Below are 72,089 nucleotides of genomic sequence, written 5' to 3' on the forward strand. Positions count from 1 at the left end.
TGTTGGCTTAAAATTTGGTTACTGTAGATATGTCTTATTTTTTCCAATCTTAGGGATAATTCTTATTCCTGGCATATGGTATGTACTCAGAGAGCATTACCCAGCTGGGGGTTCAATGTAAAGCTCAGATTGTCTACTGATACCCTCTAAGTAGTAGAATTCAAACACTAAACTCCATGTTCTATGTTGTGCACAGCAACTAAAATCTATGCTCAGGTTTTAGTCTTCTGTTGTTTTCAACTGGATTTCTCTGTCCCATAAATGTAAAGATCATGAATCAGCCACAAATTTGAGAAGGATATATACATATTGTGTATTTGTGTATATACATATACATAACCTTACTTCTCTGTGATTTCCTTCCATCTGCATTTTCCTCCCCTGCTTTACAGTGATTCTGACAGCCTCCATCTTCAACTTCTGATTGAGTTCTAAGGGTGTTCTTCCATGTGACCCATAGAGGGCCCTCCGAGAAGGAGACATGTAAACATATATTTTCAAGGGTTCCTTTCTTTCAAGAATCAAAACGTGCCAGTCTCTGCCTACTTTGATCATTCCTTCAAAAATTGAATAGTTTTTTAAACATGTATTTTGAACGGCATTTAAAATTAATATCTGTGGGAAAGTAAGTCAGTACAGATTCCTGAATTTTCCAGAATCTGAGACCTTCTTTGAGGAATCCCTGTTGAATAATATTATATGATAGTTCTCATTACAAATGTATATTTGTTAGCATAACAAATTCCTCCAAAATGTAGCTGCTTAAAACAACAGGGATTTATTATCTCACAGTTTCTGAGGGTCGGAAATTCAGGTGCAACTTAATTTGTGTCCTCTGCCTCAGCATCTCCCACAAAGCTGCAATCAAGCTCTAGACCAGGTGCAGTCATCTCAAGGCTTGACTGGGAGAAATCAATCCGAATTCACTCATGTGGATATTGGATGGCCTTACAAGAGCTACTCTTATGCTCACTCACAGGGATGCCGACAATCTGAAGTTCTCAGTGTATTTGGTTGGAGATATCAGTGCCTTGCCACATAGTCTCTAAGTAAGGTTACTCAAAACAAGGAAGCTATCTTCCTCCAGAGTGAAGGCTCCAGGGGAGAGTGAGCCAGATGGAATCCAGTCTTTCTGTAATCCAATTTCCGAATCAACACCTTGCTATTTTTGCTTTATTTTATTTGTTAGAAGAGAGTGTCACTGGGTCTAGCCCATATTGAAGGAGAGAGGACTATACAATGACATGACTCATCAGGAGTCATCTTAGGACAGACCCCCAGGGTGAGAGAGATATACACACATCATGCGGTATTCTTTCAAGGAGTCCCTGTGGGGAGGGAGAGTATATGTATTTTATAAATATAATATGTAACATATATGTGATATATGTATGTGATATATAATATGTAATATATATGTGATATATGTATGTGATATATAATATATATATATATATGTGATACACACACACACACATACATATATCACATTAGGCCAGAGTTCATACAGGAGGAGCATCCATTAAACAACCTTCCTGCAATTACTAGAACCTAAAACCCTTTTGAGGCATTTTCTGTTGAATACAATTATATTTCCCATTACTTATGATTACTATTTATTTTCTTTAATGGCATAAAATACATGATTATTATTTCCCCTATAACTTTTATGTTAGTGGGCTGTGATATAGTTATTCCATTGGTTCCTCTGTTGAGACCAGTTTGCAAAGTCACAGAAAAAATTATATATTGATAATACCTTTTTTGACTTTATAAATGCCTTAATAGCTAAAGTCAATAAACTCATTAGACTGTATTAATGTATTTTTTTACAAATTTGCTTATTTTATTGTTCTTTCATTTTTTTCTTCAGGGAGCAATCATGCTCTAATGGTGATATATAATTTGTCTAGTGAAGAAATGAATAAAGAGTTGAAAATTAATGACCTTATTAAACTAAAAGTCTCTTTGTAGGACAGCCAACTGCAGCTAGGCTAACATGTATAGTATTTCTGTGTGTTTGTGTATAATTTATCTTTAATAGGCTTTAGCCATTAGCTGTATGTCTTATATACATGTCATTTTCGTAACTTTATTAACTTTATATTTAGTACTCCAGATTACTTCTACTTCAATTCGATAACTATATTCATGCTAATGTTCGATGGGTAACAAATCTGATAATTAACTGTATATTTCACAAAAATTGATTCAGGAAGAGAATTAATAAGTGGTTATACATATATATTTATAGTTTATTTCTAGTACATAAAAACAAGTATATATTTTTTTCAAGCACAATGGATTGGGTGAATGGTTTGCTATTGAAGTCACATTGAAGGGATCACCTATTCTCTGAATCTCCATGGATATAAAGTCATCTGTGATTATTGACATTAGAAAAGCTGATTACTGAAGATGTGCTTTAGTTTCTGCCCCTGTAAATTAAGGCTAATAACACTTCTTTCGTACCATCACTAATGGGTATTTAGAATTAATGAGTTAACATTTGCTGAGTTTTTTTGAACTCCTCAAAGGTGTTATTAGCATTTTAAACTTAGTCTCAAACTGCTTCACACATTCTCAGAAACAATTTCCCTAGTCAAGAGAGGGGCAGATAATAAAAAACAGCAACACTAGTTTTTTGGGGGAGAATATTTTCTATAGCTTAGTTTTAATTACTGCAAGACAGCCTAGATTTGAAAAAAAAAACAAAGTTGATAGTATAGATGTGAGAGTTTTCTAATATTTGATACCATTACTTTTCATTTTGACAGCGTGTTAATTTATAACGTATAGCCCCTAAAATTCCTCACCTACTGGTGGACTGAGCTGTTGTAGAATGTTGTTGCTGTTGTGTGTGTAGGCTCTTATACAGAGTTATTTTTAAAAGCCGGTGCTTACCCAGAATATCTCAGGCTTCCCACCAGTACTGCATCAAACTTGGAAATACTCTCGAATCTTCTCTTCTGTTTCTTTGACTTATTGCTACCAGGGCTGCCTATTCAGTCCTTTGGTCTCATTGCCCAAGATCTAGTCTGAATAAAGGAGGGAAATTCTGGTGTCCTCAGAGACAGAGGTGAAAGATGGAGGGAGGAAAAAGGGAAGGTTGGGAAGTTGGATATAAAAGTAAATACACATGACTTTGCTCACTTTACCTCCCTCAGGAGGGCTCTCATGTCTGGTCATTTTTTTTTCAGATGTCTCTGGTCTGATTCTATTTTTTATACTACCTAGTGATCATGTTTCTCATCCCAAATCTCCCCTGTGGCTCTAGTTTCTGACATGAAAGTTTCAAACTCAGGAGGAGTCTGAATCTAGACATTTATTTGATGTATTGGTATGTTTTATCTAAATCTCATATGTAGGGAGGAATAAGGTCTTAGTATCTGTGTGAAGGGCATGTAAATGGGATTTGGGCAGAAGCTAGCCATCTTTCATGTTACATCTGATTTAATTTATTGCTTTATTGTAGAGCAATTTATTGCAGATTGTCTCTATATTTGTTTAATATCCAATTTGAGATTCAAACATAAGCTCCGTGAGACCTGAATCCATATTTTATTTCCTAATGAGTCGTTTGAAACTAGCTGACGGCCTAGTAAATAATAGTTATCCAAGCATGTTTTCATGACTGGAGGAACATTTTATAAAATAACCACTTCTTTTTCAGTCAGAGTTTTCCCACCTCCCACTCCCCACTTTTCCACATCTATCTACATGCATACATATTGATACCACACCTACCAGTTGCTAAAGAGTGTATCCCTCTCTCTCCCTTTTCCTTGCATCTGACTCAAGCATAGGGGGAAATCATCATTTGCCCTAAGCTATGTGTGGCGAGTGGCATAGAAGCCTAAAATAAGGAGAACAGAAGAGCAGGGACCTAATGGGCAGCAATGGAATTTCACGGATTTGAGGAATCATGAGTTTGCTTACTTTTTCTCCATTTTCCTAGGGTAATTTATTTGTGTATTATTAATATTGTACTGAAAGATAATTCTCTGGTTACTTCCTATTCCTAAACTGAGTCCTGGGAATGTCATGTTAGTTCTTCCTTGACATGTTGCCACTTTTGCTTTTGGCTTGGAATTCTCACTACCATGACATACCATAGAACAGAAGTGCATTATAGCTTTTCTCAACAAAGTAAATGAAGCACATAGCATACCATAATCCCTTAAGCATATTTATAAGTAAGACTCTTAATACAAATGAGAAAAAGGAATCTTAAAAAGGGTCAGTCCATGCATTCACAAAAAAAATGTTAATAGTCATCAGCTTTTCAGAGATAAAATAGAGGATTTTGTGGGAGGGTAAGGTGATATGGGGAAATAATGCAACGCCAATTTGAAAAGGAGGAAAGACACTTAAGGTTGGTGTCTGGATCTCTCAGTATCTCCCAGCTCAAGTTTTACACCATGGCTGGCCAATAAAAGGGGTGCCAATTAACCAGAGGAATGCTGAAATCAGTGCTACTGTCTTAGAAGTCCTAATAAGCCACAAGATGTGGAGTCATCCCCTTTAATATTTAAACCATAGCAGTGTATCTCAAAGCTGCACTTCTAGAACTAATAACTAGCTACATGTATAACCTGCTGTCTTCATTTTATTAATCTCATAAGATACAACTGCACATCTTATATGACTTTTGGACATCAGTTATTTTGTTAGAACTAGTTTTTATTATAACTACAAGTGTGATAATAGTAACAAAAGGAATACATCAGTATAGTATTGAAGTGTATTTCATGGGGCCTAACATTGGTTGAGTTGGTATTTCACCTGTTCAGTTCTATTTTGAGCTGAGTTAAATTTACGATGTCACTTAGGAAGGCAACCATTTCATGCAGTATTTTTTAAAAGAAAATATATTGTGAATGCCAAACCATTGATGAAATGTGGTACATATACACCATGGAATACTATGCAGTGATAAAAAAGAAAGAAATCACGTCCTTTCTAGGTACACAGATGGAGCTGGAGGTCGTTATCCTTAGCAAACTAATGCAGGAACAGAAAACCAAATACTGCATATTCTCAGTTATAGGTGCAAGATAAATGATGACAACACGTGGATTCATGGAGTGGAATATACTGTGGGGCCTGTCAGTGGGTGGAGAGTGGGAGGAGAGAGCGAATCAGGAAAAACAACTAATGGGTACTAAGCTTAATACCTGGGTGATGAAACGATCTGTACAACAAATTCCCATGACAAAAGTTTGTCTGTGTAACAAACCTGCACATACACCCCCCAAACTTTAAATATTAAAGAAAAGAAAATGTCAATTGTGGAATTCTTTGACTCATTATTAGGGCCCATTTAATCACAGGCCAAATCAAAACTTCTTTACTAAACACAAAACTTGCCTTATATGATATTTGGCTTAAATAATGTTCCCTAACACCAGCAAAAACTCAGCATCAGGTCCTCAACCATATTTAGGTAACTAAGATATACGCATAGTTTGTAAAATGGTACTTCTTTGTTCAATCATCTTTTAAAAATTTTAAATGTTAAGATTGGGTTTTCACCTAAACATTCACTTTGAGATATTCAAAGATTTTAATTTTTCTGCCTTAAGTAAAAAAATTATGGCAGAAAACATTGAAGGGAATCAGCTAATGTGATATGGTGCTTTTAGAAAACCATATTATTTGGCAATCATTGCTTATTTCTGTTCTTATTTTCTGTGTTGCCTAACCAGGAAAGTGAAGTCTTAACAGCTCGGGCGATGTGGATTTGTGAGGGTATTTCCTGGGCTGTTGTGGCTGCTGCAGATGCTGCTGGCTCATGAATCTTTCTAGCATTGCAGATACCTAGACTTGATCCTGCAGAGTAATTGAAGTGGTCAGATGCTTCTCCAGCTCTGGCTTATCATGAGCTTCTGTAAGATGATGTAGGAAGGCAACAATAACTTTCCAGAATACTTCTTCCTTGCCAGCCAAAAGCATGTGCCAGAATAGATTGTAGATGCACGAGAGTCTTTGTTATAGTGACAAATAGATCATAAGGAAGGGCTATGAGTTGAGAATAATTGCTAATTGAATTGATATGTCATATCTTTTCCAAGTCATTCTTTTGTACCACATTAGTGGATGACTTAAGTAGCAGTGCTCTCAAAAAGAGTGCTTCTTTAGCCCCTCTATCCCTATAAATTTATGCCTCAATCCTTCTTTCAAGCCCCTTGTTCAGTCTCATGCAAAGAAACTGTTTCAAAGGAAGCACTGATTTTTATTGGAAACAATGGAATCCAATTTCATTTAAAGTAAGGATATGTCTCATGTTAGCAGGGCCTTATCATTATTACTTTCAAAATTTATATTCCCTGTGATTATTTTGTGAATAAATTGTCATTCTTTTTGGGCTTAGCTATCATTATAAATACACATTCAATTTTTTCTTAAAGAAAATATTGGAGAGTAGAACTGTTTTCGAGCTCGTTAACACTGAATAATATTTACTAAAAGATTAATGAAAACATGGTTGGAAATGTATACATTAAATAAATGTATTTAATTATAATGATAAATATAATTTAGAGACAAAATTATCATCATAACGATAGCATCTAAAAATATAACAATTCCAGTAGAAATTCAGTTCATTATGAGCAAAACCACCACATTAGTTGCTTGACTGAGAATAATCAAATGCTACTATCTGTTAATCTGTTTTTTGCCCACTGTCCTAACCTCATTGCTTATTCTGGTTTATGGTAGGAACTAAATAAACATCCTTTGTATAAATAGTGAATGATTTGTCATTATGCCGATCTTTCTAAGTAGCTGAGCAGATACTGCCTAAGTGACTAAACCTCATGTGCTTTATGGTTCTGTTTCCCTGGCTGGCGCTCCCTCTCACTAATTAGCATTATTCTCTTCTCCAAACAACCCTTATGCCCTTATGCCCAGTGACTCAATGTCTGATTCACATCTATCACAGCCAAGCTACATAGTATCAGTTTAACTTACCTACTTCTCTATTAGCCTCCTCAAATGTCTTTGTCTCTTTTTTCAGAGTATGTACTTATTTCTTCATCAGAGTCCTGGTGTATATCTGTGTGAAATTAAAATATTTCAGAGCAAGACCTAACATTTTCAGTTGCAGTGGTCCTTTTAGACAAGTCCTGGGATTGATATACCATGTACTGTGACACTTTCTGCCCCATCCCTTAGTCATGGCAAAAAGAAACATTTATATATACATATATATACACACACACACATATATACACACATACATATATATTCACATATATTATATATTCATATATATATATATATAAAGTTTCTTAGAGGCAAGAAGAAAATAGGAAAAAACTTTTATTTTCTCAATTGCATAGAATATAATCAGAATTTTGAACTACAATATTACTCCCAAATATATGTGACATTAAATTTTGCCCACTTCTTTTACTCCCTGATAGGTAGCTAACAAGAGACAAAATTCATTCTGAAAAGCAAAGAGGGTGGGGCATCTCACAAAACAAGAGATTTAACATTGTATAATTTCTTGTGGTTACTATGTAGTTCTAAAGGGTAAATGGCTGTCTTATCCATTTGGACTGTTGTAACAAAATACTATAAAGTGATAGATGGCTTATGAACAATAGAAAATTATTTCTCACAGTTTTGGAGGCTGGAAAAGTCTATGATTAAGGTGCCAGCATATGTGGTGTCTGGTAAGAATCCACCTTTTTTTTTTCACAGATTGCTGTCTTCTCCCTGTAACCTCATCTAGAAGAAAAGATGAGGGAGCTCTCTGGGGCCTCTTTTATAAGGAAACCAATTCCACCCCCTAAAAGTCTTACCCCCCAAAAGTCTCACCTCCAAATACTATCACAGTGGGGTTTAGGACATAAACATTCAGTCTATGACAATGCCCTTCTAATAATTAGATTTTAGATAATGAGATAACAATATAAATAATTAGATTTTTCTGATTTATACTTAAACTTCATTTTAACATTGACTTTTATTTTCTTTAATTAGTGTAATAATTTACACACCAATTCTCTTCAGAAAATCAAGAATTAAACACATATATTTTTGTATGTGTGTTTATACATACACAAAATACATATATTTTTTTAAATTGGTCATTTATATTATTAATATTTATATCAACATGTTAATATATGTTAATATTGTTAACAGAATATTTTATGTTACAAATACTATGTTTCACATGACAGGTATGCCATCATATTTTATATGATAAAAACAATTATTTTCATGTAACAGGTACCATGTTAAATGCTTCATATTTATTATTTCACTTAATCTTTGACACGGGCATCTGATTTTTAGAGATTACTGAAACAAGAAGAGCTGGTATCATTCCTACTGAAAGTATTCCAAAAAAGTGAGGAGGAGGGACTCCTTCCTAACTCATCCTATGAGTGCAGCATCATCCTGATACCAATGCTTGCCAGAGATTCAACAAAAAAAGAAAACTTTAGGCCAATATCTTTGATGAACATCAATGCAAAAATCCCCAACAAAATACTGTCAAACTGAATCCAGCAGCACATTGAACAGTTTATCCACCACAATTAAGTGGGATTTATTTCTGGCATGAAAGTTTGGTTCAACATATGCAAATCAATAATGTTATTTATCACATAAGGAGAACTAAAGACAAAAACCATATGATTTTCCCAATACATGCATAAAAGCCTTTCAATGAAATTCAATATCAATTCATGTTAAAAACGCTCAACAAACTAGGTGTTGAAGGAACATATCTCAAAATAATAAGGGCCATATATGACAAACCCACAGCCAACATTATACTGAATGGGCAAAAGCTGGAAGCATTCCCGTTGAAAACTGGCAGAAGAGAAGGATTCCCTCTCTCAACCATTCCTAGTCAACATAGTATTGGAAGTTCTATTCAGGGCAATCAGGCAAGAGAAAGAAATGAAGGGAGGATGTCAAACTATCTCTATTTCCAGACAACATGATGCTATATCTAGGAAAATTGATAGTTTCAGTACAAAAGCTTCTTAAGCTGATAAATAACTTCAGCAAAGTCTCAGGACACAAAATAAATGTGCAAAAATCACTAGCATTCTTATACACCAAAAAAAAAAAAAAAACGTAAAGCCAAGAGCCAAATCAGGAAAAATTCACAACTGACATAAAAAGAATAAAATACCTAGGAATACAGCTAACGAGGGAGGTAAAAGATCTCTACAAAGATAGCTACAAACCACTGCTCAAAGAAATCAGTGATGACATAAATAAGTGAAAAAACATTCCATGTTCGTAGATAGGAAGAATCAATATTGTTAAAATGGCCATACTGCCCAAAGAAACGTATGGATTAAATGCTATGGCTATTAAACTACCATTGGCATTCTTCACAGAACAAGAAAAAACTATTTTAAAATTCATATGAAACCAAAAAAGAGCCTGAATAGCCAAGGCAATCCTGTGCAAAAAGAACAAAGCTGGAGGCGTCACATTACCTGACTTCAAACTCCATTACAGGGCTACAGTAACTAAAACAGCATGGTACTGGTACAAAACCAGAAATGTAGACCAATAAAACAAAATTGAGAACCCAGAAATAAGATCGTACACCTACAACCATCTGATCATTGACAAAACTGACAAAAACAAGCCATGGGGAAAGGATTCCCTATTAAATAAATGGTGCTGGGATAACTGGGTAGCCACGTGCAGATGATTAAAACTGGACCCCTTCCTTACACCTTATACAAAAATTAACTCAAGATGGATTAAAGGCTTAAATGTAGAACCAAAAACTGTGAAATCCGTGGGAGACAACCTAGGTAATACTATTCAGGACATAGGCACGGGCAAAGATTTCATGATGAAGATGCCAAAAGCAATTGCAACAAAAGCAAAAATTGACAAATGAGATCTAATTAAGCTAAAGAGCTTCTGCTTAGCAAAAAGAAACTATCAACAGAGAAAAGAGACAACCTACAGAATGGGAGAAAATTTTTGCAAACTATCTATCTGACAAAGGTCTAATATCCAGCATCTATAAGGGACTTAAATTTACAAAAACATTAAAAAGTGGGCAAAGGACATGAAAAGACACTTCTCAAAAGAAGACATGCATGCGGCCAGCAAGCATATTAAAAAAAAGCTCAACATCATTGATCATTAGAGAAATGAAAATCAAAACGACAATGAGATACCATCTCATATCATTCAGAATGGCTATTATAAAAAAGTCAAAAATAACAGATGCTGTCAAGGTGGTGAAGAAAAAGGAACGCTTATAGACTGTTGGTGGGAGTGTAAATTAGCTCAACCATTGTGGAAGACAGTGTGGCAGTTCCTCAAAGAACTAAAGATAGAATTTGCCCCAGCAATGCCGTTACTGGTTATATACCCAAAGGTATATAATTATATTGTAAAGACCCATGCACATGTATGTTTATTGCAGTATTGTTCAAAATAGTGAAGAATATGGAATCAACCTAAATGCCCATCAATGACAGATTGTGTATGGAAAATGTTGTACATATACACCATGGAATACTATGCAGCCATAAAGAAGAATGATATCATGTCTTTGCAGAGACAAAGATGGAGCTGGAGGTCATTATCCTTAGGAAACTAACACAGGAACAGAAAACCAAATACCACATGTTATCACTTATAACTGGGAGATAAATAATGAGAACACATGGACACATAGGGTGGAACAGCACACAGTGGAGCCTATTGGAAGGCAGAGGGTGGGAGGAAGGGGAGGATCAGGAAAAATAACTAATGGATACTTAGCTTAATACTTGGGTGATGAAATAATGTGTACAACAACCCTCCACGACACAAGTTTACCTCTGTAACAAACCTGCTTATATACCCCTGAACTTAAAATAAAAGTTAGGAAAATAAAAATAAAAGTGCTTCTGGCAGAAAGACAGGCAGACTCTAAGCTAGTCCTAAGTAGAGGCTGGAATATATCAGGGTGGTGGTGTATATGGAAACTGAAAGAGCTGAACTCTATAATAAAGTACAAAGTTTTGGGCTCAAGTTGCCAGGGAAGAGAGTCCTATTTCTGAATCTGACACTGAGAATCACCTTTCCCCAAAAGGCTACGCTAAAGGGCTCCATGTTAGTACTTCCCATAGCAACTGAGAAAGAAGAGTTCACCTATGCAACTGGTTTGGACTCCTCCTCCTCTGGCACAGGCTGGGTGACATGAGCAGTGCTTCACTACCTCACAGCCCAATTCTTCCATGGCTGATGAAATGTGCCTCAATCCAAGAAATACTTGTCCCTGAAAAGACTTCCTGTGTCTCATATCTGCAAAGTGTCAAGGAGAAGAACATCTTTACTGAGGAATGCCCAGATTGCCCAGAACAGGCTGACTAGAAGCCTGTTCACCGGAAAACACAGAAGCATATGCAGCTAAATCACTAAAATTAAGCAACTGCAGGGGGGCTAGGATTATTGGGAATGTCTGACTTCATTCAGCTCCAGAATTCTGGCTCTAGCTTTCCATGTCCTAGTTACAACTGGATTTCTGACAATTCCGACCCAGTCATTTCACAAAATTAAACTTTTCAGATCTGGGTTCCCTCCTCAATGCATGCATATACAGGACTGGGAGACCCATGGATGCATAATGGCTAAAAAGAGGAACTTTGAAAAAAGATAAACTGGCTTTGTCATCTTGTAGCTAGCTAATGCTGGCAAATAGAGATAAAAACAGCAGAAATATTTTTACACTGTACATAGAATGGAGTGATACAATTTTACTCCAAAATGTTAACAGACATGAATTTTAGGTGGTACTCAAGACCTGGCATAATTTTATTCCTCTCTAACTAAAGAAAGTCTCTCAATTCCTTGCTCTCTGGCCACTGTGAAACATTTTTAATTTTTAAACATGTTATATGCTGCATCAAAATTTCTTGAGACATTAAATTTTGATTATTTTTTCTTGATTATTTTTAAACTCACCAAGTTGTCAAGATTTTCTGTTCTCTTGCTTTGGGAGTAGCAAAAACAAAATTTGCAAGCCACTTGCTTTCTTCCATAGCCTGAGTTATTTAAAGATTTTGTGCAAGGTGAGTAGGGAGGGGAAGAGTCTGTAAGGGTGAGGATTTGATGGCTGTTAGGGAGCTTTGCCAATGGAAGGGGCCCATGGCTGGCTTCCTCGTAAGGCCCCATGGAGGATGTTTAAAAAATGTAAGAATGCTGTAACTTGGGAGCCAGGGTTCTTTTCCATGAAGTGTTCTCTATGCTTAAAAATGTACAGAATGAGCAAAGCAGCTGGACTTCAAGGTATGACAAAGGCTGGACTACACACATCTTTTTTGTGACTATAATGAACTGAACTGAAAAGGCTTTCCTAGTTAAGGTTCAGGTTAAGATCACTGCTGTCATGTGGCTGAGAGAAATGTGATGGGAAGCCAGGATAATAACAGAGATTGAATCTCCCATTGCCTTGCAGAATTGGAGTATTGGAATCATTTTTAATTTGCTTCAAGGGAAAATAGAAAGTAGTATTTCTTCCTCATCTGAATTTACAGCATAAGCTTGATATGCGCATCACTTGCTCCTTTCTACCTCAAAGCTTGAATGAATCGTTATCTCTCTGGTTCTTACCTCTTAACTACTTTATGGTCTTCACTTAAAAGCCATTTTCTCAAGGAAAGTTTCTGTTACCCTCCTTTCCAGACTGAGTCAGTTCCCTCAGTGATAATATTTACTGGCCTTCTGTATAAAATTATTATAATTTTATTTAAATAGTCAATAGTTATTCATAATTTACTGTCTTTCTCACTCCTCCTTCTGCAACAATAATACAAGTTCTAGAGTATAAGAGCTTAATCTTTGTCGATTATTGCCCTCTTTCCAAACACCTAGCATAACTGGTATCATTATGCAGGGCAGGCACTCAATGCGTATTGATTGAATGAAAGAATAAATATAGAAGTGAATGGCCTAAAGTAAATTTGACTTGCAGATAAAGATATCTGCATGAAGTTATGTCTGAATGATATTATTTGGGGATAGTAAGAAGAAAATGTCTAAGACAGATTGTAAAACACTTAGAAAATACTGGGATGGCACTGAACACCAACCAATTTTCCACCAATGGTTCTTGAGAAGGCTGTCTCTCTCATAGACACTAGTCTCCTCAAGCCTGATAGACCCAGACTCCCTACCCACCTGTCACACACACACAAATACAGAACACACAGGCACACATGCATACACATATACTACTGCTACAACTGTCTCAGAGGGTAGACAGGGATAGTCACCTAAAGAACAGAAAGAAGAGCCTGGCGCGGTGGCTTACGCCTGTAATCCCAGCACTTTGGGAGGCCAAGACAGGTGGATCACGAGGTCAGGAGATCGAGACTATCCTGGCTAACATGGTGAAACTCCGTCTCTATTAAAAATACAAAAAAAAATTAGCTGGGCGTGGTGGCAGTCGCCTGTAGTCCCAGTTACTTGGGAGGCTGATGCAGGAGAATGGCGTGAACCCAGAAGGCAGAGCTTGCAGTGAACCCAGGTCATGCCACTGCACTCCAGCCTGGCGACAGAGTGAGACTCCTTCTCAAAAAAAAAAAAAAAAAAAGAGAAAGAAGACATTATTTACAATAGCCTTGATCATTAACTGGTGATTATATTACTTACTCGTGTGACCCTTTTAAAAATGTCTGTTTTATCTACTTAATTGTAAACTCATGATAGGATTGCATAGGGATGATGTAAAATGTAGACACTATGCCTATTTTATTCACTGCTAAATCTCCACTGGCTGGTACGTAGGTGACATCAATAAATACACGAATAGAAATTAAATACATTCGTTAATAAATAAATGGATATGGTAATAGATTTGGTTGGGTAAATTATTGCCAGCAGGGAAAACAATAAATGAGAAATACACAGTAAGCAACTTAAGGAAAAGATGCTTTTAAGTCAAGAGTAGCAGTTGGTAGCAAATTGGTAACTTGATATGTGTTATATAAATGTCACATTTTTTGGCTAAGTTATTATTACTTTGAAAGAAAATGTACTTTTAAAGTATTTTTGTATTCTTAAATTTAGCATTGTGTCTAACACATGAAAGTGAGTTAATATTGTTTGGAATCAATATACCAAGAGATGGTATAATTTAGTCCTTTTAGAGTCAGGCTTGGCAAAAACCGTGAGACAGCTTCTTACCACGCCACATGCAAATCCTGACACTGTGTTTTCCCTTCTTTTCTCTCCAGTGCAGTTTTTATTCTCCACTCTTTCTGATGCCTTCAGGGTTTCTTTCACAGGCACATCCAGAACAAGCCATTGGTGTTACCATGGCAACAACTAAACTCTAGATTTGATGCTTGATCTTTCCTACTTTTATTTTCCTCTTCAGAAAGTACTTTCTCTCTGCCCTAGATCACTGACATTCAAATAGGCCCAATTTCAAAGAGAAACAGAAAAAAAATAGGTAATCAGTACATTGTAAAAAGGGTCATCAGTAAATTCGACTAACCCCTGTGAATCAGAAAAACAAGACAAAATAATTGAAATCTCTAACAACTCTAGATAAATTGTCTTTTTCCCCGAACATTGTTTAGAAATTGTTCTAAAGTTGTTATCTAACAGCTTAAGACCAATTGTTTCCCCCCTCCAAGCATTTTATGTGGTGTGTGTGTGTGTTTGTGTAGATCCAAGGGAATAAAAATACTAAGGGTTAATGTCAAACAGTTGGAAAAAAATTCAAGCGTCGTCAAGGAAAGGATAAACCATTCAGGGAATTAGCAAAGCCAAGCCTTCCCAGACTAAGCCCAACTCAGCTGCCTCCCATCCCTCTAACAATTCCCTTCCGCACTTGGGTATTTCCTAACAGCTGAGGTTGGCTTTTTACTTTTATAACTAAAATAACAAATGGCAGGAATAGATCTTCATTATTTGATGTTAGTCCCAACTGGATTTTATCCTCTGAGGGAGCAGAAACTGGGCTGTCTATATTTCATGAAACTCTTCATCATTAATGGTGAAAATTGGATTTGAGTCAAGCTCCTGCCTAGAAATTCATTTAGTGGTGGTAATAAAAAATAGGTATTTGACAACTTATTTCTTCTCATCCTCAGCCCAATAAGTGAAAAAGGACAGCAGCTCCATGATGGTGGGCTCCTCCATGATGGTGGGCTCTTGCACTATTATGGCTCTTTGACATTGTCTATACTTTTGGCATTGTTTGCCATGATGAAGAGCTAGCAGACAAAGAAAAGTGACCCTAAAATGCGCAAATCAATCTTCTTACAAATTCTTATGCTTGGCAAGCCCTTATAGCATGGCTTAATTTAGAATAAATAAATAAATGAGATCAAAGTCTTATTAGCTGAATAGTTTCTCATCATCTAGAATAAACTATGTATCGTAAGAGAAAAGATAAATTTTTGTGGAAGCAAAATGTATATATCCCTTTACCTGAAGCAAAAACAGAGAAGTACATATGGAAACCCTGAGGCAAGAAAGGGTTTCCAATGCTTAAGAGTCTAAAAGAATCATCATCTGGATCTAGAGTGTGCCAAGGGAGGGAGCAAGTGGTATGTTATGAGACTGTAGAGCAGACAGGGGATTTCTGCCCTTGCCATGTCATCTACCTGTCCTTCCTTTGCTTAGATAGCCTCTCTCACTTTTCAGACATACTCAAACAAACTTGGACAGCTTGAGCCCTCTATGACATGCCTTAAAGCTGTAAAAACAAGACATTGTTTTAAAAGTGGTCTTAATTCCCTGCAAAATATGTTGCTAACATATAATGCAGGGTAATACATGATTTTAAGTACTATGAAAAAAACTGCACCTCTCTCACTCACATGAAACATGGAAAATTCTGATTCAACATATAAGATAAAATCTAAAATTTATATAGTAGAGTCTATGTCATTTGTCCATATTAAGAAGATGAGTGCTCTGTTTTTGTTTTATTAGCCATCCTTGCCCTAGAATGAGTAAAGGACTCAAGAGCGGACCTTACTATGAGGAAGAAGAAGGGAGAGAAAAAGAGTATATCTCTCTGAAGTAGTTCAGCAGAAGATAACAAATATTACTGGAAAGAGTTGATGTGAAACCTGTGTACAACTTTAGGTAGAGCCAGTTGTTGCTTGACCTAATTCCTTCACAGCATGACCAAGGGTCCTAATGAAATATCATATACAATTGTCCAGTTTTCCTTTGGATTTTGATTTATATCAATGCTGAGGTTGATTATCATCCCATGAAGTGCTGATAGCAGCAGTTAGATTCAAAGATATAATCATATCTGATAAAATTTCTATAGTCAAATCTTTACCACTAACGACCTACAACTGACTATAAAAAATACGCAGAAAAAAAATAATTTTTAAAATGTATATTAGTATAGTAATACTGGCTTTGTTGAGAAATTTGAGGTACATATTTTGTTTCATCCCCAGATCTAGTCAATTCAGCTGCTTTGAACATATAGTTAACCCAAAGTAATATTTAACTTTTTTAATGTATACTGAACAAACTTTTATTCCTGGATGGACATAGTGATGTAATGCCTATTATAAGGCTATGAGAAAAGCAAATGTGAGACCTGGAGGTGAAAAACTACAAACTCATCGGCACAAAAGTGGGAATCCACAGTGGCCAAGCAGGTGAGTAGCTATCTTCACACATGCAAGGCAGTTTTATGGCATCACAATGAAACTGGAATTTTGTGCATAAATATAATCATATATTTAGTTACTAATTTATATGAAGAAACCAGTTGCTCTGAGTTAAAGAAGATAAGGAAATGAACATATGCTATGATACACATTTCAAAAATAAAACATGTTTTTAATACGAGAGGACAATAAAAATGTACTGATGGTGTTGAGTAGCTGAGTTAGATAGATTCTTTAAAGAGAGAAAACATAATAACATTTTCAATATAACAGAGGCCTTAAAAAATCAATGTTTTTCTTTATAGTTCAATTCACAGGATATGTAAAGACATCAGTACTTTTCTTAAGGCATTGTGATTACCCTTACACAATAATCCAAAGATGAATTCATGAAAAATAAGCATGACTGATCTTGCAATCACTCGGTACAACCTTGTATTTTCTTTCTTTCTTTCTTTCTTTCTTTCTTTCTTTCTTTCTTTCTTTCTCTCTCTCTTTTTCTTTCTTTCCCTTTCTTTCTTTCTTTCTTTCTTTCTTTCTTTCTTTCTTTCTTTCTTTCTTTCTTTCCCTTTCTTCCTTCCTTTCTTTCTTTCCCTTTCTTCCTTTCTTCCTTTCTTCCTTTCTTTCTTTCTTTCTTTCTTTCTTTCTTTCTTTCTTTCTTTCTTTCTTTCTTTTTCTTTCTTTCCTTCCTTCCTTCCTTCCTTCTTTCTTTCTTTTCTTTCTTTCTTTTTTGAGATGGAGTCTCACTCTGTTGCCCAGGCTGGAATGCAATCACTGCAACTGCTGCCTCCCAGGTCCAAGCGATTCACCTGCATCAGCACCCTCCACCACACCTGGCTGATTTTTGTGTTTTTAGTAGAGATGGGGTTTCACCATGTGGGCCAGGCTAGTCTCAACTCCTGACCTAAGGTGATCCACTCGTCTTGGCCTCCCCAAGTGCTGGGATTACAGGTGTGAGCCGTCGTGCCTGGCCTAACCTTGTATTTTCTTTTTTTTTTTTTTTTTCTTTCTTTAAAGGTTTCTTTTCCATTCCTTAAAGTTCACAGGATAAAATATGACTAGTTCCCCTTATATTTCTGACAGTTTATTGTTAGAGATTTGTGAATGTGCTTATATGATTATAAGAATACTAATTAAAGTCCCATACCAGAATGAAGAGGAATCTAAACAACTAATTTCTGCCATTAAAGACTAAAGATAGAGGTCACCTTATGCAAGATTTTGGAAAAGGCAAAGGTAAACTTTCTTCATTTGTGCTAGCCTTCCATTTTCAATACCACTTTTAGACTTGGGGAAGGAGATAACTTGCCCTAGACCCCATGCTAGAGAGCAGTGATCCTCAACATATATATGATCAAATACTGAATTTGCATTTCTAATTCTTTGAGGTTAAATATTTTCATAAAATGTAATGATATTATGGCCATTCCGAAGTGCAATAAAATTCTTTCAGTGCTTATTCTCAATATCTACACTTTCCTTTTGACAGATGGTTCCCAAGGGCATGTGCACTGACATCAAGGTGCAGAACTTATTTTAAGTAGCACTACTTATGAGGGCTCTACATCTCACAAACAAAATAGAAAGACAGTAACTTTAGTAAAAAGTAAATTGACACTTCTGTCATTAGGTCTGGCAGTCAGTGCAGGCACCATACGACTCCCAATTCTAAACATCTACTCTCAGGATGGATACCATTCAAGCCCAAGGAAAACAAATGCTTCTCATCTATGGACTCAAGTCCCAGAAAGTGGAGAAGTGAGTGTACCAAGTGCAACAAACGTTTGAGCATTGTTGTGCTGCCAGTATTGAAGACAGCCACTGCTTTGAAGTGTGGGGAAGAGGTAAGCAAAGGTAGCATTTTCCTAAGAGAAAAAAAATTAGCTTGTCAAGTATTTCTTCTTTGTCAGCATGACTGTAATAGGTTCCTGCATAATAAAATGTTATTTCCCAGTAATGCCAAACATTAATTCTTTTCTTTCTCTTTTTGTTCTGATACATGGTCCCAGAGATATCTGATATCATGGCATAGGTCATATGAGGAACATAGGACAAAATTAAACAATTAAAATTTCTTTTAAATAAATGAATTTGCATATTCATGTATACATATCAATCACATACGTAAGAGAAAGTATTAAGAAAATTACATATTTTGACAATTAGATGAATATTTATTGCTAGGATAATAATAAATTATATTTTAAAGAAAAAATATCAGCTTTATAAATACTATTAATGTAAGATTTTAAAAATATTTATTTTTGAAAAGTTTTATATTTACAAAAAACGTTGAGAAGATAATACACAGAATTTCCATATCCTCTATACTCAGCTTCCCCAATTATTAACACCTAACATTAGCATGGTATATTTGCAATAATTAGTAAACCAGTATTGAATCATTATTATTAACTATTATTAACTATAGTGCACACAGTATTCAGAATTGCTTAGTTTTTTCCTAGTTATTTTTTTTCTTTTCTAGACCACAACTACTACATTTAATAGTTGTGTCTCCTTGGGCACCTCTTGGCTCTTACCGTTTCTAAGGTTTTTCTTCTTTTTTATGACTTTCACGGTTTTGAGGATTATTGGTCACATGCTGTATAGAATGTCCTTCATTCTGAATTTTTTTTGAATGACCACACTGGTTTTATGGATTAGGGGGAGGAAGATCTCAGAGATGAGGTACCGTTCTTATTACATCATATTAAGAATACTTGACTTATCACTATTAAACTTGATTACCTGGCTTGAGGTAGTGTTTGTCAGATTTGTCCATTGTAAAGTTACCTTTTTTCTTCCATTTCCTTATTATACTCTTTAGAAGGAAGTAACTATGTAGATCCTGCACTTCAGGAGTCAGGAATTACACTCCACCATTTTGAAGGTGGAATATCTAAATTATTTAGAATTCTTCTGCATCGATTTGTCTATTCTTCATTTATTTGTGTATTCAATTGTTATCTATATTATATGGACTCATATATTAATTTTATACTTTGTAGTATAATCTAATATTTATTTAATTTTTGACTTTGCCTAAATGGTTCCAGCTTTGGCCATTGGTAGCTCTTTCAGTTGGTTTCTATACCCCTTTGACATAGCCTCATTATATTTTTTTAAATTTCTGCTTTTGTTTGTTTGTGTTTGTGTTTTGTTTTGTTTTACCACTTGCTTACTTCATGACACTAAAAAAAATGCTCCAATGGTTGTATATAATGGACTTTTCCAAAGAACCATAGTTTTTAAAATTTGAGAATAGTATTAGAAACCAAGAACTGAAGAAAAAAAAAAGAGACCCGGAATTGGATGCTATGTGTGCCCATTGTCATGGGGCTGTGATATATACGTGTATATATGAACTCACTTATATACATGTATCTACAATATTTCTATATGTAGTCATCTTTATCTGTATTAGGCCAAACACGGAGTTCATACTGATATCTCCAACTCTGAACCATTATCACATGGATCATTTTAAACTCCTTCCCTTACTTATCTATAACCCTCATCTCCAACAGTGAGAAACCTGGCTCTTGGGGTTTACCAAACATTTACCTAACTGTTCAACTCCAGTATAAATGTATGGCACTATAAGAATTGCTCATACATATTCCAGTGGGAATCAACTTTATCAACTAAAGTGCAATGCTTATATACACTTCTTTTTTTGTCCTTTGTCTTATATACTCCATTTCCAAACTTTTTTTGCATCACAATGTCTTTCTCACCCTCTTTAGTGAACACTTTTCATATATTCTTAATAAAGTTAGATAATTTTGTTACACATTGTTTTCTGTCCTGAGATCTTCTGACCTCCTGTATGTTTTTAAATTTACATACACTAAAGTTAACTGTTTGTGGAATAAAGCTCTATGAATTTTGACACTTGCATTGTGTCTTGAATTCATGATTATAGTCTCATATAGAATAGTTTCACAACCCACAGTATCTCTTGTGTTTCACCAATTAAACCCTCTACCCCTTCCTATGACAAGCTCCTGGAAACCACTGATCTTTTTAATATCACCTCAATTTTGCTTTTTTAGAATGCTGTATATTAGAATCATACAATTTTCAGCCTTTACCAACTCTCTTCTTTCACTAGCAATCTTCACTTAAGATTCATCCATGTATTTTCATAGCATGACATTTCATTTCTTTTTTTTTCACTGAATAATATTCACTTTGTGGATTTACTAAGTGTGTTTATTTACCTACTGAAGATCATCTTAGTTACTTCCCTTTTTTGGTGATTAAAATACAATTACTATAAACATTTGCTCATAGTTTGGAGATGATACAAAATTTGAATACAAAATTTGAATAAAGGGGAAGCAAAAGGTTAAAGCTATAAGGAACACAGAAAAGAGAAAAAGAAGTCTAAGAAGCCGAGTAGATTGTTCAGAAGCTTCTAGGCATTGAGAATACAGATGTTCGAGTTGAAGTCTTGTCATACTAGAGGAGATATAACACTTCAGACTTCCATCAAAACCTCAGATTCCATTTTAGGAATAAAGACCATGCCCCAAGATGAAGGAATTTGCCCTAGAACTAAATGCAAAGCCAAAATAAACAGACCCAGGCAAAGTGTAAAACAAAGTCTTCATGTGATGACAGCAAAACACCAGTAATTTAACTGTCTACTAGAAAAACAATAATTTTCCATGGAAATTTTTAAAAAAATTAGAATACTTAAAATGTAACTTTGCAATGTCCAGTATAGAGTAAAAGTACTGTATATAAGCAGAAAAATAAACACATAAACAAGAGCGTTAAGAATAAGAAAAGAAAAACAAATGACACAGATATTGGAATTATCAGAAAGATGCTATATTAACTATTTAAATATGTTTCTGTTTCTACAGTTGAAGGAGCATATAAAAAAGCATATGGAATATTTTAGAAAAGTTATACAACCTCTAAAATAATGAAATACAAACGGAAACGAAAAACACAATACTTGAAATAAAAATTGTTCAGTTGGTGAGCTTGACAGGAGAAGAGACACAGTAGAAAAGGCTATATAGAAATTATACAAACTAAAGCCACACAAAATATTGAAATAAAATATTTTTATTCCTTCTAGATTTTATAAATGATTATCAAAATTATTTTGTCAATTGAGTGCTTAGAGACTAATGTCTGATTTGAGGCATAATTGAACTATATAAATTCAATGAGGACTGAAACTTAAGAAATTATGTGTCCTTCTAGCTATAAGTTGTAAATGCCAAATATAAAATATAATATTACAAAAAAAACATAAAACTTTCTACAATGTAGTGGTGTTTTATTAAGTCAATCCTAAAATTTCATTATTCTGAAAGCTACTTTTGGCTGTTAAGATTTAGGTTTATTGTTTAGCTCACTGGTTGTTAAATTTCAGCACTATGGAAGGGAAACTTTTAAAAATGAATAGTAGAAAGTAGATTCTGACATTTACACATGATTTGTGTAGACAAACGTGTAGTGGAGAAAGTAGGAAAAAGGTTCTTCCTGCTGGGCGTTTACTTGCTGTGGAATTTTATAGTAAGTTTCTGGCCAGTCTTCTTCACAAAATGAGCAATGCATGCAAATCCAAGACTTTGAATATCATGTACTCTCTCCCTAAATTTTGAAAGATACTGGATAATTTTTAATAACAAAATAACTTAATTCTATTTAAACATAAAATTTATCTTGTAGTCCTCTAAGTATAGAAGTTCATTGTGAGATATGAATCTAAACATGAACTATGAATGCTTGAAAATCAGAGATATGGAGATTATAATAAAAGGAAGCAACTTTTATTTTAGTGGCTGGGGGTAGTCCTCCAAAGATACATCTTATTCCCTGGAATCTGGGAATACACTAGATTACATGACAAACGGAAATTAAGATTTCGTGTGGAGTTACGCTACTAATCAACTGATCTCATCCTGGATTATTTTAGTGGGCCCAATGTAAACACAAGTGTTCTTATCAGTGGAAATGGAAGACAGAGGGTCAGAGAAAGATCTAAAGACGCTATGCTGCTGGTGTTGCAAATGGAAGAAGGGGCCACAAATCAAGGGATGCAGATGGCCTTTAGAAGCTGGAAATGACAAGGAAACAATTCTCCCCTAGAACCTACAAGGGAATTAAGCTCTTCTGACACTTTGATTTTAGCCTACCAAGACCCATTTTGGATTTCTGACATCTAGAACTGTAAGATAACAAATTTTAGTTGTTTTAAGCCATTAAATTTGTGGTACTCAGTTAAAGCAACAATATGGAACTAACAGACTGAGTTTGCATGTTGACTAAAGTAACCCTAACTTTAAAAATAATTCAAACTTTTAAGAGCTCATTTTTTTTCCAAATAAACAAGTGAATTAAAGTGAGACTATCTGACAGAACAGAACATGATGGCGTTGTTTTATCTGGGATTACAAGCATAATAAAAATTTAAATGGTGAACATGTATGACACATTTTTAAGAAAGAAAACATCACTGTAAACATTTCTGGTATGTTGAAAAGAATATGAATCATGCCAAAAAAATTTTATTTAGTTACAGTTTTACATAAACTACACAAAACTATATTAATCACTAATCAAGCACAAATGTAAAATCAATGGATACTTTTATATTTTGTACCTAGTAGGTGAGTAATATATTACAACTAACTAAGCAAAAAATTTCCATCTGTAACTAATATTGTCAAATGTTTCTACTACATAAAAATTGTACTCATCAATCAATGGACCATATGATAATTTGTCAAAACTCTGTAAAAACACTGTGCTAAAATCAAAGCATTTATTTAAAAAATTTCCCCAGTCAGCTTTAATCAGAAAATGTCATTTTTATTTCCAATTTTGTAGTCTAATGAGAAATTTTCTTTAATCATTGAAATATATCTTTCCTATATAATTAAGATATTCCATGAAATACCTAAAATATTTAATTTTTATAAATTACATTATTTTAATTGAAGTAGGATTTTGTCAGTATTAAAAAGAAGACAAAAAATTTAAAAATTTAAACTATTGCTGATGACTCAAAGTAATACAGATGTATCTGAAACTTTATGCTGAATCTCTTTTCCTTTTTTACCCACATTGAACCAGTGCAGAAGTACTTTGGGTTGCATTTTGAAATAATGAGTTGTAAGATTAATTTATTAAAGATTTTGTGGAGTGATTAGGGAAGAAATGACATTACAGTGCAAAGCATTTAGCAATTCACTACAAAAATCCTCATGTTGTTTTCTCTCCATGCTTCCAGCCATCTCTTCTTTCCTTCTAACTCTTTTCCTCTATAGTTTTCTTTGCAATTTTCACATTGGATTCTTTATGTACATTACCCTACTAGGTAAAAAAAAGATAACTGGGTTTCCATTCTGTTTAGAAAATAGAAGCTATGGCTGGGCACGCTGGGTCATGCCTGTAATCCCAGCACTTTGGGAGGCCGAGGCCGGTGGATCACAAGGTCAGGAGATTGAGACCATCCTGGCTAACATGGTGAAACCCTGTCTCTACTAAAAATACAAAAAATTAGCCAGCCTATAGTCCCAGCTACTCGGGAGGCTGAGGCAGGAAAATGGCATGAGCCCAGGAGGTGAAGCTTGCAGTGAGCCGAGATCATGCCACTGCACTCCAGCCTGGGCGACAGAGCGAGACTCCATCTCAGAAAAAAAAAAAAAAAGAAGAAGAAGAAGAAAATAGAAGCTATTTAAAAATAAGACATATATTCTCCCTCAGTAAATATTTTGTTCATCATTTCTTGTCACAACAGGATACTTTGAAATCAGCCAGCTTTGAAAGCTATAATATTGTGAAGATAAACATCTTTTCCTGTCTACAGAGAATTAGTTACATGCAAATCCAGAATTAAGTGGAATTAATACATGCTTTCCTATGTATATGCTTCACTATGTACTGAGGCGAAAATGGAGTGTGATTCCTAATGCTGTTGCTAAGGGTTCTACGGCTTTTTGAAAGCCAGTTGATCACTTAAGCCTCAGTTTTATCAGCTTTGAAATGAAGGGGCTGACCTAGTTGGTCTCTAGGGCAGTTTACTGCCAGGAGACTCTTTCATACTTAGAGTATGCAGCTTAATCCTTGCCATCGACGTATTTTTCCTTCATGCTGGGAAAGCAAATGCCAGAAAGTAGCACATGATGAAGTGTAACACCTACAAGAGCAACATTTGAATTAGGTGTTATAGCAAATATTTGGAAAACTAAACTTAACCTCATCTTGAATGATAAGCTTGAAGCATTAAATACCCCTTAGGCAAAAGAGAAGAATGAAATCAGCATAAGCATGTCATTGTGAAAGGATTGTGTTCAAGTTGGCTTGTCTAAAGCACAGTCCACACCGTGAAGCTGTGAAATACAAGTTTTGATTGGCATGGCAGAACTGGAATTTGTCAGGTATGAAATAAGAGCAGAGAAATCTAGATTTACTTCCACAGCCAGTAGGAAGCTATTGAAAATTGTTTAAGAAAGGAATACTATGAAAAGAATAAAGAAAGCCTGACAATAACATACAGATCTAAATTTGTAGGAGAGAAGAAAAAGAGGAAGAAAATGGAAGTGAAGAAAAAAACAGTTAAACAAAAATTTTGTTACAGGTCTGGTGAATGTAAAACATTGTATTATACATAGCAGGAAGTGTTGGTACAGTATAACTGTGGAGATATCAGCATACCTGTAGAGTGTCAGTATAACTGTAGAGATACCCGTAGAGACACTCTAAATTTGAAATAATAAAATTCACAACTAAAATGGGGACAGAGATAATGAAAAGAAAGAGATAAATGTAAGGCATGTTTTAAAGTGAATTCTAAACTTTGTATGATGCCTTGATCGAATAAGATGGAAGAGCAATGAAACATGACAAGGATGTGTGAAACTATGACTGGTGAAATGATGGTGGTAATAAGGATGGAAAGGAGCTCTGGAGAGGGAAGCATTTTTGGAGAGAAGGTAATGAATACATTTTTATATTTTGAGAAAGGCAGAATTATAGGAAAATACTAAAAGGACATCTGAAATTACTGACTCAAAAATATATTGTGAAATATTTTATTCATTTATGTCTATTCATGTTTTTTATATCATGAAGATTATTTCACTTATAAACTTTAATAATGCTCCTTAAAACATTTCTAACAATTTCTAGTAATAAATATGTACACTCATACACATATATGCACATGCATACACATATATGCACATGCATACACACATACACACAGACACACACTAAAGTCAACATCCAAGTCATAAAAAAAGAATAATTAGTTTGCATAAATTGCTAATTACAATTACTTCCCATTGCAAACCCAAATCTACTACTAGAGCCAAAATAATCTTGTCAGCATAGATACAGGTTTTGAGAAGAGTACAGGTGAAGAAAAACAAAAATGAAAAACTTAAGAAGAAATCTAGCTCTTGTGTTTAATTTGCAATGATAAAGTCATCTCTAATACTTTTCTCTTGATTTTTAAACCTTGAGTATTTAAACTCACATTTCATCGACTTGAATAAAATAACTGACAATATTGTATTCAGAAATATGAAGTTATTCACGGATTTTATAACTAGAATTTCTACCTAATTCCAGTCTCTTACCTGCATCAGAATTTGATCTTCAGAGAGGGTATTTTGTGAAATTTGCAACATCCAAACTCATTCTCTTTATAACACCCATCTCCATTCCACATGCCTTTCATTTGCTCTAGGCAGGCAGCCTCTTTAACTGTCACTTGGAAGAATTCGTTAATCATCCTAAGACCCATTATTTGTATGGAGTCTGGCAGCCCCAAGGGAAAGGACCTAAAGTTACTCATGCTGTGGAGAATCATTGCATGGAGACAGGTTTGATTCAAGATTTTATGATAAAAGTCAAAGAAGAGTCCATGAAACTTCTGAAAGAATATTGCCGTAAGTGATAAAGAAAAATGATAGTAGAGAATGAAGACGGTTCCAGGGGCAGAGTGAATGATGCCTCTTGTAGTGAGTGAAGTTGTGATTAATAATGGTGGCCCAGTTCTCTCATTCCTCACTTTGACAAGAATGTGAAAATGCTTCTGATGGGCTAGAGATAGATGCCAATGCAGGAGATTGGGGGCAAATGGAGAGGAGATCGTGATGGCAGAGAGAACAGAGCTACACCCTCTGCGTAGGCTCTATCAGCCAAAGTATGTGAACTGTAGGAAGGATTATCATCAGTCTTGACAATGGCCTTTGGGTAATTGCCTGTAGGAAATCATCAAGGTTCATGGAGAAATTAATGGAGCAGTAGTAGGTAACAGAGAAGAGCCACAGGAGAAGTGCCGGAATAAAGGGTCTGTGGAAACACGGCCCACTTTCTGTATTTACAGAAAGTCCTAACAAGAGAAATGAATTTCTATGCTTGGCCAATGGGTGACTTTAAGTGTCTCTAAGAATAACCTATTGAAGTGACCTTAAGCCTGAATGAGGGCTGAGCTAATGTTTCTTAATTTTTGCTCCTCTTGCTTAATGATTTAAAACTGTTTTGCATACTTTATCTGCTCTGTTTATATCAGGAAAACAACTATCACCTCTACATTTATGTCTAAAAGCATTCATACCCCTAGAAAACCTGTCTTTACTTTTTATTAACTAGAAAGACACCAATTTACACTTTATACTGAAGTTATAGTGGTATAACTATAAAATAAAGAAATTGGGCTTATTAAGTCACATAAAGATATTTGTCTTATTCCTTTAGAGTATTTGCATGCAACTAGCAGACATTTTTTCAGTTAGGTCTGATACTTGTAATACCTTTCTGTTTAATGTCAACCATAGTTCATGTTAGTCTTATATATGCATTTCTATTGCACAAAGATATTTTCAACCCAAACTTCAGTTTAACTATCAGGACTATAAGTTATAAATGCACATTGGCGAAGCTTTTACTTTGAATAAAAATGCTAGCTTAAGTCAATCAAACATTAATCATTGAAATAAAACTTTCATTAGTTGATATAGTATTAAATGTAATATTTAAGATAAGCTTAAGAAATCTTCATTTGCTATTATTCTTAGTTATATTTCCTGCAAAATTAAACTTCTTCAGTAATTATTGTAGCTATGAGGTGAATGTAGTTCTCATTATGTAAAGCTGAATTTTCAGACTATGTGAATAAGATTGGGAGGCTATAACAAACAAAGATGATTTCTATATATTATTTCTTATTCAAATTTTGAAACACTTTCTTTCCTAAAAGCAAGAAATCACACGCAAAAAAAAATTCTCTGTTCTCCCACTGTGGTAACAGATAAAAGTGTGTCTTAAAATAAAACTGAAACTCATAGCTTGAGGAGAAAACAGACTCTTTCTTTAAATACAGACACCCACACACACACACACACACATCACACAAAATAATGGGTTTTTTGGAGCAGTATAATCTGTTCTACTTACAATCATTTTAATTTCAAGAGAGACCTCTCCGACTAGTTCTGGCAAAAGAAAAGGGAAGATTTATTTTTTAAAATAAAGATATAACAGACAATTGTACAGTTACCAAATGATAAGAGACATAGTCTTACAGGGACTGAAACTAAGAACTAGAAAAACAAGGGTTCTCTTGTCATCTCTTAGGGGCTGCATGGTCTCCCTAATCTCAGCATGTGTGATTCTTGCTCTTGCCTTTCCTTACTGCTGACTTATTTTCCTACTCTTTAATAACTTCTGCTTGCAGGTGGCTTTGGCTTGCTAGCACACCAGCCTCACCCCTGACTGCTTCATATACTTTCTATTTTTTTCTCCAAGGTGTGACCTCATAAATTAACTGTGTCAGAACCCCAAGATAACTGGCATTTACCTCTGGTTTCTCAATTCAAATTCCCAATAAAGCAATCTAAGCGATTTATCATTTTTTTTTTAAAGCTGTAGCATAGAAAATTTCTCCTGGCCCAATCACTTGAGGTGAGTTAAGGTAACATTGAGTTCTGTGACCTGACAACACCTCAGCCAGGACAGTAGGTGGGATTTCTCTGAAAAGGGAGTGGACAGAACTGGCACCCAATAATATAACATAGGTATGAAAGGAAAATAAACAGTCAGGCAAACCTGTCTCCCATTTCATTCCCAAATAAGATAGCTACACTTAAAAAATAACAACAACAACAACAAAACACTACATATTTCCCTCACAATTTGTCCATTAGGAAATTCCATGTGAGATTCAAGATCTTTACCCTAAAACAGTTCTGTTGAATTTCATCCCGGCAATGTAAATTGATACCTTATCTTCACAGGTATGGAACAAAGGTCAGAACTCATAGTCATCCCTCTGATCACCTGAGACAAACGCCTATCTGATTGCTTCCTCTGCCCTACATTTATTTTATCATATGTAAAAATGCAGATTCACTGAGCCAGATGAATGCATAAGTGGCTATTTCTCTCTCTTTCCCTCACACATGAATGGCTGATCAGAGACTCAACAGAATGCAACCATTTGCCTCATCTACCTACACCTTTTAAAAATTTCTTGCTCTGTCCCCAGTATTCACCCTTTCCCTTTTAAAGATTGAAGCCCTCAAAATCAACATTGGAGAAAGGCACAGGCCTGTTTCCCGCATGTGCCTCCTTAACCTTTGCAAAATAAATTTTTTAATTGATTGAGAACTGTCTGATACATTTTTTGGTTTACATAGGATAAAAAATTGTTACAGACTTATCTGTTACACCATTTTCCTAGTCGTTGATGAGAGAAAGATGATGTAATAGGTAAAGCACTTGATTTAAAGACATGCAGATCTCATGTATCTGGGGCTGAATTCTTTATTTATAAATTTATAAATTAAAATAACAGTACTGCCTCAGTGATACATAATATGTAAAAATCTTAATGTGGTCTTGGATCTACTCTAAATACTCAACAATGCAAAGTAATTTTCTACTTTTCCTTTCTATTTACTGAAGTGTAGGTCTCTAAATCATGGTGAACAACTTTGGCAACTCCCAATATTTTATGTCTTAAGAAAACTACAGTGAACTTTAATAAAAAAAAAATCTGCCTGTGAGTACTTTTTAAATATTTTTGGCTAACATGTTAATACAGCTATACCATGCCTATATTCTCTTTTTTAAAAAAAAATTCTACAGGCTTAGTATCTTAATAAGTTCCATTTTCAAATAAACTTGCATCAATATTTTCTTAAACTCATCACATGTACCCTTTACAACAACTCTGGGAGGAAAACAGCAATATCGTCACATCAAAAATGAGCTAAGTTTAAATAAATGACACAAGGTTTTTTTTATTCTTTCATGTATTCACTCATTCACTTATTCACTCATCTAATGAGCATTTATTGAGCACCTATTATGTGCTAGGCACTGTTTTAAAGCATATGACAGTGAACACAGTGAATATTTGCTTTAATGCCTTCTATGATTTAGTAAGAGGAAGAACCAAAAGAGAGAAAGGGAGAAAGTAACAAGGAAGAAAATGAGAAAGAAAGGGAAGGAGCCCAAAGTAATTTATAGTTTCAATGCCATCCCCATCATGCTACCAATGACTTTCTTCAAAGAATTGGAAAAAAACTACTTTAAAATTTATATGGAGGCAAAAAAGAGCCCGCATTGCCAAGTCAAGCATAAGCCAAAAGAGCAAAGCTGGAGGCATCATGCTACCTGACTTCAAACTATGCTACGAGGCTACAGTAATCAAAACAGCATGGTACTGGTACCAAAACAGAGATATAGACCAATGGAACAGAACAGAGCCCTTAGAAATAATGCTGCATATCTACAACTATCTGATCTTTGACAAACCTGACAAAAACAAGAGATGGGGAAAGGATTCCCTATTTAATAAATGGTGCTGGGAAAATTGGCTAGCCATGTGTAGAAAGCTGAAACTGGATCCTTTCCTTACACCTTATACAAAAATTAATTTAAGATGGATTAAAGACTTAAACGTTAAACCTAAAACCATAAAATCCCTAGAAGAAAACCTAGGCAATACCATTCAGGACATAGGCATGGGCAAGGACTTCATGTCTAAAACACCAAAAGCAATGGCAACAAAAGCCAAAATTGAAAAATGGGATCTAATTAAACTAAAGAGCTGCTGCACAGCAAAAGAAACTACCATCAGAGTGAACAGGCAACCTACAGAATGGGAAAAAATTTTTGCAATCTACTCACCTGACAAAGGGCTAATATCCAGAATCTACAATGAACTCAAACAAATTTACAAGAAAAAAACAACCACATCAAAAAGTGAGTGAAGGATATGAACAGACACCTCTCAAAAGAAAACATTTATGCAGCCAACAGACACATGCAAAAATGCTCATCATCACTGGCCATCAGAGAAATGCAAATCAAAACCACAATGAGATACCATCTCACACCAATTAGAATGGCAATCATTAAAAAGTCAGGAAACAACAGGTGCTGGAGAGGATGTGGAGAAATAGGAACACTTTTACACTGGTGGTGGGACTGTAAACTAGTTCAACCATTGTGGAAGTCAGTGTGGCGATTCCTCAGGGATCTAGAACTAGAAATACCATTTGACCCAGCCATCCCATTACTGGGTATATACCCAAAGGATTATAAAACACACTGCTATAAAGACACATGCACACAGAAGTTTATTACGGCACTATTCACAATAGCAAAGACTTGGAACCAACCCAAATGTCCAACAACGATAGACTGGATTAAGAAAATGTGGCACATATACACCATGGAATACTATACAGCCATAACAAATGATGAGTTCATCTCCTTTGTAGGGACATGGATGAAGCTGGAAACCATCATTCTCAGCAAACTATCGCAAGGACAAAAAACCAAACACCGCGTGTTCTCACTCATAAGTGGGAATTGAACAATGAGAACACATGGACACAGGAAGGGGAACATCACACACTGGGGCCTGTTGTGGGGTGGGGGGAGGGGTCAGGGATAGCATTAGGAGATATACCTAATGTTAAATGGAGAGTTAATGGGTGCAGCACACCAACATGGCACATGTATACATATGTAACAAATCTGCACGTTGTGCACATGTACCCTAAAACTTAAAGTATAATAAAAAAAAAAGAAGGGAGGGAGGAAAAGAGGGAAGAACGAGGGAGGCAGAAATGTCAATGAACATTTAAATTGTTTCAATAGCTTGGCTATTGTGAACAGTGTTGGAACAAACAAGAAGTGTGGAAATCTCTTCAGTATTCTGATTTCAATTCTTTTGGAGACATACCCAGATATGGGATTTTTGAATCATATGGTAGTTCTATTTTTAATTTTATGAAGAACCTTTATATTGTTTTTCCTATAGCAGCCCCATTTCACATTCCCACCAGCCATGTACAGTGTTCTAAGTTCTCCACATTCTTACAAACACTTATCTTGTTTTCTTTCTTTCTTTCTTTCTTTTTTTAATAATAACCATCCTGACAGGTACAAGGTGATTGTTCATTGTGGTTTTGATTTGTATTTCCTTGATGATTATTGACATTATGTTTCTTTCATAAAATTTTAACTTTTATTTTAGATACAGGGGGTACCTGTATAAGTTTGTTACATGGGTATATTACATGATGCTGAGGTTTGGAGTAGGGATACTGTCACCCAGTTAGTGAGCTTAGTATACAATAGGTAGTTTTTTGAACATGTTTTTATATCTCTTGGCAATTTGTGTTTTTTTTTTAGTGAAATGACTATGTAAGTCCTTTATCCATGTTTTAAATTGAGTTACTTCGGGTTTTTTTGTATTGTTTTGCTATTGATTTGTAGAACCTTCTTATATATATTGAAGATTAACCCTTAAACTATGTTTTGCAAATAGTTTTTTTTCATCTTATAGGAATGGAATTTAAGAATGAAATTCTGTTTCCTATAGCATTAAAAAAAAGTAAACTATTTAGGAATAAGCTTAACCAAGGAGGTTAAAGCCATGTTTACTGAAAACTGCAAAATATTGATAACAAATTAAATAAGGCACAAATAAATGGAAAGACATTCTGTGCTGATGGCTTAGAAAACTATTACTGTCAAAATGTTCATACTACTCAAAGTGATCCACAAGTTTAATGCAATCCCTATGAAAATCTCAATGGCAATTTTTACAGAACAGAAAACAAAATGTTAGAGCCACTTGGGAAATCAGGCAGGACAGGAGGCAGGACTAGATTGCAGCTCCTGCTTGGACAAACAGAGCGGTGTGTGGTGGCTTGCATCATAAACTTTTGCTCCAGAATGACTGCAGGAATACATTATGAAAGCCAGGAGAACCCACAGACCCTCTGAAGGAAGCAGATCGCTCCTGCAAGACCCGGGAGACACCCCAAATAATGAGTGTCCCAACTGTGAAAGTAAGAAAGGGAGATCATCTGCCCCTGAACACCATCCCCTCACTCCTGGGGAAGCTGAAGATCTAGATCGTGGGAGAAGATTCTGACCTTACCTGGAGCTGCGTCAATTTAGAGAGCCAAGTGAAATACAGGGGTAGGGGAAGCAGCAGGAAAAACCCTGTGGGCTTTCTGGGTCCCCTAGCAAGCCAATTCTGCTTGATTCACAGGGGTCCTTGGGGAGGGAAGCTAGAGGCACTGGAAAAAGGCCACAGGGAGAAGGAAACCTCTATATGAACTTTGTAACCACTTGAACCCATCGAGAAGTCTCCTGGCCAGAACTTGAAGGAGGGAGTGAATCTGGTGTGGGGACTCCACAGGAGGGGGAAGAACGAAAGTCCTATTTGCTTTCGCAGCTGGGAGGCAGGTAGCTTGGGGTAAGTTCTCAGCCCTGCTCACCCACTGCCTACAAACAGACTCAATGCTGTTGGGTGGGGAAGGCAGAGTGGGAGTGAGACTGGCCCTTTGGGTTGAGTGGGAGCTGGGTGAGGCCTGTGACTGCTGGCTTTCCCCTACTTCCCTGACAACCTGCATGACACAGTAGATGCAGCCATAATCCTCCTATGAACATGACTCCATTGACCTGGGAACCTCACCTCCATCCCCCACAGCAGCCGCAGCAAGACCCACCCAATGAGAGTTTCAGCTCAGACATGCCTAGCCCTGCCCCCACCTAATGGTCCTTCCCTACGACCCCTGGTAACTGAAGACAAAGAGTATGTACTCTTGGGAGCTCTACGGCCCTGCCCATTGCCTGCTCCTCCCCATATTACCACAGCTGATGCTCTCTTGAAAGCGCCACCGCCCTGCAGGAGGCCGACCAGCACAAACAGTGCATTAAACAACAAAAGCAAGGGACACTCACAGTCCATTTCACCCCCCTGCCACCTCCACAGGAGCAAGTGCTGGTATCCACACCTGAGAGACCCACAGACGGTTCACATCACAGGACTCTATTTAGAAAACTCCCAGTACCAGCCCAGAGCCTGGTAGACTTGCTGGGTGGCTAGATCCAGAAGAGAGATAACAGATCAGCTCTCAGGAATCCAGATCCCTAGGAAAAGGGGGTGAGTACCACATCAAGGGAAAACCCCATAGGACAAAAGAATCTGAACGACAGCCTTAAGCCCTAGACCTTCCCTCTGACAGAGCCTACACAAATGAGAAGGAATCAGATAACCAACCCTGGTAATATGGCAAAACAAAGTTCCTTAACACTCCCCAAAATCACACTAGCTCACCAGCAATGGATCCAAACCAAGAAGAAATCCCTGATTTACCTGAAAAAGAATTCAGAAGGTTAGTTATTAAGCTACTCAGGGAGGCAACATAGAAAGGTGAAGCCCAATTTAAGGAAATAAAAAAAATGATACAAGAAGTGATGGGAGAAATAGTCAATGAAATAGATAGCATAAATAAAAAACAATCAAAACTTCAGGAAACAGTGGATGCACTTATACAAATGCAAATTGCTCTGGAAAGTCTCAGCGATATAACCAAACAAGCAGAATAAAGAACTTCAGAGCTCAAAGACAAAGTCTTTGAATTAACCCAATCTAACAAGGACAAACAAAAAAATAATTAAAAAATATGAACAAAGCCTCCAAGAAGTCTGGGATTATGTTAAATGATTAAACCTAAGAATAATTGGCATTCCTGAGGAAGAAGAGAAATCTAAAAGTTTGGAAAACATATTTGGGGTAATAATTGAGGAAAACTTCCCTGGGCTTGCTAGAGACCTAGACATCCAAATACAAGAAGCACAAAGAACACCTGGGAAATTCATCACAAAGAGATCATTGCCTAGGCACTTCATCATCAGGTTATCTAAAGTTAGGATGAAGGAAAGAATCTTAAGAGCTGTGAGGCAAAAGCACCAGGTAACCTATAAAGGAAAACCTATCAGATTAACAGCAGATTTATCAGCAGAAACCCTACAAACTAGAAGGGATTGGGGCCCTATATTCAGCCTCTTCAAACAAAACAATTATCTGCCAAAAGTTTGGTATCCAGCAAAACTAAGTTCATAAGTGAGGGAAAGATGCAGACTTTTTCAGACAAACAAATGAGCAGAGAGAATTCACCACTACCAAGCCAACACTACAAGAACTGCTAAAAGGATCTCTAAATCTTGAAACAAATCCTGGAAACACATCAAAACAGAACCTCTTTAAAGCACAAATCTCACAGGACCTATAAAACAAAAATACAATTAAAAAACAAAAAACAAAAAACCAAGATACACAGTCAACAAATAGCATGATGAATGAAATGGTACCTCACATCTCAATATTAGCTTTTAATGTAAATAGCCCAAATGCTCCACTTAAAAGAGAGTGAATTGCAGAATGGATAAGAATTCACCAACTAACTATCTGCTGTCTTCAAGAGACTCACCTAACACATATTAGACTCACATAAACTTAAGATAAAGGGGTGGAAAAACATATTCCATGCAAGTGAACACCAAAAGCAAGCAAGGGTAGCTATTCTTATACCAGACAAAACAAACCCTAAAGCAACAGCAGTTAAAAAAGACAAAGAGGGCTATTATCTAATGACAAAAGGCCTTGTCTAACAGAAAAAATCACAATCCTAAATATATATGCACCTAACACTCTATCTCCCAAATTTATAAAGCAATTACTAATAGACCTAGGAAATGAGATAGACAGCAACACAATAATAGTGGGGGAATTCAATACTCCACTGGCAGCACTAGACAGGTCATCAAAACAGAAACTCAACAAAGAAACAATGGATTTAAACTGTAGCCTGGGACAAATGGATGTAACAGATGTATACAGAACATTCTTCCCAACAATCGCAGAATATACATTCTGTTGAACAGCATATGGTACTTCCTCCAAGGTAGACCATATGATAGGCCACAAAATGAGTCTCAATAAATTTAAGAAAATTTAAATTATATCAAGCACCCTCTCAGACAACAGTGGAACAAATCTGGAAATCATCTTGAAAAGGAACCTTTAAAACCAGGCAAATACATGGAAATTAAAGAATCTGCTCCTGAATAATCATTGGGTCAAAATGAAATCAAGATGGAAATTAAAAAATTATTTGAACTGAATGACAACAGTGACAAAACCTATCACAGCTTCTGGGATACAACAAAGGTGCTGCTAAGAGGAAAGTTCATAGCCCTAAACACCTATATCAAAAAGTCTGAAAGAGTACAAACAGACAATCTAAGGTCATACCACAAGGAACTAGATAAGCAAGAACAAATCAAACCCAAACTCAGCAGAAGAAAGGAAATTACCAAGACCAGAGCAGAACTAAATGAAATTGAAACAAACAAACAAACAAACAAAATACAAAAGATAAATGAAACCAAAAGCTGATTCTTTGAAAAAATAAATAAAATTGATAGCCCATTACCAAGATTAACCAAGAAAAGAAGAGCAAAAACGCAAATAAACTCAATTGGAAACAAAATGGGAGACATTACAACTGACATCAAAGAAATACAAAAGATCATTAAAGGCTACTGTGGACACTTTTAAATACATAAACTAGAAAACCTAGAGGAGATGAATAAATTCCTGGAAAAATACAACCCTCCTAGCTTAAATCAGGAAGAATTAGATACCCTGAACAGACCCAAAAAAAGCAGCAAGATTGAAATGGTAATTTAAAAATTTCCAACAAAAAAGTCCAGGTCCAGATGGATTCACAGCAGATTTCTACCAGACATTTAAAGAAGAATTGGTACCAATCCTATTGACACTATTCCACATGATAGAGAAAGAGGGAACCCTCTCTAAATCATTCTATGAAGCCAGTATCACCCTAATACCAGAAAGGACATCACAAACAAACAAAAATCCTACAGACCAATATCCCTGGTGAACATAGATGCTAACATCCTTTATGAATTACTAGCTAACAAAATCCAGCAACATATGAGAAAGATAATTCACCATAATCAAGTGGGTTTCATACCAGGATTCAGGGATGATTTAACATATGCAAGTCTATAAATGTGATATACCACACAAACAGAATTAAAAACAAAAATCACATGATCATCTCAATAGCTGCAGAAAAAAATACATTCAACAAAATCTGGCATCCCTTTATGATCAAAACTCTTAGCAAAATTGGCATAGAAGGGATATATCTAAATGTAGTAAAAGCCGTCTAAGACCAACTCACAGCCAACATAATACTGAATGGGGAAAAGTTGAAAGCATTCCCTCTGAGAACTGGAACAAGACAAGGATGCCCACTCTCACCACTCTTCTTTGACATAGTACTGGAAGTCCTAGCCAGAGCAATCAGACAAGAGAAAGAAATAAAGGGCATCCAAATCAGGAAAGAGGAAGTCAAACTTCCTCTGTTCACTGACGACATGATTGTTTACCTAGACAGCCCTAAAGACTTCTTCAGAAAGCTCCTAGAATTGATAAAAGAATTCAGCAAAGTTTCCAGATACAAAATTAATGTACACTATTCAGTAGCTCTTCTATACACAAATAGTGACCAAGCTGAGAATCAAATCAAGCACTCAATCCCTTTTATAATAGCTGCAAAAAAATTAAAATACTTAGGAATATACCTAACCAAGGAGGTGAAAAACCTCTACAGGTAAAATGACAAAACATTGCTGAAAGAAATCCTAGATGACACAAACAAATGCAAACACATCTCATGCTCATAGGAGGGTAGAATCAATATTGTGAAAATGACCATGCTACCAAAAGCAATCTATAAATTCAATGCAATTCCCATCAAAATATCACCTTCATTCTTCAGAGAATTAGAAAAAAGAATCCTAAAATTCATATGGGACCAAAAAAGAGCTCACATAGCTAAAGCAAGGCTAAGCAAAAAGAACAAATCTGGATTACCTGATTTCAAACTATACTATAAGGCCATAGTCACCAAAACAGCATGGTACTTATATAAAAATAGGGCCAAAAATCAATGGAACAGAATAGAGAACCCAGAAATAAATCCACATACTTACAGCCAACTGATCCTCAACAAAGCAAACAAAAACATAAAGTGAGGAAAGGACACCCTATTTAACAAAGGGTGCTGGGATAATTGGCAAGCCACATGCAGGAGAATGAAACTGGATCTTCATATCTCACCCCATACAAAAATCAGCTCAAGATGGATCAAGGACTTAAATCTAAGACCTGAAACTATAACAACTATAAAACTATAAAAATCCTAGAAGATAACATTAGAAAAATCCCTCTAGACATTGGCTTACGCAAATATTTCATGACTAAGAACCCAAAAGCAAATGCAATAAAAACAAAAATAAATAGCTGGGACTTAAAGGAAAGAACTTTTGCACGGCAAAAGGAACAGTCAGCAGAGTAAACCAACAACCCACAGAGTGGGAGAAAATCTTTACAATATATACATCTGACTAAGGACTAATATCAAGAATCTACAACAAACTCAAACAAATTAGCAAGAAAAAAACAATCTCATCAAAAAGTGTGCTAAAGACATGAATGCATAATTCTCAAAAGAAGATACACAAATGGCCAACAAACATATGAAAAAATATGCAACCTACTAATGATTAGGGAAATGCAATTCAAAACCGCAATGCAATACCACCTTACTCCTGCAAGATGTCCATAATAAAAAAAACTAAAAAAAAATAGATGTTGGTGTGGATGTGATGGACAGAGAACACTTCTATATTGCTGGTGGGAATGTAAGCTAGTAAAACCACTGTGGAAAACAGTATGGAGATTCTGTAAAGAACTAAAAGTGGAACTACCATTTGATCCAGCAATCCCACTATTAGGTATCTACCCAGAGAAAAAGAAGTCATTGTACAAAAAAGATATTTGTACATGCATGTTTATAGCAGTACAATTCACAACTGCAAAAATGTGGAACCAACCCAAATGCTCATTAATCAATGAGTGGATAAAGAAACTGTGGTGTATAGATACAATGAAATACTACTCTGCCATAAAAAGGAATGAATTAATGGCATTCACAGTGACCTGGATGAGATTGGAGACTATTATTCTAAGCGAAGTAGCTTAGGAATGGAAAACCAAACATCGTATGTTCTCATTCATAAGTGGGAGCTAAGCTATGAGGATGCAAAGATATAAGAATGACACAATGGACTTTGGGGACTCAGGGGGAAAGGGTGGGAAGGGTGTGAGGGATAAAAGACTACAAATTGGGTGAAGTGTATACTGCTTGGGTGGTGGGTGCACCGAAATCTCACAAATCACCACTAAAGAACTTACTCATGTAACCCAACATCATCTGTTCCCTAGTAACATATGGAAATAAAAAAATCTAGTAAAAAAAGATTAAAATTCATATGGTACCACAAAAGACTCTGAATAACCAAGAAACTGGGAGAAAGAAAAAAATATTGTGAGCTACCTTAGGTTGAGGGGCTATGAGAAAGACCAGGGCAGCAAGAAGTATGTGTTGCATAAAGTTTTCATCCAAGTCTTTCTTCCCAGTGATTCACAGCAGGCTTATGTTTCTCTGAATCCAGAATCCTAAGAAAATTCTGTCAAAAAATTGGGAACATGAGAAAAAGCATTACAATTATCTTGAAATAATTAAAGCTTTACAGTCAACACAGAGAAATTACTGATTTGAAGGAAAGCACTATGCCACATTGAAAGCAAGAGCAGGAAATGTTGACATCCAGAATCAAAGGTTAAGTAGACATTTTCTGAGAACAGCATAGAAACACTTAGGTTAGAATCTGCCACAATCTGACCAATCAATCTTGCTTATTGCTGCTTCGGTGCTATGCATGTTCATGACTCACCCTTGGCAGAAAACAGGGTCATGAACATGCATACCAATAAAATGGATATTAGTTTGTATACATACTATAATTTATACAAATCTTATAACAGTGTTTCAAGAATTAAGATGCTTAGGGAGTAAAATAATTTTAACCTTGCTAAAACATCTCACTGTTCATATTTGAAAACTAGCCAATGATATTTACTGTTGTTTTCTAGTTTTTGAAACTTTGCTATAGGCTGAACATCTTTTTAAATATTATTAAACAATATTTTCAAACTAGAAGGAATATTAAGATCTATATTTTGAGTAAAAAGTATGAGGAATATTTGAAGTAGTTTATGAATAACCTACAATTTAGGGAATTCTTTTATTTTTCATTCCCAAATCCCAAAGATTAATATCTGATGGGAGTGTGGCAAAACTCACATGTATTTCAAGTAATCCCTACTGTTTTCTGTACCTTACCTCAATGTACCTTTTCTTTCATTTTCACAAACAGCATTCAATTGTTTATTTTCCATCATATCTGAACTTACTTTTCATCCGTGGCTACTTTTCTGTTTGCCTATTGGTTGAGTTTTTCCTATGATCACTAACATTGATCTCTTTCCACAAGACACTAACACTGTTTTCAACGGTGAAGCAGAAGAATTTTCTGTTCCAGGCATATATTTGCTTACACACCTAGAAGTTTCTGTTATTAAGCTGTTTTAGAAGCCTCTTGAAGTTGCTAAGAATGAACTGCTTTATGCTGTATAAACCACTTTATTTTTGTTCTTGTTTCACATTGGCTATTACAGACACTGGCATTTTGCTGTAAGAACAAACATGATCATTCATTTTCTTTCTGTTGAAATTCAATGATTATCATATGACTAGAACCTTCCACCTTAGGGAAAGGCTTGCTGTGTCATGTCCTGAAATTCCAGAGTTCGTAGCTTTCTATTGTTTGGGTCCTTACTCTGGAACACTCCCTTTCATTATTTTGAAAAAATAATAAGCAACATCTTTTTGTAATAACTCCAAATGGACTAAAATAAGTGTTTGCAAGCCATTTTTTTGGTTGAAATGGGAACATTTAATAAACTCTCCAGAAAAAAAGCCCACTAATGATTGTTTGATAAATCTGATCATGTATTGAACAGAAGAATACCAATGACAAAGTTGGTGCCCCTTTTTAACCCATAAAATATGAAATAGCAACACAAACACATGTATTCAGGTTACTGTGTGTTGGAATCCAAAAAGCTTGTTCATGTGCATTATCTTACTTCATTCTTGGTGGGGAACAGGGTGAACTCAGAGGTCGTACTATAATAATTTATTAATTATTTTCAGATGTGAAACAGAAGCTCAGGAAGTTGAAATAATTTGTTCAACTTCACACAACTGGTTAATAGCAGTGATGAGACTCTAGTTAATTTATGTATTGCAATATAATATTTAATGACTTGACCATATGGTATTAGCATTTAATAGCACCATTCTAGGCACTGGAAATACAAACATAAATAAGATGGAATTTCTAGTTTCATGTAATCTTAGTTGGTATTTTCTTTTTAAATATGTGTATTGCTTTTCTTCTTGGACTGAGCAGTCATGATCGAACAATATGATTTGGGGAAATAAACAGTTGAGTGAAACACAATATGCTACCACACTGTGGTTTCTCTGGACCACAGTATGTGATAATCAAGGTGATCCTGGATCCGGGGAGCCAGCCTGAGGCATGTGATGGCTGCATCACATTCAGCCAGTCCTGATGCCTCCATTGTAGTGGTTCACATTCTATTAGAAGAAATTTGTCAGGTCACTCATGATTCTTTTTTTTTTTTTTTTGACAGGGTCTCACTCTGTTGCCCAGGCTGGAGTGCAGTGGCATGATCTCAGCTCACTGCATTCTCCACCTCCCGGGCTCAAGCTATCCTCCCACCTCAGCCTCCCAAGTAGCTGGGATTACAGGAGCATGCTACCACGCCTGGCTACTTTTTTTTTTTTTTTTTTTTTTAAGAGAAGGTATTTTGCCATGTTGCTCAAGCTGGATTAATGATTCTTATGATTTTTACCTTCCCTCTAGATCTCAAGTGTTTTTTCTTGAGCTGTTTTATTATTAATGGATTGACTGATTTGTACAGCTTTCCCACCTAATTGATTTTTGCTGTATATGTGAGTGTCAAATGTTTGAAATTACGTCCTAAGTCTGACAGAAACCTATGAAGCTTTAATGAGGCTCATGGCCTAATGTTGTTCAATACTGTCATAAATATTAGTTCTTTTACCACTATACTCTCTTTAAATATAAATATAAAATAAACTGACACCTTTATTCAAATCATCCCCTGACTTATAGCCTAGGGCAAAGATATTTTCTGTGATACACAAATATCTAGGATTTCCCAATCAGTATATAAGGCAGATGCATGATGGATTTAGACAAAACCATCATTTAGCAATTGAATTATCCTATTTGAATGAAAATAGTACAGTGTTTTATATTAGTTGCTTTTTGTTTTGTCACTAATATAAACCTTTGAAAAGTAAACTGTGACTACATAAATGTGGGCTTACCATGAATAGATTTGTGTTTGTGCTATAAATTGTCGTTTCTGGGATTTTTTTGAATTACCAAGTTTTATATGCACAATCATCTTTGCAAATTAAAGTGTAGGTTTCTTTAACCAGCTTGTGAAATATTTTATTTTATTTTTCCAATACTATCTTACTCATAGAAAGGAACAAAATAAATATATCTTAATTATATTATTTAAAATGCTTAAATGAGGGAATAAGAAAAGGTACTAAGGACTCTTCTTAGAAGCCATTTCTGAGTGTTTGTGGTATGTGTAGTTCTCTACAGCACATAAAATAATACATCAGGTACACATAAAAGTAAAATTTTTATATCAGTATTAGTTCTGGGGTGGTTTATACTTCATGCTGGGAAGGTTAATCGTATAATGGAAATATGTATTTTCCGGCACTAAAATACAGATTCAAAGTCCCAATTGATCCCATACTGTGAAATTGTGACCCTTTTTTATGTGAGGTTGGCAGCTATGTATTTATTGTTTTAGACACAAAATGTACTCTGGGTACAGGACCTATTTATCCACAACATAAACTGAAAACATTGACCAGGAATGCTACAGCAAGTATTCTCAATAACTGCTATTTAGAAAGTCAACTACCACTGTCCCTACAATGCAGTACTTATCTGTACTAGTCTTTCTTCATTTATCCTGTTTCATTTCCATTGATCTCCTTCTTTTCCAGTCTACTTATTAATCTTCCTCAAAAAGCAATTGCATTAAAAAAGCAAAAAGGTAAATAAATGAAGCAAGACTCATATTCCTGTTGACTCATCTCAATATTTAGATTCTGGATGATTAAATCCAGATGTTAAGTTTTTTTTTTTTTTTTTAAAAAGGACTTGACCAGGAGTTGGAAAACTGATTATGGCCTCATTGCCTCAAGAAATTAGCTCTTTGGCTTGGGAAGAACACTTTTTATTTATGGATCCCATTTCATCATGGTTTGGTATATAAATCTTTCCAGTTCTAAATCTATCATTCTGTAACTCAAAATATCTCAGTCCTCTTCTCTCTGTTTCCATAAGAAAAAAATGTTAGGGGCCTGAATCATTCAGGAAATAGATGGCACTCTCAAAAAAGTTAATGAGACAGCCTCAAGGGGCTACTTACAAATATGTGAGCAAAGAAAACCAAAAAACAATGTTGATGCATTCTAGAACTAACTCCAATTTGAAGCCATTATCACACTTAGGCTTGACTAATGATAAAGACTAAGGTAAAGAGAAAGAGCAGTTATTAGAGCCTGCAAAGAAAGAGCTTTGGAGAGGGCTGCTTAGCAAGAGCTATGGGCTTCAGTGGAAGTTTGCAGATACGGCCAACTGAAGACTAGTTGAGGGAATACCTCCTTACCTCTCTTTCCTCCCAGTTTGAAATTTCCTGTCAGTTCGTCCTATTGGTTAAACCTAAAAGGAATTAGAAGGCAAGGCATTCCAGTTGATACAGTCCATACAGGTCAATTTTGTGGGGCATTGAGTGGGGTGGAGAGTGGATTTGGAGTAACTTACAAAGAACATTCAGCTCAGGGTTATCCTACCAAAAGATGGAAGAGAAATCTGGACACAGTGATGAGTAGATGGTATTTTCTGGCAAATCCTCATCTTCTGGATGTTAGCAGCCTAGTTCACCATGACTGTAAGCTTTAGCAGGAACTTCATATGTGGCTGAGAGAGGCTGTTCTCACAGACTGGAGAAGGTGGTAAAAAGGAACAGGGATCAGAAAGAATTTACTTAAGTAATTTTTCCCTAATGATTCCTTTTATATATAATTCATCACTTCTTACTTTGTAAGAACAAGTGCTCTAAAGATTACTATCATAACTAACATATTTGATTATCCCGGTGCTCTCCTTTTATAATGAAGTGGATATAAAATGATCAGAACAGGATAATTTTGTAATGAAGAAAAAATTCCATGGGGCATACTTTCTCATCTGTAATTATTCTACAAATGTCTACTTTGCATGAAAAACAACACAGTTTTAAGGCATGCAAAGCTGTGTTAATGACCAGCTATATTTCCATAAAAGCAGATGCCAGGAAAGTATAGTAAGGAAGTAAAACCAAATTGAGTTTACAATGAACACCAAAACTGGACTGTCTGCTTTTGAAAAAACTGAGCAGACTATGTAAAATGAATGAATAAATATGCACATAGTTAACCATAGCTTATAACAAACAGCGAATTCACCAGAAACCTCTTTATTTCTATGTGTTTAAATTTGCTACTGTAACCACGAGATGTTATTTTAAACATAGATGTCTCAGAAGATCTTTTATGACGAGGTTTTCAATACACTCAAAATGGAGTGCACGTTGTAATGCTTGTTGAATTGCAACAAGATGCCTTCGCTGTTAATTTTGGGAGAAGCAATATGTAGCTCCAAATCAAGTGGGTGCGCAAAATAAAGACTGGAAGAAATTGATTACCTCTCGTTTTTCTTTATTTCCCAGGTGACAACATTCATCGCTTTGCTGCTGTACTTAACCTAGCAAAAACGCATCTGATCTCTTAAAAAAATGCCTTCCTTTATGTTGTGAGAGAGTCAGGAATTGAAATTTGATTAACCCTCTGCTGAACCAGAATGATTAGAAAGCATTTCAATTTGAATCCAATGTTGTACAGGGATTCTACTAAGGTGTAGATGATTTCATAAAGAATGCCAAGGCCTCATTTTGTAGTGTATCTTGCCAGAACCCAGATATGAGGCCATCTTGGATTTCATCTGAGGAAATACAGGGGCATTTCACAATTGATAACATCCTAGATTTTCTAGCATTCTTATCTCCATAAAATTCTTTCATAATCATTATTTTATTTTACACTTATAAAATGAATAGGGCAAAGTTTGTTTTATCCATTTGAAAAAACTATGAAAGTGAGACACACTTATTAAAGAAGCTAGATTTCCTTTACCTACATAATTTTAACTTGCTTGATTCCAGGCACTTGATCATCCACTTCCATGTTTTCATACTTAACCCACTCAGCATCTCTGTGAATGCAATGCCACCTACAATACTTTACATGTGAAGAAAATGAGACTCAGAGAGGGAAGATCATTTTCCCAGTCAATAAGCCTGAGTGACTATCTACACGTAGCCCTGCATCTCTCAGAGCCTGGACCCTTTTCATTATTCTTTAATGTCACACAAAGTACTACTGATAGTAACAAAAACACTTTTACTCTGACACCAGAATAAAGCTACAAAATATGAATATTAAGAGCAAAATTACATTATGCATAAGATAATTATATATTTTATACTTTCTCTAAATTCTTGGTATTTTATTATTTTATTTTTATTTTTTGCCTTTCAAACTTTAAATTTTTTTAAAAATAGTAACCTAACTCTCCATCTTTAAAGTAAAGGAAGTAAAACAGGTCACTATGCTTTACCTAATTCTATGTCTTTGGATTAGAAAAAAAAAATTTGATAGTTAGGGTTTTAAAAACATTGTCCAAAAGGACAATTCTATCACAATGAGCAACTGTTAGCTACTGATATGGTTTGGATTTGTGTCCCCACTTAAACCTCATGCTGAACTGTAATCCTCAGTTTTGGAGGAGGGGGCCCAGTGGGAGGTGATTGGATCAAGGGGGCAGATTTACCTCTTGCTGTTCTCATGATAGTGGGTGAGTTCTCAAGATACCTGGTTGTTTAAAAGTGTTTAGCACCTCCTGCTTCTCTCTCTCCCTCTTGCTGTGGCTATATTAAGACATGTCTTCTTCCCCTTCACCTTCAGCCATGATTTTAAGTTTCCTGAGGCCTCTTTCCTGTACAGCCTGCAAAACCATGAGCCAATTAAATCTCTTTTCTTTATAAATTACCAAGTTTTAGGTATTTCTTTTTTTGAGACAGAGTCTCGCTCTGTTGCCCAGGCTGGAGTGCGGTCACATGATCTCCACTCACTGCAACCTCTGCCGCCCAGGTTCGAGTGATTCTCCTGCCTCAGCCTCCCAAGTAACTGGGACTACAGGTGCATGCCACCACACCCGGCTAATTTTTTGTGTCTTTAGTAGAGACAGGGTTTTACCATGTTAGCCAGGATGTTCTCAAACTCCTGAGCTCAGGCAGTCTGCCTGCCTTGGCCTCCCAAAGTGCTGGGATTACAGGTGTAAGCCACAATGCCCGGCCTATGTATTTCTTTATAGCAGTGTGAGAATGAACTAATAAAGTTACTATTATTAATACATTAAATTTTCTACTCTAACCAATTGCAGATAACTGAAAATTAGGATAACCTTTTTATGAAATGTAAATAATTTTTTTTATTTTAACATGGTTTTCAGTCACACCATATCCCTTAAGCATATTTCCGTATTTATAAATACTTATACTAGCTTAAAAAAAAAAAAAAACGTATATCCTTTGCTTTGACTCAAATATCCATGCAGAACCCTGACAGGTTATTAAAGGCCATATTTATTGACTTGTTGAAATTATATCTGTTAGCCTTTCATGCATATGAAGAGTAAGAATTACTGGTAATGAACTTTTCAAAGAAAAAATATTCTTTGCTAACCATGGACTAGGCATCAACAGAGAGTGCAAAAACTACATAGTGGAACAAATTATGTGTGCATATGAGGTAATTTATCTTGATTATATGTGATTTTCAATGTATCATCTGTTGAATTAACTCCTAAAATTTATGATTTATGTCATAAAGACACTTAATAAGAAAGAAACTTTTAACTCTCTCCCGATGGCTAAGATTGAATACATTCATACCAAATTGTTTTCCTCTTCTTCCTGATTACAGAGCTAGAGCATATTTTCCTGCCACCATTAGTTTTGTGTTTCCATGGAATTTGAGCAAAACTCATGCACTTCTCTCCCAGGATTAATCCATACAAATCACATCTAAAATTATCTTTCCCCATTCGTTTACTGAGCAAAATGGACTTCAAGGACCTAAAGGAGGTTAATACCACAAGATGGAGGAGCTTGAGTCTGAATCATTGTATGTGAAGTCATCTGCCAATTACATAAATTGAATTCCTGGTGAGTGTGAAATACACATGTAGCCACGTAATTTTGGAGTGAATGTTACAGAAATTTATTCACCCTGCCTAATACACTCCTACCATTTCAATTAATTAGTTCTACTGTATGTTTAATGGGATGAAATGTAAGTATATGTTTTTATTCTATATTATCTATGTTATGCATAACATATAAATTTCTAACATAAGCGTCACTATTGAGTCCTTTCAACATTGTTCCTTATGGTTATATAACAACATTTTAATGCTTAATAGTAATGAAGAAAGGAGTTCACAGTCATTATAGTTTATCTTGTTCTTAAGTTTTCATCTATATATTCAAGTGATGGGATGCTAACTCCAGTTCTTGCCACATAAAGTGCAATATCTTTAAAAGTTCCTTGATCAACAAATAGTACTTCTAAATCACTTAGTGGTTTTATCTGAAAAAAAGATGTGTGTGCATTTTTTCATGTGTTTTTTGGCTGCATAAATGTCTTCTTTTGAGAAGTATCTGTTCATGTCCTTTGCCCACGTTTTGATGGGGTTGTTTGTTTTTTTCTTGTAAATTTGTTTGAGTTCATTGTAGATTCTGGATATTAGCCCTTTGTCAGATGAGTAGGTTGCAAAAATTTTCTCCCATTTTGTAGGTTGCCTGTTCACTCTGATGGTAGTTTCTTTTGCTGTGCAGAAGCTCTTTAGTTTAATTAGATCCCATTTGTCAATTTTGGCTTTTGTTGCCTTTGCTTTTGGTGTTTTAGACATGAAGTCCTTGCCCATGCCTATGTCCTGAATGGTATTGCCTAGGTTTTCTTCTAGGGTTTTTATGGTTTTAGGTCTAACATGTAAGTCTTTAATCCGTGCTTCCAGTTTTTGCCCATTCAGTATGATATTGGCTGTGGGTTTGTCATAGATAGCTCTTATGATTTTGAGATACGTCCCATCAATACCTAATTTATTGAGAGTATTTAGCATGAACGGTTGTTGAATTTTGTCAAAGGCCTTTTCTGCATCTATTGAGATAATCATGTGGTTTTTGTCTTTGATTCTGTTTATATGCTGGATTATATTTATTGATTTGCGTATGTTGAACCAGCCTTGCATCCCAGGGATGAAGCCCTCTTGATCATGGTGGATAAGCTTTTTGATGTGCTGCTGGATTCAGTTTGCCAGTATTTTATTGACGATTTTCGCATCAATGTTCATCAAGGATAGAAATGCAAATCAAAACCACAATGAGATACCATCTCACACCAGTTAGAATGGCCATCATTAAAAAGTCAGGAAACAACAGGTGCTGGAGAGGATGTGGAGAAATAGGAACACTTTTACACTGTTGGTGGGACTGTAAACTAGTTCAACCATTGTGGAAGTCAGTGTGGCGATTCCTCAGGGATCTAGAACTAGAAATACCATTTGACCCAGCCATCCCATTACTGGGTATATACCCAAAGGACTATAAATCATGCTGCTATAAAGACACATGCACACGTATGTTTATTGTGGCACTATTCACAATAGCAAAGACTTGGAACCAACCCAAATGTCCAACAACGATAGACTGGATTAAGAAAATGTGGCACATGTACACCATGGAATACTATGCAGCCATAAAAAATGATGAGTTCATGTCCTTTGTAGGGACATGGATGAAACTGGAAATCATCATTCTCAGCAAACTATCGCAAGGACAAAAAACCAAACACCGCATGTTCTCACTCATAGGTGGGAATTGAACAATGAGAACACATGGACACAGGAAGGGGAACATCACACTCTGGGGACTGTTGTGGGGTGGGGGGATGGGGGAGTTACAGCATTAGGAGATATAACTAATGCTAAATGACGAGTTAATAGGTGCAGCACACCAACATGGCACATGGATACATACGTAACAAACCTGCACATTGTGCATGTGTACACTAAAACTTAAAGTATAATAAAAAAAAGATGTGTGTGTCCCTGTTCAGCCTTCTGTTTCATAGTATTTTGCAATCTCTACCATATACTCGATATATTCCTCAACTCTCCACATTTTGTTCCTATTTGCAAAAAACATTGTGGAAGCTCTTTAAGTTTTTTAAAACTTCTAGCTACAAACCAAAATAAAATACACATGTTTTCTGTATTGCTCTCATATGTATTTTTTCGCATTTATTTATTTTTAAATTGACATGTACAATTGTTTGTTTTTATCACATACCACATAATGTTTTGAAGTACACATACGTGGTAAATACATAAACTTAGCTAATTAAAAAATGTATTATCTCACGGTATATACACACAACCAAATGTTATTCAGCCATAAAAAGAAGGAAATCGTATAGTTTGTGACAACATGAATGAACATCATATTAATGAAATCAGTCAAGCATGGAAAGTCAAACATGGCATGATCTTATTTAAATGTGGAATGTAAAAATTTGATCTCATATATTTTGATGTCTTCCATTTGGCCTTTCCAGTTGATAAAATTTTGAATTTGTTAAGGACAGTTTCCCTTTAATATAATAACAGTCCTGATTTTCAACTAAAAATGTCTTACAAACTTGAATTATCTTTCCTCTTTAAAATAGTTGGCACTAATCTCTGAGTTCTGTTTACTGACAGAAGCCTAAGGATTTCAGATATCTTAAAAATGTTCCAAGCTCTTTAAAATCTTCGTCCAGAAGATTCTACACAATTATTAAGATTATTATAATGATACATTGTGGTAATTCTCACTGTCTTGCATGTAATAATTATTTTGTACGTGATAAATATAAAACATTGTAGACACATCTACTTTCCTCTCTTTGTATTATGCTACCTTATCTATGGGGGCTGTTAGATGTGAATATTCCAGGAATAATTTATAATACAGGGAAAAGGTATCCCATACTATGCTGCAAGTAGGTTGAGAAAGAGTAATCACTTCTCTTCCCTGACCATGTTGACTTCATTATATAGAAGTGCAGTACAGTCCCATGCACCAGACTCCGGATGTGCTGAGTGTCAGCACTATACTCCATCTACAAGGGTTTGTTACAGGAGGAGGTGAATTTTATTAAGCATAAACCGTGGTAAATCAACTCACAAAGGTATCACAACACGGATTTCAGATTCGCCATTACATACATTTGGGTACTTGACTGGGGATGAAGAATTAAGTCCTCACATATTGCAGATATGATTCAAAAGAATCCTCTGATTACTGTGTTGAAAGTGGAGTTCAGTGATAGTTAAATTTGGGCATTGTTGGGCCTAGCCAAAATGTGAACTCTTTGAAACTGGAAGTAGGGTAGACAATAAGGATGCCTAAACACACCAGAAATGGGATTCCAGAAATCAGCTTTTGGGATAGTGACTAACATGGGAAATAAAGAACTCTGAGGAGTGATTCTAAATGTCAGTCTGAGGACAAGAGCCAGGAAAATTGCACTCAAATCATTTGGAAATGTGTCAAAGATTCCCTATCCTCAGTCCAAAAGATTTTTATGAACTCAATGGAGGAGATAGAATATTCATTTTAATGAAGACGTAATGGGTGGTCTAGAGAACTAAGAGGAATGTTTGCTAAGCACATCATCCATATAAAAGGAAAAAAACTTTGATTTCCAAAGATGACCCTTAACCATGTATATTGCCAAAACAACAAGGTTTCTCTGTGTCTAAGCAAAACAAAATTCTGAACAGGGATAAAAGGGAAGTATGTAATATAGTGGATTTCACTTTATGTCCAGGTGCTCAAAAAATCAGTTCTGTACATGCTATAGAAAGTCAAGAAACGTTTAAATTGTGTGTTAGAATCATAATATGCCCATACAAATGCTCCCATCTGTTTTATTTTAACCTTTAATAACTGTTAGATAAAACACTATTTCTCCGTTTTCTGGCTTAAATTATTAAACGTTAACAGACTGATGATATAAAGGAATTGGAAGTCAGGATTTTGTTCACTTATCTCTTAACGGATGACGTGAATCTGACTGACCATGGCATTTCTTTTTTTGTCTCATTGATTCTGTCTTTAAAGATTTTTCTTTTGCCCTAATTCCTAAGCTCTACTGCTTTCTACCAGCAATGACATTTAGTTTACAAATAGAATGGTTTTACTTTTATATAAATGTTGCATTATTTTCTGGGCTATGTTGTAAGCATTAATAGTTATGTTGTTTTCTTATGTCTTAACACTCATGACGAAAATTTTTGAAACAATTGAAAAGGTTTGCACTATATCTTATACTACCTCTTACTTTTTCTTATTTTCTGCCCTGTTTTTCTCCTCTTTCCTTTTTCTCCTGCCTTCCTTCTCAAATTTTCTTTCCTTTCTCCTTCTATTTTTACCCTTCATTGCTACATAGGCAACAAATTGGCCTTAAATTTGATATACAAGGATGAGTGGAGGTTTCCCTTAATGCTTTTAATCTCAAGTAAGAATGATAAAATAATTAACAGATGAAGCAGCTTATAATAAATGTATTGTAGGAGACCTAGTTTGAGCCGAAGCTTAGGTCAGTTTATGGTTGTCTTCATGAAATTAATATTTACTTGGGGAACAAAGAAACCTCCTGATAAATAACTCATTCCTAGTGCAATGTAAATGGGTTTCATGACACTGACTAGGTGCATAAACATAGGCTGGAAGAGACTAGTGATATTGAATACTACTGGGTATTTTTCAGCACATTCTTCCCTAATAATGAAACTTCAGACTACATTTAAGATCTAACTTTCTAAAGACATGAGCGTCATGAAGCTGATTTAGGCCATTGGGACACAATGTAGATAATATAATAAGGTATAGGAGAGGTAATCTGTTAATCAGTTGCAGAGTGCCTAATCCTCATGTTTAGGGAGGAAGGGTGCATTTGACAAGAATGAAGAGTATTAAACACATGATTTTAAAAGGTGGCAGAGTTTTCCTGTCTCCCTGTCTCAAATTAGTACCCCTACACATTATATATTTTTCAGAATTACTGGAATAGTTATGGCCAGTGAGGTGAGAACCAGCAGGAAACTTTGAAATTTATGATTATAGAAATGTGAAGTAGAGTTTCATTGTAAGTCTTAAAAATACGATTGTTTATGAGAAGACAACTAGAAAAATCCAAGTGTCAAACAGAGACGCATGTGTGTAATATTAAGCATTGAGTTAATATTTTTTTCCTGTGCAGTTCAACAGAATTTGTCTCACTGATCACTGCCTCCAATAGAGGGCCTCTATCCATAAGAATTTTATGAATCAAAGTATATTAGGGCAAGCCAGGACCAGAATATTGTATCCCGGCTGGTCACTCTCAAGTTTGAAGAAGTTCCCTGATGCTGAAATTTAACTTGGAGACAGTACACATTTCTGTGACTGTGACCATTGCAGCATAAGTAAGCATCAATAATGTCCACAGTGGAGTACCTATAATGGAGCACTATAGAATAAGAATCTATGACAGAATCTATGTAGAGTTTTGCCACTATAGAGTGAAATTCTATGATAGATTTTATTAAATTGAAAGAAAAGTTGCTTCTGTAAGTGTCAGTGGAAAATATATATACACCACCAGCTCCTGGAATATGCATAATCCTGGGGGGTGTTAGGAAACCAAGTAGTAGTAGCCTCAAGAAGTTGAAGAAATGCCAGCCATAACTATCATAATATAAAATGTATTCTAATGTTGGAATATGCAGAAGATTAGACATTATGTAGTTTCCTAAGAGTTACTCACAGAATGGTGTCTACAGAGTGTCATTATTCCAGAATAGCTCTTTGGAAATGAGCTAATCTGTGTTACAGCCAGTTACTGGCTGTCATCTGTTAAACCCTCTGAATTTCATGGGTAGGTATTTTGTTGCATGACTTAGTGCTGTTGAAAAATCCAGATTATCATCTAGCTAGAGAATATAAAGAAATAGGAGAGGTATACATTCCTTCTCTCCACTTGAGTAGAAACTTGGAAATTAGAACACTCCAGTACGAACATATATGTAGAAGAAAGAAGATTGGGTTATCAGTATCTGTAGTGAATACGGTCAAAAGATGATGCATCTCTATTGTTGGCTGTTGGTAAATGAGAATGCTGGGTTCTGACATTTAATTATTTCTTCATTACCTATAACCATTGCTTACAGTTGGGTGTCACTCATAAAAAGAAGGAAGAAACTATCACTGTGATCTCCCTCCCAGTGTGGGCCCTGCAATGCCTTACGGGTACTATTATTGTCTGATTCAAGAAATGGAGTCAGTTGTAAGTTTTCCTAACACAATTATAAAACTGAGTTAATTTTCAAGGAGCAAACATTGGTCTTGTGTGTGACACACACAATACTCATTAACTAGCTGAAAGAAACCCTGAAGGCTGCACTGTGATACTTCCAGTTTCAAGTGAACAATCCAACCAAAGTATGCACAGAGGAAGCTGGGACCAATAAGCAAAAATCAAATCTGTAGCAATGAGAAAATAAATACCAGTGAAAGACAACCACTTAAGTGGAGCCTCAGGAAATGGCATGAAGGAAGGGATGGTATCTATAAGACCTTCTTTTAAAGAATTTGAAGGGTTGTTTAATACTAAGTCCCTGCCAAAAGAATAAATATTTTGATGTTTAAAATAATTTAAAAAACAGTTTTATTATGTTTAATAATAGAAACGAGACCATCTGTCTTAACCTAATGATTAACAAAAGATTAATAAACTACAACATCTAGTTTATTTTTTATATATTAAGTGCATTTATTCTTATTTTATTTTTTTAATTTTCAAGTTATGTAAAAAATTGTGAGTATACAGTAGGTGTATTTATGGGGTACCTGAGATGTTTTCAAATAGGCATGCAAAGTGAAATAAGCACATCTTGGGAAATGGGGTATCCATCCCCTCAAGTGTTTATCTCTTGAGTTGCAAACAATCCAATTGCATTCTTTAAGTTATTTTAAAATATACAATTAAGTTATTATTGACTATTGTCACCCTACTTTGCTATCAATAGTAGGTCTTATTCAGCCTTTCTAACTATTTTTGGACACATTAACCATCCCCACCTCCTCACTGCCCCATACACCTACTACTCTTCTCAGCCTCTGGTAACCATCCTTGTGCCCTCTATGTCCATGAGTTCCATTTTTTTTATTTGTAGATCCCACAAATAAGTGAGAACATGCAATAATTGTCTTTCTGTTCCTGGCTTATTTTGTTTAATATAATTTAATGTAATAATCTCCAGTTCTATCCATGTTGTTGCAAATGACTAGATCTCTTTATTTTTTATGGCTGAATAATACTCCATTATTATATGTAGAAGCTTTTTAACTTGATTTAATCCCATTTGTCCATTTTCACTTTGATTGCCTGTGCTTGTGGGGTATCATTCAAGAAATTTTTGCCCAGATCATTATCTTGGAGGTTTTCCCCAATGTTTTCTTGGAGTAGTTTTATAGTTTGAGGGCATAGATTTAAGTCTTTAATCTATTTTGATTTGATTTTTTGTATATGGTGAGGGGTAGAGGTCTCGTTTCATTCTTCTGCATACAAATATCCAGTTTTCCCAGCACCACCTATTGAAGAGACAATATTCTCCCCAGTATATGTTCTTTGCATCTTTGTCAAAAATAAGTTTATTGCAGGTGTGTGGATTTGTTTCCAGGTTCTCTATTCTGTTTCTTTGGTGTATGTATCTATTTTTATGCCAGTACCATGCATTTTTGTTTACTATAGCTCTGTTGCATAATTTTAAGTCTGGCAATGTGATGCCTTCAGTTTTATTCCTCTTGCTTAGGATAGCTGTGGCTATTCTGGGTCTTTTGTGTTTCCATATAAATTTTAGGATTTTTTCCATTTAAGAATGCCATTGGTATTAACATATAGTTTAAAAACAAAACAGAGAGCTGAGGCCACAAATATTCCTAAATGAACTGAACTCCAAAAAGTGATACAACTGTCATAAAAGACTGGGCTCTCAGCCCTAACAGAACTTCAGAGGAATTTCACCCATTAAGTCAGATAGGGGAGTTGTGAAGAGGGAGTAGAAACTAGCTAACATTTAACAAACTTGTGATAGTTTCGTGTGTGTGTGTGTGTGTGTGCGCGCGTGCGTGCACCAGATAGCCAGATTGTCTTTTAGAAGGTATTAGAAGGGCCCCTCTGGCAGAACCAGTTTTCAGTCACTCAACAACCTCTTACTCATGGGCCTTTATATAACTTAGGTGAAAGTATGTCTGTAGGGGAACAGAAAAGAAAGCTGTGAAAGATGTGCCAGGAGACTTGTGGGAACAATTCCAAGTGCAACACTTCCTTACCACAAAGGCAAGGGACAGGGTAAAGGAAATTAGAAAAACCCATAAGATGTATTTGAGGTTCTTTCTATTCCAGGGAATTCTTGGGATGATAGGACATGAAAGCTGAGAGAAAACCCTTCTACCTAGGCACTCTGGAGTTTCACCTATCAGAGACTGAAGGCAGGAGAGAAAAACTAAGACAAATGACTTCAAAGCCTTTCTGAAATGCCACAGAGGGTCAAGATTACAATCTGCCTATTATGATTCTTCTACTATTGGAAAAAAATCTTTTCCAGAATTCATAAGTTTATTTATCAATTCAATATTCATTTCATCAAGCATATACGTTGTGGCAGGTAGTATTCAAAATGCAAAAATACAGTAAATTATCTCTACTTCAAATGTGTAAGATTTAATTACAAATATAATGTACTGTTTAATACATTAATGGCAAATTAAAATTTGGGGCAAGGACAAAAAAGAAGGGCACAGTCAAGTAATAGGTTAGTCAGAAAATGCCTGTAGAGAAAGCGATATTAAAGTCAAATCTTGATGAATAAATAGAATTTTCTTCAATGGAGAAGGGTAACTTAGCACATTAAATAAAGATAGGAATACAGTGATTTGCACATGTTGTTTTGATATTATCGTTTTGATATTATCATTTTGATACAATCAAAGTTTTTATTCCACCATTTTTATTCTAAAATATTTGAAGTTTTTGGATATCAACATTAGTATCAGAATTTCACAATGATACATTTTATTTCAAAGAAAATGGCTGAGTTTTTTTAATAACATGATATTTTCATGTTGTATACAAGAGAGTTAAAATATATCTATATTTTCTGCTTTTAAATGTATTCTTCTGGATTGGGCAGAATCAGTAGAGGATAATACAATAGGGTTTAAATGATGATATTTAAATATTCTTTTTGGATAAAGATGTGGAAATATAAAACTGTATGTCAAGTTTGGATAATTGCAACTTAGAGTTAGAAGGCTATTTCCATAATACCTGTAAAAGGTTATAGACTATACAATAACTGGAAGAGTATTGATGGAAGGAGAGTATACATTCAAGTATTATTTAAGAGGTAAGTCATAATAGATCAAATCCTAATAGATGTTGATGGAAAAATAGAGTAAGTAATTTATAAAGACTCAGAAATATGGTACCTGAATAATACAAGATGTTAACATCAACAACAACAACAATATTGGGTGCAACAATTAGAATTAACTGTATACTTCCTATTTATCTAGCATTATCATATGTGTTATACGATCTAATTTAATTATTACAACTCCATTAGGGGTTGTAATATTTACTATTATTATTTTTATTTTTTAAATGAGGAAACAAATGATTAACTTTCCAAAGTTAATGTTGTAATCATTCACTTACCCAGCATTTGAATAAGCCAGAGTTGAATGACTAACTTCCAATACGATAAAGTTCTTAATTATATGCTATATACATATGTGTAGCAGGGAAGAAACAAAAAAAAATTAACCTGCTATTATAAGAAGCTTACAATTACAAAATTTTATTGTTCTATTATGTTTTGATATGTTCATGTATTCTAAAATAACTATTAAGAAAATATTTAGGTTTTGAGAAATAATTTTAAGTATTTTCTTAGATTTTCCTTTAAAGTGGGTATCCTCCTCTCCACAGCAATGGGTAAGAAGAAAATGAGACTGTTTTCATAACAGAACATTCAGCAGTTAAGACTGAATAGCAATGTCTGAGAAAATAGCCTTGGAAACAAAACTGATTTAATTTTTCATTTAGTAAAATGATAGGATAGTCTTTGATTGGATGATAAAATATACTACCGTGTTCCCATATTTTCCAATTAAAGTTGTATATATAACTATAATCCAAAGGCAAACCCACACTGACCTCTAATATTATTATAAGTCATGAGTAATGTGAAAATTTTCCTCCAAACCTCTTAATTATGAAAGTCCAGTGCAAAAACTAATACTGCTAATGGAAAAATTTTAAGTTCTATTCCCAAAAGGTAACTTTTTTTCGAGAAGCAGCATATTTTACATAATATCTAAAATAACATCGTTATACACTAGAGTAGCTTAAAAATGTGCATTTTCAGTAGCTCTCCTCAATTCCACAGTGAGATGTCTGAGTTGCCGCTAGCCACCCCACTATCAGCTTTACTTACTGAGAAGTTTGGATTAGTCTAGGGCAATCCATCATCTCTTACGGAAATCAGCTTGAAACTCACATCTTTCCAAACTTAGGGGGGCAGAGGGGTTGTAGCTGTAAAAGATAATTGCTAGATATGAAGAGCAGTCAGAACATTATATTCTAGTACTACTAAATCAGTATTAATATTCAAAACTGAATTCACTGTCTTCTTTCCCCAAATTTTTCTACTTTAAAGCAAATTTTCTTTAGTAGTGTCACCATTCTCCCAGGCTTTTGAGTACAAGAGCATTGTATGGTTTTAACAAGTCCCTGATATTTCTGTTTTACTTCGAAGCTGTTGTCAAGTCCTTCCAATCCTATATTTTTGGTACATTGTAGCTGACCCATCCTCTTTGTTGACTGTGTTGCTGACTAAATTTGCCTCAGTGTCTCACACTTAAACTATTGCAATAGCATCCCAATTATTTTCCTCATCGACTGTATTCCTTTTCCTGAGTATTTTATAGATGCCAAATTGATCCTTCCGGAATAGAACATAGATTGTGTCACATCAATAGATTCCAGAAGTCTTTAGAATAAGTTCAAACTCCCCAATTTAGCATTCAATCCCTTCCAGACACTGCTCAGAATATGGCTTTCTGTACATAGTTCCTATTGGTGTCTCAGGAACCCTACCAACAAAAGTGAAATACAAACTCTTCCCACATTTTGGTGGTTGACCAATTTTTCTTTTCAAATTGATTTTCTTATTCTTATCATTTTCATCTCTTAGTATGATAATCTCTGTCAATCTACATTTAATATTTTATCTATTCTTTAAGATTCATCCTATATACCATGTAACTATTGTTAATTCTATCATTTGAAAATAATATATTCTTAGCTGAAACTCAGAAAACTACTTCGTTCCTCTCAAAGTATTTAGAACAAGATCTATATTTATCTGATGGACTTTACATCATTATAGTTCATCACAGAGTATGTTTTATTTTGTAAGCATTCAATAAATATAAAAATGGATTTTTGTATATCAATAGAAAAACTCATGGGGAAAGAGAGAAAAGTCATATTATAAGCAATAGAGAATCAATAACTGAATTCTGACAGCTGAGTTGTATTGGCTCTGCAGCTACTGAGACAAGAAGGGGTCATTAAACTTCCTGAACTTTCTTTTTTCTCCATGCATTACTATATATGATATTCTCCAAATCTCCATTATGCAAAATCATAACAGCTTGGTAACTACAATGATGAGACTCATTGACACCTGATTTGTGGTAGAACGTAATTTATGAAGGAGTAGTAAGTCAGAAAACTTTAGATTTGTGACAGCCAATAACAAAATAACATTACCCCTTCTTCAAACATTTTGTGAAAAACCAGCTCTTTAAATTCTCTCAAAGATAAGTGTTAAAAATTCTTAATGTTAATGGCTTACACATAATAATGTCCTGATTGAATAATCTTCTCTCTTCCTCAATACACTGAAATAAATGGGCTATACACAGTCTGTACATGTAATCCTACTACAGATTTTTGTGTAACTATCAGTAAAGGGTAAATTTCATTGTTATCAGTCAATTTATCTAGTCTAAACAATTCACAACCAGCCTAAATAACAGTAGTAACTCATTCTATTTCCAAAATAAAATCTTCAAGTTTTATTTTATGCATGCCCAAACTGTAAAGGTATGGGAACAGAAGTGCAGTGCAGTTTCTAAAAACAATGTAAAAAACTGCACAAAGAAAAAATCCCGTAAATGCTTATATACTATGAATAGATGATTCTATTCAGGTGCATCACTAGATATCATAGAGCTTATTGTCCTGGGACTCCACTTTCAAGATTAGCCATTACCTATGTCCTGATACCTTATTACGACTTGCTATGATTCAAACATGTCTTCTCCAAAATCTAGGTACCCTCATGGCCTAACCATCATTTAAAGGCCTCATCTCTTAATAGTATCACATTGCAACACATGAATTATGGAGAGTAGTTAAATCCCATGCAGAAGAGTCTTCAAGATATTTTTGGCTTGGTTGCTTTTTCACTTTCTGCCATGCGAGGACACAGTGTTCTCCATGCCAGAGGACACAGCATCCAGGAACCATCTTGGAAGAAGAGAACAGTTCTCAGCAGAAAACTAAACCTGCTAGGACCTTAATCTTGGACTTCCTAGTCTTCAGAAGTGTGAGAAAATAAATTTCTGTTCTTTTTTTTTTTTTTTTTTTGGAGACAGAATCTCACTCTGTCGCCAAGGCTGGAGTGCAGTGGCGCGATCTCGACTCACTGCAAGCTCTGCCTCCCGGGTTCCATTCTCCTGCCTCAGCCTCCTGAGTAGCTGGGACTACAGGTGCCCACCACCACGCCCGGCTAATTTTTTTTTCGTATTTTTAGTCGAGAGGGGATTTCACCATGTTAGCCAGGATGGTCTCAATCTCCTGACCTCATGATCCACTCATCTTGGCCTCCCAACGTGCTGGGATTACGGGCGGGAGCCACTGCGCCCGGCCCTAAATTTCTGTTCTTTATAAATTAGCCAGTCTGTGGTACTCTGCTGTAGCAGCACAAAGACCTCCCACCACAAACACATTAGTATGCATTTCACACACACACATAAGGACATTCTTCTACATAACCACAATACAAAGCATCAAAATAAGAAAATTAATATTGACACATTACTATCACCTAAATTTCATCCCTCATTGAAGTTTTGCCAGATTCTCCAATAATGTCCTGTATAAGGAAAGAATCTAGTTCAGAATTTTGTGTTGTCTTTTGTTGTCATGTGTCTTTAGTCTTATTTTCTCTTGAACTCAGTATTTCTTTGACATTCATGGCTTTGATACATTTGAGAATTATATGCCTGTTATTTTATAGACTGTCCCTTACTTTCGGTTTATGTGATGTTCTTTATAATTAGATTCAAGTTACGCATCCTAGGGAGTATTATTACAGAAGCGATGTTTTCTTCTTATTGCATCCAATCGGCACATGAATTTGACATGTTCCATTACTGATGGTGGCCACTTTCATCATTTAAGTAAGGTGTTACGTCCCAGGTCTTTTCCTGTGAAGTTACTAATTTTGCCCTGGTGATCAATCAGTATTAGAAACTATATAAATAAAACCATCACTCAATATCTAAGAAAAATGATTCCGGGACCTCCTGCAGACACCAAAATCCATGGATGCTCAAGCCCTGATATAAAATGGGATAGTATTTGCATATAATCTACAAACTTCCTACTGTATACTTTAAATCATATCAATTAATATACTACTTATAATACCTGATACAATATAAATGCCACTTAAATAGTAGTTATACCATACTGTTCAGAAAATAATGCCAAACGAAAGTCAGTACATATTCAATACAGGTGAAAAACATTTTTTTCAAATATTTTTGATTACTGGTTTGTTGAATCCACGTATGTGAAATCCATGGATATGGAGAACTGACTGTATTGCTCATCAATTTTTAAGTGGTTAATTAATTTTATGAAAACACTTGGTTTTCTATTTTATTCAATGGTTTATAATGTTCCTACCATTATATATATATATTAATACTCAAATTGCACCAAATTTGGCCAGTGAAAATCCTTTCAATCTAGCTACCATGACCTTTTGGCATGTCTCCATCAGTTTTTTGAGCACTTTTTTGCATTCTGATCAAACTCAATGCAAGCTCTTCTTATACATCTTCTTATACTGCCTTGGCCATCAAATCAGCCATATATCCATATAGGTTATCTTCTTTTAGTGGAAAATAATATTTAAAGACCAATCTATATATTAGCTGTGGCTCATTACTATTGGATGAGAGAGAAAGAAAAGATAGGAGAGAAAGAGGAAGGGAGGAAAGGAGGAAGAAAGACTGAAAAAGAAATCCATGAGTTTGCATCAATTTTCCTGCAACAAATATTTCATTTAAAAAATTTCCATAATTATAACTCCCTTCTCCGACCATACAAATCTTGCCTTTTAATTCTCTTAATATATTGTTATTTATTTGAATTCTATCCTATATAAACAATCTCCTTTTACTGTTTAATGTGCTGCCGTTACAGCACAGACACCCTCCTCACCCTGTTTAAGCTCTTACATCTCACATCAGGTCACCCCTCATTGTGAACATCCTTCTCACACTAATGGGCATTGGCACTGTTGCCTGGCTGCCCCTTCACACAGACATCCTCCTTGTATGTTTCATAAGTACTCTAAAACTGTGGAACAGTGATTATATATGGCTTAATTTCTATTTTAAAAAGACTTCAGGTGGTGTAAAACAGAATCAATAAGAATCTAGAAACGAGTAGTTCTAGCTATCTCTACAGATTTATCTCCTTGGCTATCTTAATAGAAACCTTCTATTCTATTACCCTCTGAATAAACTATAAACAGTCTTCCTACTGCATTTCACTCAATCTGCCTGCAATGCTTGCTTCACTACTTTCTGCTTATTCAAATGCAACTCTCCTTCAAGTCTACTCACTTAGCTTAGCTCTTACAATTACACCAGGCCATTCCCTTTCCTGAAGATGTCCTTCTCACTCTGCTTGGCCCCTTGTGTAACTTGAAAATTATTTTCAGTTTTCAGTCATTTTGTAATCCCTCTCTGTGAACTCCTAAAGCACTTATTAGTACTATCACTTATTGGATCTTTTGCATACTCTACCTTTAATTTTTCCTGTTTTTTTTTTTCCTTTCTTTGAAAGTCTTTTATCTTCCCAATTATTCCTTAAGCTCTTTGGGAACATAAATTCTGTATAATAATTCTTTATATCCTTACAGTTTAAACATATTGCTTTACATTGGGGAGACCCTTGAAATACTTGCAAGTGAACTGAACAAATACTCATAGTCATAATTCTGTTAGTCATAAAATAAATACCTGAGACTCAGGGTGATTCTCACTTAAAAGTTGTTGGAAGAAATGTAAAAATAAAGACTGCTCAAGAAGATATTTTTACAAATCTTGGACAATGTGTTGCTTGTTGTATGTGAGGGAGTAATTGACTTAGAAACATCTTGAAAATGTAGTAACATTTAAAGTTAGCAGCCAGCTACAAAGCTAAAGGCCACTGCTTAATAGAGCTACAGGTATATTGCTTTTTTAAAAAATCTGTAGATGTAGACTCATGGTACCCACTTAATAACTCTTTGAAAAATAATTACACAGATGTGAATAAGAGAAAAAATGTGAAATGAAAAGATCCTAGCATCAAATAGTGATATTTCTGAAGTAATGTCTTGAAATCTTTTGGGATGTGGTCCAGCTTGTCAGTCATCTTCAATGTCAGTCAAAGTTGAATCTAAATTCCAGAAGCTAAGGAAAACAGAATAATTCTAAAATTAACCGAAAGAATGTATTGAAACTACCCCAAACATCATGTGCTGTTCTTTAGAGGAGGTTTCAGAGTTAAAGTGGAAGAAGAGTTTATTGAACAGAATGTAATGGGAAAGAGAAGAAACAAAAAGGATCATTGAATTTATTGAGTTTTGCTCAGCTTGACCTTGTGCACAATATATTGTAACATTAAAAAATACATTTGGAGTGTTCTAGACTGGCTTCTGAAAAACCAGATTGATTGTAATATTGAATGAAAGTTCTAGAAACCAAAATTCTCTAATGCGACAGACATAGTCAAATGGTAATGTGAATTCAAATTGCTGCTTTCCTAGGATTTCACTTGAACCATGTATTTATCACTTTATCTTCTCACACCTCATCTACATATGATTGCAAAAACAGTGCAAAGTGAAAATTAGCAAAACAGTTTGAAACATAGCTGAAATGTCAGGGAGACAGCAGCAAATGAACTGTGACAACAATTGAGTGTAAATTTATTGATGTTGAAAAGGATAGCATTTCAAGGAAAACAAGACAGAAAGGCTTGCAGAGAGCTGCAAATGAAGCCTCATAGCTCATGGAAAATAGAAGAAAGCTCAAAGGAAAATGCTACTGCTGAAATGAGCCCATGAAGAAGAGGACTGTAACTGAGATAACAGGCAAATGACTCAAACGTGCCGAAGCTGAAAAATAAAGCGTTTTGTAAAATGTAGGGTACACAGAGAAGGTTATAGTAATTCTTCACATATGAACTGAGATGATAAAATAATAAAATTGATTGCATAAGTTGAATACTATTCAGTCATTCATTCAAACATACGCATGTAGTTTGCCAAACTTTAGTGTGAGTTGTGAGGATATTTCATTCAAAAAACATTGCCTTTATGGAGCTTACACACTAGTGTTGCAGTAGGAAGAAGATAGCACATAAATCCTTGATGAACGGTTGTAGTGATGAAAGTTCTGTAGAAAAAGACAAAACAGATGAAGGAGCCAATGAATAAAGGGCTGGGGAAGGTGCGTTGAAGTGGTAGTCAGGCAAGGTCTCACTGATAAGACGACACTTCTTCAGAGACAATTGTCAGTAATAAGAGTAAAAGAGCAAAGTAGGGAACCTGGGGAAGAGCATGACAAAGACAGGGATAGGCGTAAAAACTCAAGAGCTCCAAGGAAGCATGTCTGCTGCATTCAGGAAATGTCGAGGAGCCAGTACTAATTAGTCCAGTGTTACCTGATGTGAGAGAGCTCTGTGTGTCATATACATGTTGTATATTTGAGTGTCAAATAACATTATATATAATATACCAAACTGTTAGCATCAATTGAGTCCAAATACTAGAACAGATGAAGAATTCCCTTTAGAGTAAGTAAACACAAAATGTCATGAGTTTTTTTTTCTCTCTCTCTCTCACTATCCCTCCCTCCCTCATCCCTCCCTATTCGCACACATGCTGCACAGACATACACAAACATGTGTGTAAGAAATAGCTAATTTTATATCTCTCTCTGAAACAGAGAAAGATGCAACTGCTTTTGTAAGTAGGATTTAATTGTAAGAAAATCGTAATTCTTAAAGATTATGTTAGGGAAAAATCAATGCTTCTTAAATTGTTAAAATAATCTAATTGATAATTTCACCCAAAGGAATCCATATAGAACATTAAATTTCACATAATCATCAGCATATCACAGAATCCCCAGTTTTGTTCTATTTTTTATAAATCAATGAAATGATCATGAAGTACAAAAGTTCAGTTCTTTAAATTATATTATCCTTATATAGTTAAGATGAACTTTACTAACTTACATGGTATAGAGAAAGCATGTCTGATGTACAATTTTAAAATGTCCTTTTGTTATAACTTAGCTGAGGACAAGCATTCAACTCTCATATATTATTAGGTATGTTAATAATGAATGTGATAAGAATTTAATCTCAAAGAAGCTGTGAACATTTTAAACAGGAAGGAGAACATCACACACCGGGACCTGTTGTGGGGTGGGGGGAGGGTGGAGGGATAGCATTTGGAGATATACCTAATGTTAAATGACAAGTTACTGGGTGCAGCACACCAACATGGCACATGTATACATATGTAACTAACCTGCACGTTGTGCACATGTACCCTAAAACTTAAAGTATAATTAAAAAAAGAAACAAATAGTGCACATATCTTTCACTTTTTGATTTCAAAATCTCGTGATGCATGATCATTTTTTTTTTGTCTAGAACCTCTGAAACCATGCTTTTGAGTCACTGAGGGGGATGAATATTTCACCTATGTGTTGCAACCAGGGTCTTTCTGTCTGATGCCCACAGCCATGTCTGATGAGGAAATTAGTAGTTTATTCCTTAATTTAAGACTTTGTTATCAGGTCAAGAGTTTTATTTCCCATCCCCTACCTTTGCCCCCATGAGTTCCATGAGGCATTATTAGAAATAAAAACATACTGGAAGGAAAACAACTCACCGAAAATGAGCTAGTCTTGGTTATTAAGGCATTAAAGAAAATATATACTATTTCATAGTTCTACAGTTTGGCAGTTGTGGCCTGTTTATTGCCCTCCTCAGAGAGATGACTCATCACTAAATTAATAATTACATTTACTAATCACTTAATATATAATTACACAAATACATAGAAAGCAGAATTGGTTTGTAAGTAATTATCATTAAATATTATTTATAACAATTAGAATGAGGAATTCCTCTACCATAGAATTAAAACAAGAACTGAATATCTTGATTTGATAGCATTGTAAAAGCCTAAATTTAAAAGATGCCACTTTGTTCTTTTTCATAACAATACTTATTATATTTTATGGCTTTTGTTGTACTCTGATTCCTATGTATTGTTCCCTTGAGTCATAGTTTTCTGTTAATATGCTGTCTTAGGTGGCAGACATTACATTTAGTGTAATCGAACCTCATCTTCCTACAAACGTAATTTGTCGTATGATATTTCTATTCTGATCCCTGCAAGCTGCTAAGTATGGGGATTTTATAGTGTCTGCAAGAGGTATCAGTCTAGGTTGCTTGTCAAGCAAGGGTTTTTTTTTTTTTACAGCAGGCTAGATTAAATAGAAATTAACTTTAGTCCCTTTTTGCATGGCTACTATAGGGATAATAAAACAAATGAGAATTAGATAGGTTTTAATGTTGTAGATAAGAAGACTACGGAATGGGAAATTTATTGTCTATCAGCAGAAAGGAATAGTGCCTTTTAAAAATAATAAGAGAATTAAGCCTGGCAATTGGTATCCTCACTAAACTCATGGAAATACCTCATCCTAGCATTTCATCCAGTGATTTACTTAACTTTGAATTAAGTCTTCTCCAAAATAACACATTTTTACAATCTATTGCATTGCGATGCCTCTGATCTTGCAACTATAATTCTTGATTTCATTCAAAATTTAAGGATTATTCATTCAAAATTTAAGGATTATTCAGTCAATAATTACACAATCAATAGTATTTTTGTCTTGCTGACATTTTTGTGAAGACATACTAATCTCTTGCTTTTTTAGATATTAAAGAAATAATTTTAAAATGACTTTATTCATGTTAAAAACCAATGGATTAAATAAAAGTATTTCCTTGCCTCCATTGTGTGATTAAATACATTAGAGAAACTCTCTATAAACAAGAAGTCAGTTGTTAGAGCTGGAATGCTATTTCATATAAAAATATGTATACTTTTCTGTAGTATTGACTTACTTCAGAAGTATTGACTTACTTTATTATTGTTTATCTTTACAGCTATAGATTGTATTAATTTATTTGTAATCTGTTTTGCCATCTGATTATTTTGACTAGAAGTCTGTTTTGACATAGAGTTTTCAGTAATCCCAATCTGAATGTTTTTCAACAACCCAAAAATAGCTAATTATTCTTTCTGAATAATTAGAAAATTACCCCTTACTTGGGGATGACTATCTCTCCTCATGATGTATTTTTATGAATGGACACTGAAATTACAGGCTTAGAACATTACTCACTTACTTAGAACTACATGTATAATAGAAATCATTTTGTCTTATCTTTAATATAAATTTCTTACTGTCACACAAATGTCTACTTCTTAGAAGTGTACAATTTGGTTAAGTAATAGACACATTTATCAAATACTAATCATGCACACCCTATTAGAAGGGCATTTTGTTGGGTATATAGTGACAGACAATACTACTAGCCTCTTGGATTTTTATAGTTCTATAGTTATCAATAAATGAATGAATGAATAGTTAAATTAATCAAACAAACAACAGAAATATAATGTTATAAAAGATGAGAAATTAAAAGAGTGGAGAGAAAAGTAATGCTCTGTTTTACTGGAGCACATAAACATTTTTAGCCAATGCTGTGAAGTTACTGTTTTCTTGTGACTTTTGCAAAACATTGTTTTTTTCACTCAAGAATCTTTGCTCACCCAATTATGGTAAAAATTAAATTTTTATACTTTATTTCTATCATCAATATGTCACGATTTTCTAAAATTCTTCAACATGTATATGAAGTTTTGAGTTTCCAAATGGAATCTTTGAGACACTCCAGTCATTTTTTAATTTGCTCAAATGCAATGGATGAAAATGTCTGTGTAACCATTTCATTTGTATAATCTTTATGTCAATCTCCAAACCTCTCAGAGACAAGATTTGTTGTGGTTTTATTGTTGTTTTATCCTAGCTTATAATAGCTGCCAATTAGAAGGAAACTTCCTCCAAGCAAGTTTTCTGATGCGTAAGCAATCATGAAATTTTACTCAATCCTTAAATGTAGTCACTGTTTATAAACTGAGATGGCATAAGTTATCTCCATAATATTTCTTTACATGGTAATGATTACAAACTTCTTCAGTTTTTCTTTCTCTAGGCCTGAGTGGACTGCTGTCAAATGTAGGTTGCTTCTGATCAGATATAAAAATGAATCATGAAAGTTAGAATCCATAACTTCTCAGGGAAGATGAGGAATCTACTGCTACTTATGAAATAAATAACTCACTCACATTCACGTATATTTTTATGAGTTCAGAGGGGAGAAAAGTCATCAAAATTATAAATTTCAAGAAAACAAATCATACTCTATTCAGCTATATGATTTACCGGGTACTTTTAAGTCATTTCTTCTGTTTCTCAGTTTCTAATAAAAAGAAGGCATAAAAAAATTAGTAAATTAAGAAAGTATTAGAGATGTTAGATCTAGAAGGAATATATGGAAGATCAGTATAAGTTAAAGAAGCATAGATTTTTCTGTACCTGTTTGTATGGGAGAAGCAAGACTATGACCTAGTTTTTTTTTGCACTTTATTGAGAAATAGAAATTGGTGTTTTATTGGTACTTGAACAAAGTAAATAACTATATGAAAAGTTGGTGACTAATGTTAGTGGTTAGGACAAACATTCACTAACAATAGTTTAGTGAAAGGAACTGAATAATACTGGGATGAATATCTACTAGTAGATTTTTAAGAATGTGCCTTAAGAAGAAAACTACTTTAAAATGGAGGAGGGTGGAGCAAAGAAAGAGGAAACACCTGAGTCTATTTTGTTTCAAGGATCACCAACATGTTCATTATGAATAAAGTAACAAATTTTCTCAACTTTAACTGCAATTTCAGCAGTACAACAACAGAGACATCTGTGGATTGGGAAACACTAAGCCTTGTGATAAAATAAAAACTTCAGCCAAATTACATTTAAAGGAGTTTAATTGAGCAATGAACGATTTGCAAATTGGGGAGCCCCAGAATCACAGCAGATTCACAGAGACTCCAGCGCAGCCACGTGATGGAAGAAGATTTATAGGAAAAAAAATAAGGAATGATGTATAGAAGTTGGAAGTGATGTACAGAATGGCTGGATTGGTTACAGCTAAGCGTATGCCTTATTTGAACACAGTCTGAACACTCAGCAGTGTATGAATGGTTGAAATATGGCAGCTGGGATTGGCCAAGACTTAGCTATTGTTACAAGTGCATACTTCTGAGTTAGGTTTTGAATTTTGTCTGTCTATTAAGCTAGGTTCATCCTCAAGAACTCAAATATAGAAGTATAGAGTTCTTCTCAGGCCATATTTAGTTTGCTTGAACAGTTACCCCTTTTTGGTCATTTTCTCAATTTTGAGAGATTGACCAAAACCTTAGTCATTGATGTTACTGTCACCATCATAAATGTACCTATATGGTCTTGAAACCCACTGGGAAACAGTAGAACAGTGGGTTTTGTAAGGAGGGAATGAGGACTGAGTAGAAGGTACCTCTTTATGCTGGAATGTTCTTTTTACAGGAGAAAAACAAATCCTGGTCTGTTCTAGGATCTATGTGTTTCCTTAAAGTCTTAGTTTGATTGTCATATTTAGCATGAATGAGTCCATTTTGTTTGGTTTAGCCTGTTGGGACCTAGTGCACGAGCTCAGTCCAAAACAATGGCCTCCCATAATTTCGTTTAAAAAAATTTCTCCTTTTTGGCCAGGTTCTCACTTAGGTGAGAGAGTGACCAAAACTTAAGGCCCTAGCGCCACTCTCGATTACCATCATTTTGGGTTTCCTGTCTCGCCGTGTCATTCATAGGTTACAGTGTCCTCATGGTCGCAAATTTCTCTCAGCTTTTGTCATTCCATTTGAAGAGACCATTGACATTCTAGAGATGGCTGCATGCAAACATTTAAAATCTTTGAGAGGATACAATGCACCAGGGAGACTATTATGATAATTATTAGGAGGATAATAAGAATTTGGAGTATGCTTCTTACCCATACACAGGGTCCCTATAAACCAAACTACCTAATATTAAATAGATTAAAAAATGAGCTAGATGAAGAGTCTACTTGCTTGACTAAGTAGTCTTTTCATTAATCCCCTACAACTAAATTTTCATAATCTACATTTGATGTCTTTCTCCATATGCCACAAGTGCCAGCAGCTGCACAGGTACTTTTTAGCTAATTCTATTATTTAGCATAACTGTCACAGGAGAATTTAAAGTTGGTTGTGTAACCATAGCCTTTACAGTAGAGTCTGCCATAGAGCCCATTACAAGGGATACATTTCTAATTATTGCCTCTTTTATTCTAAATCATGGAAAAAAGGACCTAACAAATGGTGTCCTCCTAGAAGAGTGAAGGCCTCCTGGCAATGTTTTCTTTAACCTGTATGTGTGTCAAAAGGAGTGAACCAGTGTTCTGTTTCTGACTGATTATGAGGCAACATATGAACCATGAAAGTTTTTCACCTACATTGGGCCACCTACTTTTATCTATCAAAGCATAAGTTTATCCATGTATAAGGCTGGCTGAAAACTTCACATATAAAAGTATACCCCATAAATGTATATAACAGACCCTCTTTCCACTTCTATTGTTCATAGAGGCATAAGCAATATTCAAAGATAAGACTCTTGTGATAGTAGAAAAGTCTTGATCCCTGATAGTGGGAAAAGCTGTTCACATCAAGGATGCCATCTTCTTCTGGGGAGAGACTTCCCTGGTTAGTTTTACCTTAAGGGTTTCCATGGGTATACAGTTCCAAGAGAGTGGAGGAACCCTTCCCAGTTGTAAGATTATGAACCCGAAGTTCAAGCTTCGAAAGCAATGTGGATGGCATCCAAGCAATATGGATGGCAAAGACAGTCTTTTTCTGATGTTCTCAGAAGATCCAATCTTCAGGTTCTAGACTGTGAAGGGGTTATCCTCAATGAACCATAGAAAGCTTTCTTTACCTGGTGAAAATACACTGTAGCATAATAATCTACTGTTACAACATCAGCTCTTTTGCATGGGAAAGCTTTTATACTGAAAATGACAATTGAATGAAAATTTTTTATAAATGTTTAAATGGCCCATCAGGTAGCCAAATGTACATGAGGATTTGATTGCCTTCCCAGGAATATGGAACCAAACATTGGCTTTAAACTATTTCCACAATTTATAAGTCACCACATCAATATATTCAATTTGGATTATTTTATCTTTTTCATGATGAGTCATGGAATGCAGAACCTTTAATAACAAAAGCTTTAAGGACTCACGAAGGACAAGGCAGACTTTCTGGTTCTCCATGAGTCCATGCTTAATATTGGACTTATGTCCTTCTTGAATACCAGATGTTTCTCCAATTTAGGTGCTTTAGCACTGATAACTGATGGGTTATCATAGGTAATTTGACTTAGACCATAAAGTACATTTAAATTGTATATCTAAATGATTTTAGCATTGGCTGATTTGGCATGATAATCTGGCATACTTGGGTTAGCAGTTTTATAAACCAGTCAGTCTTTTTATTAGAGCTTCAGGAATTTTTACCCAGTCCAACTCTTGGGGAATTGGGGAATTCAAGAGAAATTTTTACCCATTATATGATTTTAAAGTTATTAGAAAATTGTATTCAAAAGTGTTTTTCAGGGTCCTTTCCATCCTTTCATGAACCTTTTAAAAGACAACATATTCTAGGATTTTGCACGCTCGCGAAGTTTTCAGCAACTGCATTAGCATTAAGCAATTAACTGTGGAAATGACTTTAAATTCTTATAGTTAAAAACACAATTAACAAGGAAATTTGGTTATTTCTGTGGGCTACAATAAAGTTACATAATAACCTTAATGATGTTTGATAGCATATACTCAAACATATTAGAATTTTAGAAATCCCACACAATTTTGGAACATATATTAATATCATTCACTAAAATATAACCTGAAGATTAAACATTATTTTTATTTTTACAGTTCTTCCCATGATTTTTAAACCAAATAAGTCAAATGTCACTGATCCATTAGAGCATTATTGATGTTAAGCCCAATTTTAATAAAACCTTACAGACAAATGTATATGATCTTAATCAGTTTGATCATAAGGTAAGAATTTTATAAACCTTTTATAACCCTTTACAATTTTTGTTAAAGA

At 35.1% G+C, this 72,089-nt stretch overlaps 1 long non-coding RNA gene across 1 annotated transcript; it reads right to left on the minus strand.

The window, feature by feature from the left end:
* Nucleotides 1–23,875: 23,875 nt before the first annotated feature.
* On the minus strand, nucleotides 23,876–43,772 carry LOC129484026 (uncharacterized). Its single transcript, XR_008658342.1, has 4 exons — nucleotides 43,756–43,772; nucleotides 39,431–39,563; nucleotides 28,080–28,117; nucleotides 23,876–23,987 (listed from the first exon to the last, which is right to left on the minus strand). It is a non-coding gene; the product is annotated as an uncharacterized lncRNA (long non-coding RNA).
* Nucleotides 43,773–72,089: the final 28,317 nt, after the last annotated feature.

Source organism: Symphalangus syndactylus, chromosome 6 (genome assembly GCF_028878055.3).
Source record: "Symphalangus syndactylus isolate Jambi chromosome 6, NHGRI_mSymSyn1-v2.1_pri, whole genome shotgun sequence".
Classification (NCBI taxonomy): Eukaryota; Metazoa; Chordata; class Mammalia; order Primates; family Hylobatidae; genus Symphalangus; species Symphalangus syndactylus.